This window comes from Sciurus vulgaris (genome assembly GCF_902686455.1).
Source record: "Sciurus vulgaris genome assembly, chromosome: 5".
Lineage (NCBI taxonomy): Eukaryota > Metazoa > Chordata > Mammalia > Rodentia > Sciuridae > Sciurus > Sciurus vulgaris.
In genome coordinates, this window is record NC_136465.1 from 169478491 (window position 1) to 169546710 (window position 68220).

Genomic DNA, 68220 nt, shown 5'->3' on the forward strand with positions numbered 1-68220 from the left:
TACTGAGCACCTACTGAGTGCTAGGAAACAGGGTGAGCGGCTCAGGTCCCCAGCCCTGGCCTCTGCCCACCCTGGGCCTCACCCCCTTCCACACGCTCAGCTGTAGGGAGGAAGGAGGGGCAGCTGAGGCCCGAGCAGAGCCTGGGAGAAGGCAGGAGGAGCTCTGCGGTCCCCTCATGCCCAGGCCCCTGGGCTTTGAGCCCGAGAGCCACAGGCCCTGTCAGCACCTCTCTCTTTTCTTTTTTTGGTACCAGAATTGAATCCAGGGGCACGTAACCACTGAGCCACCTCCCCCGCCCTTCTTATTTTTTATTTAGAGACAGGGTCTCACTGAGTTGCTTAGGGCCCCGCTAAGTAACTGAGGCTGGCTTTGAACTCGTGATTCTCCTGCCTCAGCCTCCCGAGTCACTGGGATCACAGGCACATCCAGTCTGTCAGCCACTCTTAACAAATGTGGTTTATGTTCTAATCTCCTAAAAAATATTGAAGTTTAAGGTCGCAGGAAACCACAGCAGCCATCCAGTGAGTTTCCCGAGGCCCAGTGAAGGTACGTCCGATCTGTGCTCAGGTCCCACAGCAATTGCAAGTGGCAGAAGCAGGCAGCTCTGGCCCTTCCATCCACACTGCCGTGTGCCCCTATCCCAATGCTTCTTCAGGGATCTGGGGCGTCTGACCCCACCTGTCGCCCCAGGATGGCCTGGGAGGGTCCTGTGGGTGGTGTGCCCACATGCCCACAGGTGAACACAGACACCCCAGGGCCCCAGCTCCACGCACCGGCACCCCATCCCTGGCCATGGCCTGTGTCCATTTTCCCCGCCGCCACGCAGCGCAGCAGCTCCAGCCCCCTGCTCTGTCTCCTGGCTCGTCCACCCTCCCCATGGCAACCCCTCGGAGGAGACCAGCACTTGGTCCACCGGATGCGTGAGGCCCGGTCTCACCTGCCACCCCCACTGTCCCGGACCTCTGTGTACACTATCAATTAAAGTGGATTGTTATGAAGCCGTCCCCTGAGCTGTGCCGTCCTGTCCTTCAGGAAGAGGCAGGACTCGCCCACCCGCCCGCGCTGGCCTCTCCCTCCCCAGGGCTCCTGCTGCTGCCTTCCCCCTGCGTGCGGCGCCGAGTGGGTCTTCAGGTTTAAACTAGGGATGTGGTAGGAAGAACCCCGCATAGGAGGGCAAGTCTCGCCCAGCCCTGTGCTTCGGCCTCCCAGGATGTGCATGGAATTGTTCACGTCCCTCTGGGGTGGCCAGCAAGGCCCCACAGCCACTCGGAGGCTGAGGAAGGCTCACTCAACAGCATAGCAAGACCCATTTCCAATAAGAAAGAAAACGGGGGTTGTTGCCAGAGTCTGGGATGGAGACGGGGTGCTGCTCAACACCCTCCGGTGCACAGGACCCACCTGTCAGTCATGGCCAGCCTCACTTAGACCGCCAACCCTGGAGGTCAGGACAAGCCGTGGCACCATGTGCTCTCCAGGGTGGGGAGCTTTCCGGACAGCACTCAATAAACTTGGGACAGAGTGAGCCCTCTGACATGAGACAGGAAGTGGAGGGGAGGGAAGGTCCCGGTCCTAAAGGCTACCAAATGTGCCTCTTGGGCCTGAGGGGCCTCCGTGGGCAGGGGTGGAGGGCAGCCAGTGGGGACCTGCTGTTGTTACCTGCTGGGTCCTGTTTCCTGTGCCACCTCCTGCCATCGAGCTCCGTGACAAACCTACTCTGCACTGCATGTTGCAATGAGGATTGAGGCTCAAGACCTCCGTATCGTGCCCAAAGTGGCCCAGGCGAGGGGCTTCTTGGAGGTGTAGGACCAGAGGCCGTCGCACCTCACAGTGGGCGAGGGGAGGATTTCGTGTCAGGGAGAGAGAGGTCCCTCTGAGCAGCAGGTGCGACCGAGCCTGCTCAGGGGCTCGCCCTGAAAATGCTCAGCAGAGCTAGAGCTAGGGTGCGTCCAGCTGGGCCCCGCGCTCAGGTCCTCACAACCTAGTGGAGGGGTGGCGACCCTTTCGGAACACGCAGGAGGAGCCAGGCTGTGGAAGGGGCAAGCCAGGGCGTGGGCAGCAGGGGGAGAGCACAGCCTCCGCTCCGGACCCCAGCGCCCTCCAATCCTGAGCCTATGGCAGCCACAGAAGGTCTGCGTGGGAGGCAAGTCCCCTGGTCGCTTCCTAGGTCCTGCCTTTTGTAAACATGGACCGCGGAGGTGACCCCCCTCGGCATGGCAGCCCGAGATGCAGGAAGGGTTGGAGAAGGAGGCGGCTGGTGCCCCAGCAGGCCCTCCAGGGTGGCCCCTACGGCCACTCCCTTCCTCCGTGTGGGACTGTGGAGAAGTCACATCTGCTCCCCCGCCTCTGGTTCTCTGGGGAAGGGAGGTAGGCAGGGGGTGGCTGGGGCCGACACACAGGGACAGCCTCCTGCAGCCCTGATCTCCGGGGAAGAAGGAGCTGTGTTGCTGCCACACAGTCCCACATTCCGATCCTCCCCAACAGCCCCGCTGCCTGGTCCCACAGTCCTGGCCCTGGACTGGGCCATGGACAAGGAGAGAGAGTTCCCTGGCCAGTGTCTTCTCCGTCCTGGGAGAGGGTAGAATAGGATGGGAGGAAAAGTCCCCTTGGGGCGAGACCTGTCCAAGCTAAGCCGGGACAGCCCGCTCCCTCCCGCCCTGGAGGAGAGCATCTCGGGGACTGTGGACTCTGAGTTCTGTTCTGTTCTGTTCCGCCTCCCTGAACCTGCCACTCACTTAAGAGAAAACTTCAGCCTGCGTCGCGGCTTGTGGGGGCAGCCTGCCAGCCTCTCTGCAGCAAAGGCTGCCGGGACAGGGAAGGGAAGGGAGCTGACCCTTGCTGAGGACCCACTGTGCACCACACACCCTGCTGGACTCTGGATGCTGGTGGCAGAGCTCGTGGAAGGAATAGACCTCCTTTTTGGGTAAGAGGGAACAGAGGCTCAGATAGATGGAGTCACTTGCCCAAAGTTGCACAGCACAAAGTGGGAGAAGACTGGAATCCTTGCCTGGTTCCAAAGCAGGCGTGATCTCCAGGGCTGACCCTGCTGAGGGTGGCTCTCTGGAGGGAGATGTGGGGTGGAGCACTGAGCTCCCCTGGGTCCCTCAGCACCCGGCTTCTTCTGCCTTCGGGCTCCTCCACCTCCAGGAGGCTGTCCCATGGCCGAAGCCACCACCACATTCGGGTGGCGGAAGAGAGGGCGGGAGGCACCCCTCCCGTTTCCAGGGCCATGGACACATCCTGCTCGCCTCCCCCCGCCAGAACCCAGGCGCGTGGCCTGCCAACCTGGCCAAAGGGCTGAGCAGCGCGGGCCCCTGCTGGCGGCCCCGTGCCTGGTGGTGACTTCACTGAGTGAGACCTGGCTGGCCCCCACCCGGCCCCCAAGGCAGCGGGTCCCACGTCAGGACACCCGGATGCAGTGTCCCTCTGCCCTCACACAGGCTCCGGGCAGCAGACGCAGGCGGAGGGCAGTGCCCGTCTCCCCAGGCTCTTTTAAATGACCTCGGGCGATCACTGTCCCTCATCCCTAAATGAGCTCGGTCCCGTGGTGCCTTCATCCCCGTGGAAGATGGGGAATGCGCAGGCACTCCAAGTAGCAAGCCAGCGCGACTGAACGTCCCTGGGCTTTACGGGGACACTCTCAGCAGCCAGCCGCCCTGCCCACAGGTGCCCTCTTTCCCCTGCCTGCTCCTGTCTCTGTCCAGAGGGCTGCAGGTGTGGAGGAGCCAAGCTCTGGGTGTGACACCTGCTTTGGAATCAGCCTCCTTAAAATCTCGGCTGGGGTCTGGGTCATCTGCCAGATCCAAGGGGCCCGGGAGAGGGCACTGACGGAGGGGCCAGCCTCAGCTGGGAAAAGGAACACATGAGGACTGAACCACCCCAGGGGCCTGGCATGCTCCCCAACAGGAGAGGCAGTGCATTTTAACAGCTAAAAACATGGCCCCTTGTCCTGGGCAAGTTCCCTTTTGTAGTGGTCAGCTAATGCTGCAGAGATGCTGTGTAACAAACCACCCCAGAGTTCCATAGCTCATGACCACAGCATTTCTGCAAGACTTGCGGGTCTCCAGGTCAAGTATAGTTTGAGTAGTCTGGACCAGAAATGACCTCAGTATTGATCCCATCTTGACATCTTGTTTATTTTTGATTTTTTACATTGATTTTTATTTTTAAAATATTACATGAAAATAGTGTTTAGCTGTACCCCCGAGGACTTTTTTTCCTTCATCTCTTTAAACTTTGTGCTACAGCATAGGTCTCTCTGGCCTCACCCTAATCCAGCCCCCGCTCCTCCATGTCTTCTTCATGATCAGTTTCCTCTTCTGCAAAGTTAAGGATAATAACACATCATCTATTGGATAGTTATGAAGATTAAATGAATTAATACGTGGTAAATGCTCAGCATGCAACTGTAATGCCTGCTGCGCATCATCAGTGCCAGCTGGTAAGATGCTGCTGGCCCTCCTGGGGGACAGTGACCCTGCCCCGGCCGGCACGTCTGCCACCAGGAGCCTCTGGTCAGGCAGCTGCAGACGCGTGGCTCTCTCTGTGTCTCAGCTTCTTCACTCTGGAATCTCATGAGGATGGCAGGAGAGGTGAACAGGAAGCCCCGGGGAGGTTTATGATCTGGGCCGATCACAGTGATCCTTTGACACGTGATCACCGTGGGCTTTTCAGACGTGACGCCAAATTCTTTGACAGGCTCCCCACCCAGAGGTAGGGCCTGGGTCGCCTCCCTTGACTGCCAAGCAGCTCACTGCCTCTGCCCAGAGCATGCTGGGCAGATGCTCTGTGGCTTCTAAGGCCAGGTTTTCTTGGAATGTTCTCTGGCTCAGGATGTTCCCTCTGGGAATCCTGCTGCTGAGCAGCAAGAAGCCTGGTCCCACTGTGTGCTCTGGTTAGTCCCAGCTGTGCCCAGCCCAGAGGCCAGGCAGATGTGTTTAGGAGCCTCCAGGTGACCGTGGCCCTAGCAGGGCAGTCTTCATACACGGCGGAACAGAGATGTACCCAAGTCCTGGCCATGGAGCCAGGACAAGAGCAGGATGAAGTCACCGTTTCATGCCACTGAACTTGGGATGGACAGTTGGGTAGCAGGAGGTGCTCAGAACAGTCACCGAGTTCCTCTTCACGGTAGTAAATCAGACACAGTCCCTGCTCCACAAAGAACTGACCAGCAGTCCCCGCAGTCATGTGCTATATGCCACATGTAAGGGGCTTGGACTCAGAGGGGGCCTCTCAGCCAGCAGGGGTGAGGTCCTGGACTGGCCTCCACAGGAGAGGATGCTGGAGTTTAATCTAAGATATCAATAAAGGCTAGCCAGGAGAACAAGGGAGTAGGTTTTGGGGGGAGTGTGCATGGGACTAGAGGCGAGGGAGGGGTTGTTGGAGCCCAGAGCAGCTGGAACACAAAAGCAAATGTCTGCTGTTCCTTGAAACCCACGAAATCCCAGCTGCCCCAGGGTCTTTGCACTCGCTACTCTCTTCCTGGAATGTGCTTTCTCTAGAGACCCTGCGGGTTCACTTGCTGGCTTCATTCATCTCTTTGCTGGAATATCACCTACTCAGACGCCTCCCTTGGCCTCCTGGTGTGTGATCTCCCCCTACCCGTCCTCTTCCCTGAACCTCTTTCCTGGAGGGAAAGCGGGGGGCCCAGGAGGAGCCAAGTCGCCTTCCCGGGGCGTGGATCTGAGGCTCAGCAGAGGAGTCTGACTGCGGCTGTGGGTCGGGGTTCAGAGAGCCAGGGCGAGGGGGGCTGAGGAGAGCCCCAGGGGACCCGTGGTCGGGAGGACAGAGCGGGACCGGGTGGGGAAAGGCCAGGCGGCAGGAAACCGAGTGGGGCAGAGAAGACAGGGAGGCCGAGCAGCACAGAAGGTCCCCAGGGCCAGAAGCTGCCCAGGAGCCGGCAGGCGGGTGTCGCCAAGACTCAGGAGGCCAAGGCCACTGGAGACCCGGAGCCACAGCCGGGAGGGGCTGGCGTGGCGCGGGGCACACCCCCGTCTCTTTCTGAACCGTTTCGATGGGCATGGTCGTGCACAGGGACGGAGGCAGGGTGAGGCTGGAGGGCCCGGAGGTGGCTGTACCGAGAGCCCTCGGGAAGGGGAGGGAGGACTGCCCGGGAGTCAAAGGTGACTCTGAGCAGAAGGCCAGTGGGCAGCCAAGCCGGGCAGCTGCACCCAGGAGGCTTCCAAGGCCGCCGGCTCCCGGGCAGTGCCCGCCGGGGACAGGAGGCCCATCCCCCAGGGACAACGTTCCGCTTTCTAATGTTTTTATAAGAAATTAACCCTGAAGTAGAGGCCAGAATCAATTTCCTCCGAAAGCCAGAGTGGAGCAGAGAAGTGGCTGCTGTGGGGACCAGGGCCGGTGGGAGGGTGGCATCACAGGGTGGCACGGCTGAGAGGAGGAAGCTCCGGACTTCGATACCAGAGCTCGGCTGTGCCCTGGCACCCCGGGTGCCAGGCAGAGGAGCCGGGCTCTCCTGGAATGGGGGCAGGAGGGGGACGGCCTGCGGCTCAGGGTGGGCGTGCTGACCCTCTGGGAAGGTTTCTCAGAGGAGGCAACCGTCTCGGCTGCCTCCTATAGATTCGCAGAAGCACTTCCCGGCAGAAGGAATCCGATTATTTTAATATAAGTATCATTTTACTTAATGGGAGCCATTACAATGTTTTTATTAATAATTTTACACATGTTGGGCTGGGCTGTGGCTCAGTGGCAGAGCACTCGCCTCGCACGCGTGGACCCTGGGTTCCATCCTCAGCACGGCGCAAAAATGAAATAGAGGTAGCGTGGCACCTACAACGAAAGTACATGAAAAAAAATCTTTTAGACATTTTTAATTTTGACTGCCACCAACATCCCCCTGATATTTTTTCCTGATATAATTATCAAGGTCCTTGACACTCAGAAGAATAAGCCAAGATCCGTAAGACTCACACACCGCGAGATGCTGTCTCCGCCAACTCTGGCTGGAAGAAGCAGCCAAGCGCAGCTGGAAAGGGCAGCTATCCTTGGACGCTTGGTGACCCAGACAGGCCCAGACCACTCCCACGGTACCAGTGTCCCTTGCTCCCGGATGCCTGCGGGGACCCACAGCACCGTGGTACCACCCGGGGCCACCAGGCCACCCCTTCCCTCTGTCCTCTGCCAGCAGCGTGTCATGGGGTCCCCTGGAGCCACAGACCTGAGCCAGGGTCTTGACCTGCCCCTGCGCTCTGTCTGACTAGAACCCAGTCAGTTCTCAGTCACCTCTTCTTCTCCCGCGGCTAGCACAGCTGTGGGGATCTTCAGACCATTTTCCAGAAGGAAACTACTCGTCTCTGGGTGGCCAGCCAGGCTCGGCACCAGCTCGGCTCCACGCGGACATTTTTGCCCCAGGAGCATCATAAACGCTTCCAGCCCCAGGCTGCTCAAAGCCACACGTCAGGCCCTGCAGGGTTTCCTGGACTTTCCAATCCCCTCTCTTCCCCCGGTTGCACCTTTCAAGTCACCTAAAGTGGCAACACGTGCACACGTGCATGCATGCACATGGGAACGCACATCACCCGTGTATTTGCACATGCACGAGCACGCACGTATGCATAGCCACACATGCAAGCTTGTGTCGTGTGAATGTGTGTGCATGGCTCACGCATGCTCACATGTGAACGTGTTCACACATGGAGTGCCCACGGGCATGCAAGCATCCAGCACACGCAGACCACACGTCGCCCTGCATGCACACGCAAAAACACAAATGCCCTCACACACATGCACACACATGCACACACATGCCAGCACGCAGAGGCACGGCAGGCCAGGCAGCCACAGGCTCTGCCCAGAACAAGCTGGGGTGGGGAGAGACGGTCTGGCCCCCGCCCCCTCCTTCCGATGACTTCTTTTCCTCGGCACCAACGTTTGTTGTGGTATCTTTGGTTGTTTTCTTAGATCACAAAGATGTGAGACTGAAACCAAGTCCCTAGCTTTTACAGACAGGAAATGCGATTCCGCAGCATGCCAGTCTGCTGGGACAGTCGACGCAGCGGCAAGTCTGGGGCCTCTGGGAGGCTCCTCACGTCCGCAGCACCCACCTCCCGCCTCTGGCTCCGCCGCTGTGGATGTGCTCCCTCCACTTGCTCCGCATCTCTGGTCCCTCCAGCTGGGATGCTGTGAGGTTGGTCAGCTCCATCCGGCAGGTGGAGAACTGGGGGCGAGGGGCGCAGAGAACTCTCCTGGGGGGGCAGGGCCAGCACCCTGATGCTGTAGCGCTTCCCCCTCCGGCTCAGGGCTTCTCAAACCTGTCACATGCGTGCCAACCACTTGGGACTGGTGAGGTTCCAGACTGCGTGGGTCTGGCTGCACCTGAACCTTGCGCCCGGGTGCCCAGGTGAGGCGACGCTCTGGCCTGTGACTGCAGCTTATGCTGGAAAGTTTCTGGGACTTTGAGAAGGCAGGGTGAGGCTGAGGTTGGCTCTCCTGCACACCCACTGCCTGGCTGGGATGGGGCCTGGGACGGCAATCATCCCGCTGTCCCTGTTCATGTGGCCTCTGGGCACCCAATGCCGCTGGCCTCCATTTGCTCAGCCATTTGGAGCGGGGTGCAGTGGGCCAGAGGGTCCCAGTTCCAAAGCTTTCAGATCCCCACACTGCCTGGGTGCCAGGGTAGGTTTCCTCTCCTGTCTGAGCCTCAGTTTCCCCATCTGTGAACGTGGAGACTGGACGTGTACTGGGCTGGGCAGCATGCCAGACACACGGGAGTGTGTGCACACAGCACCTGGCCCAGGTGCTCCTGCCAGAGCTCCTGTGTCACTGTGAGGACACGGAACGTGGATGTGTTTTGGAACAGCTGGGCACTGACGGCCTTGGGACGCCTGGGTGGAGGACAGCGGGGCTGGGGTCGTGGAAGGCCAGTGTGGTCCTCGTGGCCTGGTCTGCACACTGACTCGGGGCTCAGGAATGGGATGACGCAGACGCCACGGAGCGGTCTCCACACCACTGTCAGACGGGGTGCAGCCCCTGGAAAGGGTTCTCGGGACGACAACCGGGTGCAGCCCTGGCCGACTCCTGAACCCTTCTTCCTCTGACTGGCACAGAGGCGGCTGGTAATTAGAGACTCCGCCCCACACGTCAGTCACACGGGCCTGCCGCCGACGCGCCCTCCCACGGGGGCTGAAAGAGCATCTCCGTGGGTGCCGGCGGGTGGGGGGCCGGCCCCAGCTGCTACCGAGCACGGGTTCACCGGCTTCGCGGCCACAGGGACCCTGGAGCCAGAGGCCCTGCATGGAGAGGCCTCCCTGAAGTCCAGCCGGTGTTGCTTCTTGGAGTCCGGAGGTTTCCATAGCAAACCTGCCTCTTCCTGTGGCTGACAGTAGCCCTGTCACCAGGGGAAGGCTGTCGGTGTCCTGAGCAGCCCGGCCTGCGGCCGGTCGGGCTGAGCCTGTCCTGACCCTGGCTCTGCGGTGTCTGCTGGAAGCTGGGAGGGCGTCCGTTTGCACAGGGATGAGACCCCAGATGTGCAGGTGCCCCCACCCTCGGGGTCCACTCCTGAGGATGAGAAAGCAATCATCAGAATGAGGACGATTAGCAGGCCCCCCACAGTCCCGGGCAGCGGAGAGTGGTGGCCAAGCTCCAGCCTCAGCCGCACTGCCCAGGGTTCGGGCTCTGGCTCTGCTGCCTGTGGCTGGGTAGTCCTGACAGCCCCCTGCCTCAGTCTTCCCGTCTGGGAAATGGGGACGCTCATACTCTCCTCTGGGAGGACTCCTGCAAGGCCTCCGTGGGACCAGGGCAGGGGCTGAGACAGGCCCAGGCATGCAGCCGGCTCTGCTTCCCTCATGGTCCCAGCCCACAGCTCCAGCTCAAGGTGGTCTCCGGCCCCTGGGCTGGAGGCTCTGCCAGGCCCTCTGTCCCAGGCTTGGCCTGGGGCATGTTTCATCATTTTCAAGGTCCAGTGCACCTGACCCGCGCACCTGACCTGTACCAGGACCTCTTTGAGTAGGTGCCACATTTTTTGAGTGTGGGAGTACTGGGGACAAGCCCAGGGGCCCTCTCTCACTGAGCCGCGTGCCTCTGTGCTTTTTATTTTGAGACAGGGTCCCACCACATTGCCCAGGCCAGCCTGAACTTGTGATCCCTCCTGCCTTGGCCTCCTGAGTCGCTGGAATCACAGGTGCGCCCCCAGAGCACCAGCCCCAGATCTTTAGAACACTCCAGAGGCAGCCTGGATGCCCAGCCCAAGTTAAGGACCAGCAGAAAGCCCGCTGCGAGCAAGCGCTGGACAGCGCTTGGCCTGAGTCCTGCGTCCCCCGCATTCCAGGGCTGCAGTTGGAGTGGAATGGGGGGGCCCATTCTCAACGTATCCCACACACACCCCAGTAGCTGGAGGAGGCGATGAGGATCACCAAGAGGACCACAGCAGGGGCGGAGCCAGCAGGCGGAAGGCGGGGAAAAGCCAGGGCCAGCCCCAGGTCCTGCAGGGAGGGACGGCTCGGGCCCTTCCAGCAACCCAAGGCCAGCTGTGTGGGGTCACACTGGGAGAAGGAGGCCCTGGTCAGGCAGGGCCAGGACCCAGGTGCCAAGGCCAGGACACTGCCCCTCATCCGAGCAGTGCTGGGCCACTAATCAGTTTCGGGCTGGAAGGTGAGATCAGACGTCATAGGTAGAAAGCATCCTTCTGGCTGCTGCAGGGTAGACCTGTCCCCCTCACGTGTCCCCGTCAGTCACCTGCGACGGATAACGACCTGCCTCCCGGGGCTGCGGCTCTCGGGGACTCAGGCAGCCAGCAGCGATTGTGGTCAGGCCCCGAGCTGGTCCTCTCAGCCCCTCCTCAGCCAGGCCCACCTCTGTCTCTCTCATGGCTTCTGCCTGTGTCCTCACCATCTCCTTCCAAACTCCAGACCTCCACAAGACCAGCCTGTCATCTCGGGAGGTGACATCCTTTCCTGAAGACGCTGCGGGACGGATCTCTGTTCTTGGGGGTCGGTCTGATTCTGAGAAGCCACCAAGGGCCTGGGAAGCCTCACGGGAGGGACGAAGCAAATGGCCTTAACCGGACCCTTCCATCGCTGCATGAGAATCTTCCTGGAACTTAGTGACTTAGAGCAACGCGGGGCCACTTCCCTCCCTGTCCTTCTCAGGAAGCTGGGAGCACGGAGCTGGGTCTGGGGTCTGGTGTCCCTCTCTCCCAAGGCCTCAGTCCCATTGTCAAACGAAAGCTTGAGCCAGACCCTGAGAGTCGTCCGCACCTGACACTCCGAGGAGGCTGGAGTCGCCAACAGGGAGCCCCCAGGGACGGTGCCTGGACATTCTTTCCTTCCCAAAAACACAAAACCCACGTCTGGGCGCTTCATGTTTACCTGCTGCAAAATGGCAGGAAGTCCCAAGCCGGAGGGGTCAGGACACAAGCCTGAAGGGTCCCTGGGCGGGGTGCATGCAAGCGGGTCCCTCCGGAGCAGCGACGGGAACGGGCCGAGGCCAGCCCCTGAGCCTGGCAGACCCCTGGGGGGGCGGCAGTGCTGGGAAGGGGTCTGAGCTCCACCTCCGAGCTCGAGTCCGTCCTGGCCATCGGGGTCCGGCTCCGGAGGCAGGAGCTCGCGTCCACGGCGCTGGTACGTGGTGTGGGACCAGCATGAGTCGGGGACGCCGGGGGCATCCAGGGAAAGACTGTTTTTGGGGGGCTGACTGTCGGGTTGGACGGACGGACAGCCACTGAGTATCAGCAGGAAACGGGTCACCGCAGTCCCGCCGAAGGCCATGGGCTGGTGTCACAGGCGAGGTCCACGTGGCCGGCACGTGGGAGGCTCCCGGGAGGTGTGCGTTGCCTGAGGTGAGGGGACCGGTGGACGTCAAACGGGGGGAAAGAGCCACCCTCCAAGGACCACGCTTCCTTATCAAAGGGAGGGAGGGGGGCGGCGGGCCAGGGGACGTTCGGGGGAGGGGTCCGGGCACCTGTGCCGCCCTGCGCGTGGCTGGAGAGCCGTGGGTCAGGACTGTCATCAGGGGGGCAGCTCTCCAGACAGGGCCTGCCCTGGGGGCATACACGCCCCACGATATCCAGCCAGCGAGACCCTGGGGGACCCAAGCTGCGCCGCTGCTTTCCTGGCGGCTCAGCCCCATGGGACGCAGGCCAGGCAGCAGCAGGATGGTCAGTGGTACCTGGACGGATGCCACTGCTCTGCCTTCACTGAATGCCGTCTATGAAGCAGTCAGTGCTGGGACTGTCCCCAGGGTCTCTGAGCCGCCCACACCCTGCCGGCACACAGGCAAGAGCCTCCTCTGCCCTCCGTTCTTCCCAGGATGCCGAGCAGATCATCTCTCCCTGATCCAAACCGTCCATGGGCTCCCCTCTCCCTCAGCAACAAAGCCGGCTACTTCCCAGGGCCTCAGACTTTGGCCACATCTCTGACCTCTTGGCTACCACACTCCTGCTCAAACTTGCAATGCCTTCAACTCGCCAGGTTTCAGCAACCGTCAGGACCTTTGCGCCTGCTTTCCCCACTGTCTGTTTCCAGGTACACCGTGCTTTCTCTCCTGCTTTGTCTTGCTTCATCTCACCCATTCCAAGAGGCGGTTTTAGCTGCTTCATCCCAATAACCCCTCTGCACTCTTTACTCCTTCCATTTTTTGGTTTTTGTTTTTTTTTTTTGTCTTTTTTTGTTTTTTTGTTGTGTTTTGTTTTGTTTTTTGCAGTGCTTGGGGATCAAACCCAGGGCCTTGTGCATGCAAGGCAGGCACTCTACCGACTGAGCTATCTCCCCAGCCCTGTTTTGGTTTTTTGGTACTAGGGATTGAACACAGGGGCACTCAACCACTAAGCCACATCCCCAGCCGTATTTCATATTTTATTTAGAGACAGGGTCTCACTGTGTTGCTGAGCGCCTCGCTTTTGCTGAGGCTGGCTTTGAACTCACTATCCTCCTGCCTCAGCCTCCAAGCAGCTGGGATTACAGGCGAGCGCCATGGTGCCCGGCTTCTGTGGCTTCTGTTTTTAATTCTCCGCAGGCCTCTCACTGCCGTACACATACACTCCACCACCTACAGTGTAGACTGGAACTATTAGGAACACAGAGCGTGTCTGCTCCGAACGCACAAGCTGTTTCCTTGCTACCACTCCCTGAAGGACACGGCACGAGGTCCCTGCGAGGCGTCCACGGCGTAGTAAACGGCATGCGTAACGCAGAGATGATCAGGAGCACGTGAGAACCGTCAGGTCACCCATTTCACATGAGGTATGTCAACGACGGGATTGTGGGGCTAGTGTGTCAGGGTCCTGGAGCCCCCCCGGGGATACTGAGGGGCGACTTTCTATAGCCTTGAAAATGTCCCACTGAGTCTCTGAAGCGGTGCCTGTGGACGCGAAGTCTGCTGACCCAGGTGGCCAGGAGGAGCGTGCCTGCGGGTCACACGTCCCTTCAGGTCCGCTTCCTTGGCCTCATGGCCTCGATCTCTCCCGGAGGCCTCCATCCTCCTCTGTCCCTGAGGGGCCGATTAGACCACTTAGTGATCATTTTGAATGAAATGTGTTCTCACAGCAGCTTTTAAGTGAAAACTTCCCAGCAAGTCGGCAGGTAAAGCGCAGGTGGGTGCTGAAGGTGGGCAGCTTTTAGCCCAGTCCACTTGAACTTGCTTCTGCTCGTTCATTGAGGCCCAAGGGGGTCAGAGAGGCTCTGGAAATCCCTGGAGTCTCGTGAGAATGGTTTAAAATCCCCTGGACACACCATTCTCTAGAACGTGGCAGTAAGCCACATTGTTTCTTAGCAAATATTTGTCACCAGCTTAGCCCAGGGAATGTTGGACGTGGCCATATTACTTTATTTCTCCCCAAAACATGGGCCTTGCAGACTGTGTGATTGCCTCCAGGGAAGGCTCTAGGGGCATCTCCTTCCCACTAGCGTCCCCGTTCTCTGCTATGAGGATGCGCTGTCCAAGATAACAGCTGCTCCTTCAGGCTGGATCCTGGCACGAGAAACACCTGGCAGCCTGGAACTGACCACAGCCTGGACCAGAGCTGCAGCAGTTGGCCATCCTGCTGCTGACGTGCAACACGAGCAGAAATAAAAGGGCCATTGCCACAGAAAAAGATCAGGGGCTGCTCGTTATGCAGCACACCTGGTGAACACTGACTAATACGGCTCCTTCTTGCTTCATGGGGCTAGGAGGGGGAGTTGGCAGTATGTACAGAGTACAACAACTCAAATTTGGGATTTCTGCTGGCTTTTGGCAGTTCTTTCACCTTGTGATGCTCTCCTAAAAATCCTACCCTTCTGGCTCCTGTGTATCTACCTACATGCATTCAGGGGTCACCTGATTGTGAGTTTCCGTGTGACCACTCAGGAGATCCTCCTCTTTAGTAAATGTTAATGGTGTTCTTCCTCTGCCAGGATGAAAGGCATAGCCCCTGGCTCCTGGAAATTGAGGTATTCTACTCGGGTTGAGAGTGTGACGTGAGTGAGCCCCGTCGTCAGCACACCCAAAGCCCTCCCGCTCAGATCAAAGAGCCACTCGTGGCTTCTCCCGCGCGAGGCTGGGTAATTTCTGAAATTGACGGATGCTTACAGCATACACAAGAAGAGCATTTTTGTAACAACAGAACCTTTTATCTAGCTCACAGGCAGCTAAAAACGTCCCCAACCCGGCCTTTTCAGCTATCTTTACCGAGACTAATTTTCACAAACATCATTTTGAAAAGAGCCGTAGCATGCCAACAGGAAAGTGCGCTCAGGATTCAGGCCTGCCGCCGGCTGGGTTGGCGGGGGAGGTCCGCCTCGCCTCTTCGAGCCTCAGCTTCTCCACTCACATGTGGACAGGCGGCGCATGGGCCGGGGGGCTCTAACTGCCTGTGAATCTCAGGTGATGTTTCTGTCCATCTGCTAAGTGTAAGGTGCTTGCTGCCCTTGGGACAGGGGGGCTCAAGGGAGTGGTCCTAGTAGAGTCCCTTCTCCCCAACCCAGTGAGGCAAACTGGGCCCTCCTCCTCTCCAGCCCTGCAAGTCCAGGATGCCTTCCCAAGTTCTGTTTCACCTCCCTGCACCCCACCTTTCTTCACTGGCCTTGTCCTCCTGGCTCACTGGACTCTAGCCAGTGTTTTCTTGCAGATCCTTAAATGTGCCAAAGGGCTTGCCCCTGCCCTGCCCCTGCCCAGCGGGCCCTGCCCCAGGGTCGATGTGGCTCCCACCTCCTTCTTTCAGGCCCTGCCCGGGGTCTCACCCTGGAAGAGGCCCCTCCTCAGCCTCCTGCCCTCCGGCCCCGATTACCCTGTACCTGCATCTCCTTCACCACGTTCCGGCCGGAGGAGCCCCTGTTCGGAGCGCGCAGGACCAGCGTGTTCTGGACTTCAGGTGACTTTGGAGGATCCGCAGACACGTCCTGAGCCGCCTCAGGGAGGGGACCCGAGTCCAGCACCTGACTCCCTCGTGCCATGCCCTGCAGACTCGAAGCTCGGGTGATTCTGCGCCCTCCCTCTCTGCGTCGACAACTGCCACAGGACATCTGGGGCCGGGGTCGCGCTCAGGAGCCTCCGGGACTTCAGGCGTTGGGACACGGATACTCCGCCTGCATGGATCCCGACTGTCCGCCTGGAGCCTGGCCACCGGGCGGTCACTGGCCCTGGTGCCCAGCCCTGGCCCACAGGAGGTGCCCGGCAGGCCTTGCAGAGGGAGCGGTGGAGTCCTCGGGCCGGCGGCCCAGCCTCGCCCGAGACCTGCCGGCCCTGTAGGTTTGGCACCCCCCACCCAGGGGCCCCTGGTGACGTGGGAAGCGGCTGGATGGGGACCCAGGAGGGAAGGGCAGCCCCAGCCCGTGGTGGTGAGGGGCCACGCACTCAGAGCCCTGCAGGGTCCTGGCTCGCTGCCCCCAGAAGGGGCCCGTGTCAGGAACCGGGGTCCTCTCCACCTGCCCCCTGCCCGGCCTCCAGCCCCGGCCTCTGCTAAACTGCTCTGCAAGGTGCCCCAGATGTGACTTCCTGCCTCAGCCAACCGGGATGGAGGATGGGCAGAGAACTGACCGTGTCCCACGCCAGGGGTGGTGCACGCCTGCCTGCCCTTCCCGTCATCTCGCCACAGGCCAAGGTGTCCCCAGGGTCGGCCACTGCCCACACTGGATGGACCAGCCAAGCGAGGGCAACCAGGGCGAGGAAGCTGGCCCCGGCCGCCAAGCTGCAGAGGTGACCCAGCGGCGGATAGCCTGGGGCGAGGGAGGGAAGGCTGTCACTCACTGCCAGCTGGGCCCGCTCCTCCCTCCCACGCCTGCTGCACATGCACCTAAGGAGCAGCCTGCGGGGGGCACCTCCCGGGGGCTGCGCGGGAGCCCGGGAGCTGCACCCGTGGGAGGCGGAGGGCTCTGCACACGTTCAGGACTCGCAACGTGTGTTCTCCCCTCTCGCTGGAGGGGTGTCACGGCCGGGTCTGCAGCCCCCAGCCGGAGACTCCCATGGAGAAGCCTCCAGTCAGCAGTGGCCTTGGAGACCAGCCAGAACCAGCCTCCCACTACCGTCTGTGCTCAGACAAAGCGAGAGTCCAGATGGCCGTGCGCCAGGTCAGGGTGGGGTGCAGCCGGCAGGGTCCCAGAGCAGTGCCTCGAGCACATCTGGTCGACACGAGGGCTCCCCAGTCAGAGCCCCTGGTTGCAGTCTGGGCTTTCTCCTGGCTGGTCAACCCCAGACCAGCCTTTAACTCTGAGCCTTCCGTCTCCTCACCTACGTACACAGATGGCATTTAGTGACATTACTCAGTGACAGGCGTGGTTCTGGGTGACAGGCTCTGTGACCGTATTCAGGTAACCCCAGGTACTATCGTTATCCTGATTTAGATGGGGGAAACCAAGACACAGAGTGGTTAGTCCCCTGCCCAAGGTCACACAGCTTTGGAAGTAGTAAGCCTGGATCTGAGCAGATGCAATGGGGCTCCAGAATCCCTGAGCTCCTGGGCTCTCCTGAGGACGGAGTGAGAGAAGGTGCACGAAGTGACCAGCAGCACTGGACGAATCATCACTGTCACTGTGTGAGTGACAAGGCCCGGGCTGCTCGGGCTCTCTGCTGAAGGACCTCCTTGGTGGAAGGTCGTGAGTGCAGACAGGCCTCCATGTGCAAGTTCAGGTTCCTGCTCCTGAGCCCGCCCCCCACCCCCGCCCCTCAGACCCCGTGCCCCTCTGAGGGGGCGGGCAGTCGCCTCAGGGTCCCCTGGGGACAACTTGTAACGCTCTGATGCTCAGGTTTCCTGCAGTACTGGACGGTCGGACAAGGGGCGGGGGAGGGCTGCGGGTGGGGCGGTGGCTGCGGCCTTCCCTTCCTCCCAGCTGGGGCTGCTCAAGCTCGAGGGTTTATTTGCTACGAGGAGACCCTGCCATGAACCCCACAGACTCCAGTGAGAGGCAGGTCTGTCTGCCCAAGCCACAGGCTCTGCCCCCCGCCCCCTCTGGTTTCTCCTAGCGCCACAGCAACGCCACCAACCCTAACCCAGGGCCCACCGGCTCTTCGGCGTTGCTTGGGCGTGCCAGGCAGCCCTGCCTCGCTTGCTGACTCCTTGGCGGGGAAATGTGCCCACGCGCTCACCCCTTCCCGACCCCTGCTCCGACCAGTTCCTAACGGCTCTGCAGTGTGCTTCACCGGCGGGTGACACCGAGCGCCAGGCACGGGGCTTGCTCATTTGCTCCACGTGGCGTCCCAAGAGAGGGACCCAGGAGTCATCTCCTAGTTTGCAGACGAGCAAGTAGGGGGCTCAGGGAAGGGGTTTGTGCACGACCCAGAGCTGGGGCCAGAACGCCCCAGAGCCAGGTCCAGAGCCTCCTGAGAGCTCACGTGGTGAGCAGAGTCCTCTGCAGGACCTTGACCCTGGCAAGGCCTCTCTTCTCTCTGCACCTCGGTTTCTTCACTAGTTGCAGATCTTGGCTGTGCAGGATCAAGGGGGCCAGTGGGTGTGGCCACCTCTCCAAGGGACTGAGCTGCGGGTCGGGGCCACCAGGGGCCTGGGCAGGGCAGTCCTTCAGATAAGCCCAGAGCCCAGGCCTCGGGGGATCCAGGAGACCCCAGGGACAGGCAGGGGTCGGAGGTCAAGCCTCCCCAGTCTGCGCCCCTCCCCCCTCCACTGGACGCTGTCCCCAGGGAACTTCTCACAGCTGTGGGGACGGGACTGCCGCAGGGGCGGGGAGGGCGGGGACAGGAAGGACTCTGAGTTTTCCCAGGCTGAAGGTCACTGAGGAGCTGCTCTCCCGTCCCCTGCCACAGCTGGACTGTGCTCCGGCCTGGCTTTCCCAGACCCCACTGGCCCCTGTCTGCTGGGGGTAAACAGGAGGGGGGCTTTCCAAGAAGACGGGGTGGGGTACAGGCTGCGGATCTCGGCAACGCCGGGCCTCGGTTTCCTTGTCTGGAAGATGGCTTCCCACTAGGCAACTCCACCCAGCTGCCCAGCGCCAGAGGCCAGATGGAGCGGCCCCAGGACGTGCCCAGAGGATGGCCGGTCCCAACTCGCCCACTTGTGGCCTTTCCTCCCTCGGCTCCCAGAGTCCCGTCTCTTTCTTCTGACACTCCTGGTCTCCTCTTAAAAGGATCCTGGCTCAGGACACGGGGCTCGTGCCTGTCATCCCAGCAGCTCCGGAGGCTGAGGCAGGAGGATCGTGAGTTCCAGGCCAGCTGGGGAGTCTTAGTGAGACCCTGTCTCAGAATTTTAAGAAATTTATAAAGGGCTAGGGATGTAGCTCAGTGGCAGAGAGTCGCTGGGTTCAGTCCCCAGTGCAAAAAAAAAAAAAAAAAAAAAAAAAGATTCACGTGAAGGCAAACATCCACGGGCAACTTGGGTCAGGACTTTGGGGTTCAGATGTGGATCTCTTTACTCAGTTGCTCATCTGTCAACGTGACTCTCTGGAGCTGTTTCCAATCCCAGCGCCTCCACTTAGTCTCTCTATGGCCTTGGGCAAGCACACAACCTCTGTGGCCCTCGGTCTCCTTGTCCATACCTGGAGATAATGGCCAGGGCCAGGGATGCCCAGTAAATGGCTGACCAGGAGTGGTCGTCCCACCAGCTCTTGTGACAAGGCCTTGGTGCCAGGCACTGGGCGGAGGGTGGCGTTCCCGTGGGCAGCCATGGACGCGAGCCCGGCCCTCGTGGGACATACGAAAGAACCAAGAAGACGGACTTGGAACAGATAATCACACAAAGAATCAGGCCCATCTGGGGAGAGGGCCCGAGCAGGGTTCACGCCCGAGTCTGCTTGCTTCCCAAGACTTCATCTCTTGAAGGCACCCCCAGACTTTGGAAGCTGGTTGAGGTCAAGCAGAGGACCAGAGACAGGAAGTGACTTGGCAAAGGCCACACAGCAAGAGAACCGTCAAAGGCAAATCAGAGCCCTGGGCATCCTGCCCGAGATTCTTGCCCAAGGAGGCCCGAGGTGTGTGTCACTAAACTCCAAGGGCTCACCGATGTCCCTAGAGACAGACCGTGCTCGCTGAGCTGTGCAGGGCCAGTGGGCAGCAGAGATGCAGGCTTAGACCCCCAGCTGGCCTGACTCCCTCTAGGACCCCTCTGCAGGGCCTCCTGCGGGGTCCTGGAGAATGGTGTGCGCTTCATCCCAGGGGTGCAGTTCCAACCAGGCCAGCCCCAGGGAGATGGGTGACCCACTGGCGCCATCTAGTGGCCATGAGGAGACACGCCAGTTCCCCGGGGAGGCTCTGGGGCCCAAAGACTCTGGAGAGACCCTGACACCAAGTCCCACCGCCTTCAGCTGCTCCCTGCAGCCCTCTGACAGTGCTGAGCTAAAAGTGACCCAAAAGTCCTCGTCTGGGGTTGAAGAAAACGAGGCCCAGGGAGGGGAACCATGTGCCAGCAGAGCCAGGCTGGAGTCACCCGCAGGGAGCGAGGCCAGAACTAATGAGCTCCTTGAGGAGTCCTCCGATACGGCCTGGGGGCCCAAGAGCCCAGACAGCAGACGGCTGGTAGGAGCCGGCCAGTTACGGGAGGGGCCCAGGGAGGCTGGCAGCAGACACAGGGGCTGCCCAGCTGCCGTGAGGACCAAGGCCCTCCATAGAGAAACCACGATTCTTAGAGGCACACTTGGCTGGAGAGATCCCGCCATTGTGAGAAACAGTTCAGCACCCGCCTCTAAGAGCTTGAGATGTCGTTCATTCACTCAACAAACCATCACTGACCATGAGCTCTGTGCCCGCCCATGACGTGACCTGTGCTCCGGAGCCACCGGCCAACCAGAGCCCAGTGCGGCTGATAAACAGGCCACATCCCATAAGAACTGGACTGGTACAGACACACCTCCTTATCTGCAGGGGACATGTCCCAGTGGACGGAAACCGCAGACAGTGACAGACTCCATGTGCGTTGCTTTTTTCTTATATCTACACACCTAGGATAAATTTTAATTTACAAATTGGATAAAGTAAGAGATTAACAATAATATCTAATGATAAAGTCGATCAATCATAACACCGTAACAAAATTGCCAGTGTCTACCTTGTGTGTTTATTGGTAAATAAGGGTTACTTGAGCACAGTGCTCAGTACTGTGACCGTTAATCTGATCCCCGAGAGGTTTAGTAAGTGGCTAAAGAGAGGGTAGGGTATACGGCGTGGATACACTGGAAAAGGATGGTGCACACCTTCTCAGGATAGAGCCGGACCCCAAAATTTCATTATGTTTCTCAGACTGATGTGCAATGTGTAACTTGTTCATTTATGGAAGTTTCCACTCAGTATTTTCAGACCACGGTTGTGCATGGGTAACTGAAATCACAGAAGGTGAGACTAAGGAGAAGAGGGATCTCCAAAGAGCCCCAGCTCTCCCAGATAGAAACAGTGGAGTGGCTGGGTGCAGTGGCTCCTGTCTGTCATCCCCACAGCTCAGGAGGCTGAGGCAGGAGGACTGCAAGTTCGAGGCCAGCCTCAGTAACTTAATAGGGCCCTAAGCAACTTAGTGAGACCCAGTCTCAAAATTAAAAAAAAAAAAAAAAAAAAAAATAGAAAGGGCCAGGTATGTGGCTCAGTGGTAAAGCACCCCTGGGTCAATTCCAGCGTTTATTGAGTGCCTATTATGTGCCAGCTACTGGAATAAGCACTTTCTTCATATCAGCCGACTTGGTGAAATTGCGACCCTCTCCTACTGTGCGACTTTAGGCAAATTACTAAACCCCAAGGTTCTCAGAAAAAATGGAAGTTTAACACCAACCTTGCTAGGTTATTGTGAGGTTCACATGGTGTGTGTATGTGGTGCCTGGTATACAGTAGGCACTCCACAAGCGGCAGTCTCCATTGACAGAACAGCTGCTCTCAGGAGGATGCTGAAAGGGCCACAGCCCTGTGCTTACACTGTCCAGGCCTAGGGTTGGGGACAGTGGTGCCCAAGGTCAGGCAGAGGCTGGAAGGGAGGCCACTGGGTGGAGCATGGAAGGAGGAGCTGGGGAGGCCAGGGCCTGGGGAGGCAGGAGGCCATGCTCGTCCCGTCCTCTGCCCCGCCACGCTGGGCCTGCTGCCCTGGGGCTCGCATCCCTTGCCTGGCCCCATGTCGGTGGCCCCGCTGCCTGCCCACTCCCTGCAGCCAGGTGTGCCCGCCACACACATCTGTCCCTCCGCTCTCTGGCTGGTCCCACCCCAGTCAGGCCTGTGTCCCCAGAGCCCCGTCTGCTGCCTGGAGGGTTGTGAGCTGCCAGCTGCCCCCAGGCCTCTCCTGCCCCCTCTCTCGTCCCTCCCGACACGCCCGCAGGGTCAGGTCCTCCCACCCTGCTCGCCCCGCCACGGGTGTCCTAGTACCTGGCTGCTGAGTCCACCTCCACCATGTGGTCGCAGAGCCAGGCGAGGCCGCCGTTCTGGAGGCGCAGAAGGAGCTTCCATCCTCCGTGGCCAGTGTCTGACGCTGGCGCCCACCTCTGCTGATACAGCTCGTGACACTCAGTCCTGCGCCCTTGGTGCCCGGCTCCGCTCAGGCTGCCCTCCCAGCGCCCCCTTCGCCCCCCAGCCCCGGGACTGGAGCCGTAGGACCCCATCTCGTGACGAGGAAACTGAGGCAAAGAAGGAGCCCGGCAGGCCGGCTCCTGGGGCCTGCAGGGACGCTGTTCCCCTCCTCGGGGCAGAGCCTCCCTGTGCCACCCTGTGCTGCAGGCCTGTGGCCCTTGGTTGCTTCACAGGGTGAGTCCTGAGGTGTCTCTTGCTGTGTCTTCCTTTTATATCCAGCTCACGTATGTGTCTGTGGCTGTCCCCACCACCTGTGTCTGTCTGTTTGGCGTGACTGTGATGAAATGCCTGACGGGCTACTTTATGAGGAAAGGAGGTTTATTCTGTTCACAGTTGCAGAGGTCCAAGGCCGAGGGGCCACATCTGGTGGTGGCCTTTTGCTGGAGAGTTCTGAGGGCAAGGACAGGGCCAGGGGCAGGACACGTCTGTCTGTGTCTGTCAGGGCTCTCCCTCCGCTGATGAAGCCACCAGGACTCAATCGCAGGACTCCACCTGATGACCTCACGTAACCCTGTCACCTCCGAAGGCCCGCCTCTGAACACGGCGGCTGGATTTGCTCTCCTCCCTCTTGATATCTCATGATGGGATGAAATCCCAACACGTGTGACCCTGGGGACACACTGAGCCATCTCTAAATCACCCACTCTTCTGTCCCTGTCCCCTGAGACCCTGGCCTTCTGGTCCCAACCCTTTGTGCCGCCCCTCTGCCACTGAGCAGGGGTCTGTGGCAGCAGCAAGAGAGCACAGCCAGTGTGGCTCCTGAGGCTGGTGCCCAAGGGCCACTCCAGAGTCCCCGCGGGGGAAGCCAGCCGTTACCTATGAGGACGGGGAGCACTCTGGGGGGAGGCCAGGCACGGAGGCTGGCCTCAGCGCTGCAGCCCGCCCCAGGCAGGCCCTGACCCCACGTGCCCTGCACTGCCACATCCCTGATCCGCAGAACTGCCCAGGGGGTCAGCGCTGGCCCTCTTGAGACACTGAACGTGGACCACTGCCGTGCTGGGCAGGGGTGACCCGACCCTTGCCGGGGTCCATCGAGGCGGGGGCTGGGCAGTAGCACTTCCCTCCCTGTGCCGGCTCCGCGCTGAGTCCTCAGTCGGCCACCTTCGGTGCCCTTTCTACAGACGAGGACCCAGCCGGGAGAGGCGCTGGCCCACGTCACCCGCGGTGCTGGGACCCGGCCACGGCGGGCCCCAGGCTTTGGTGGCAGCAGCTCACTGCCCGGGCGGCGCTGGCTGGCTCTCTGGGCAGGAGGCGCTCCCTGCCGGGCCTGGGGCCTCGCCCAGGCTGACCTGGAGCTGCAGGGCGGCCAGCGTGGCTCGGGCCCAGGGCTGGCGCCTCCTGCCCAGCTGAGGACACGCCCCTCCCGGCAGAGGGCGGGCAGCTTCGCAGGGGCTCAGAGGAGCCAAGTGGCTGTGGGAGCCAAGCAGGCGCAGGCTCGGGTGCCAGCCTCTGCTGGGCTCCCTGGAAACCCGGACCCCCGACCCTCGAAGACGCGCCTCTGGGAGGGAGCCTGGCCGCCTGGGGCTGGGCCCTGTGAGGGGCGCGAGGTAGGAGGGACCTGGGCGCAGCCTAGGGCTCCCCGTCTCACTCCTGTGTGGCCTCAGGAAGGCGCCTTGGCCTCTCTGTGCCAATGCAAATTCATCTGAAAATATGGGGAGGGTGAAAGTGCCCAGGCTCCAAGAATCAAGCAGCCTGGCGGACAAGTGCGCAGGGCACTCGTCCTACCAGTGACCTCACGTGCCGTGTCCTTCCTGCCTTGAACACAGGAGGAAACGAGTCCTCTGCTAAGGCGAGTCCTCCGGGCACGCCCATGAGGGGTGGGGACGTCAGGAGCCAGGCCTGACCACGCCCTTACCTCGTGCCACCCGCCCACCTGGTTTTGAGGCCTTGTCCGGTCACTGCGTGAGGACAGTCGTCCTCCTGCTAATGTCCCAGTGGGCCACGTGGGCGGCGGGGTCCCCGAGGCGGCAGAGCTGCGCAGCCCGGTGTAGAGGGTCCCCGCTCGGGCCTGGTGCCAACGTGAGGGCTCAGCACTGTCCTCCTGGGGACACGAGGCCCAAGGTCATTAGGTTCGTTGGACAGTTTGGGAAACTGAGGCGGCAGCCAGGATTTGCGCAGCACCCACGGGATATCCAGGCGGGGCCCATCCATCCAGGTCGGCCTCGCTCAGCCTTTTGCTGAGCACAGGAGGAGCCAGGGAGAGAGACCAGGGAGAGAGGCCAGGGAGAGAGGCCAGGGAGAGAGGCCAGGGAGAGAGACCAGGGAGAGAGGCCAGGGAGAGAGACCAGGGAGAGAGGCCAGGGAGAGAGACCAGGGAGAGAGGCTCTGGAGGCTGGGGAGGATGGGAACCGAGGACCCCAGGGAGGCCAGCGCAGGTCCTGAGCCGAAGGCAGTCACTCGGGGCCTGCAGGCCAGAGCATCTGGGCCCTTGATGCCAGGTGTCTGGCTCCCATTGGACAGAGGAGCCAATGGGGAGAGGGAGGCCGGTGCTTGGGGTCCATCTGGCACCTGCGCGGGCCGTGGGACTCAGTGGAGCCTCGCGGTGCTGGGTGGGTGGGTTTGTAAAGTCGGTGGCTGGAGCTTGGGTGGAGGTCACTATGGGGCAGGGCCGGGGCTGGCGCAGGGCTCCCCGCCCTCGCTTGCGACGTGTTCAGGGCGCCCATGTGGGTTAACTGACGGAACAGCAGCCCCCTGTGAGGTAGGGCCTGGGAGCTGGTCACCTCCCTTCTTCAGAAGAGGAAACCACCACCAGAGAGGTGAAGTAACTTGCCTGACGCCACACAGCCAGTGAATGGGGAACTCATCTCTGACAACGGCCACTGGTCAGGGCACCTGGGCTTGATGGCCTTCCTCCTGGGGTGGAGGGCACCAGGCTCTCTCCTCCCCTGGGTCACCTCGTCTGCTCTTGCTGGTGTGGTGGCTCACCCCCACCCCCTCCCTCCAAAAGGTGACTGGCACTGGGCCCTTATCCAGGTCATGGGGCGGGCAGCAGAGTGGCCGCAGGCTGGAACTTAGCCTTGAGCACCCCGGCAGCCACCCAAGGCCCCTGGTTTCCATACCTGGAGGGAGACGGAGCCGGCCGCACGGCCACCCACCCAGGCAGGGGAGCACCCCCAGGGAGCCACGCCACCTCCGGCCACTCGGGGTGTTTCCCGTACACAGAGCCAGGCCACAGGTGGCCTGCAGCCCTCTGGGGTGCCTGACGCTACTGCAGACAGCGGGGGTCTCTTGGTTTGAAGGATGTGACTCGCCTGAGATCACCGGCTCAGAAACTGTGGGCAGGACGGGGAGGACGTCCGTCTGCTCCGGGTGACCCCCACCCTTCTCAGGCCTGGTAGCTTCAGGGCCTGGGGCCAGACTGGGATGGGAGGCCGGGAAGGGAGGAGCTTTGCGGGTGGGACCTCCAGGCTGGGAAGGTCATAGGGCCCAGGGTCACAGGGCCCAGGGTCACAGGTGTGGGGCAGCCGTGGGGAGCAGGGCTGCGGCCCCTCCCCTGCCCTGCTGCCGCCCCTGAGGGAGCCCGGCTTCCGGCCGCGTGGGATGACTCAGCCTGAGCCCCTCTGCCACCCCACCACCTGTCCTCTCTGGCAGCAGCTGCCTCCTGGTACACAGCTGTCGTCCACAGCAGGTGGCGGTGCCAGGACCTCAGGCCCAAGGGCAGCGTTGCGTCCTCTGGGAGGCCTGCCGGCCAGATGCCCTGGAGCTGGGGCACCCCCCACAGCCCGAGGGCCTCTGGGAAACCCGGAGCCTCGGGGCCTCTGCTCTTCGAACCTTAAAATGAGCCCGTCTGGACCCACAGAGAACGCGCTTCCAAGGCCCTCCCCGCGGGCGGGCTTCTGGGACCCTCCCCTGATGCCCCGCAGCCCTGGGGAGTCCTCCTCTTGAGCAACGGGGACTCGTGGGTCAAGTCCCCTTTGATGAACAAGGACACGACGTGACTTCCCCAAGGTCACTCTCTGGGCGTGGAGGAGGCCGGGGTTCCCAGCACTACGGACCCCTGGAGGTGGGATTCTGAGGGTACGGGAGCCGGGGACTGTGCGAGCTTCAGTGGCCCAAGCTGCCTGCCGCCCTGGGGACAAGACTTCACTCGCTCTTCAGCTAGTAGTTCATCCCGCCGGCAGCCTGGCCAAGTGCCAGCTCCACCCGGCTGCCTGCTCTGTTACTTTGGGAGAGTCAGTTAACCTCTCTGAGCCTCAGTCTCCTCGTCCCTGAAGCGGGTGCGGTCCTAGCCCCTGCGTCATGGGCTGTGGAGTGACGGAGCTGGAGCGTGCACAGCCCGGGCGCTCGTGGGAGCTGCTTCTGTCACCCTGTTACAGGAGGAACTCACAGCCTGGCCGCCCGGCCAGAGGGAGAGCCCAGAAGTGTGGAGACGGCCAAGTAAGTAGGGCTGCTTTGCACTGAGAGGCGAGGGCCCGGTCACCTTCGGCCCAGGCTCAGGGCCCATAGGGGATCCAGGGTGCTGTGGAGGGTGCCTGTGGGGCATCAGAGTCCCCCGGTCCTGGTTCCAGCTCTCCTGCCCGCCTGCTCAGTGACCCCGGGCAGGCCGTTTGCCTGCTCTGGCTGCGGTTCCTGTGGTGCATGGCCAGTGCTGGGCTCTCTCCAGGGACCGGGGTGGTCCAACATCCGGGAAGCCTGCCACAGTGGCCTGGTCTATTTTTACAGGGTGGGCAGTCACACATCTTGGCTTAGAGTCAGGCCCTGGGGAGGAAGGAGGGAGTCGCATTCGTCTGGCCCCTGCCCTCCCGATCGATCCGGGCTGCCTTGCAGGCCTCCGGGGCCTCTGTCCCCCTCCAAGGCCTGGCCTCGGCCCTGGGCCGCACGCCCCCTCTCAACCACGCCCCCTGCTCACCAAACTGCTCTTTTTATACTGAGCTGCTCACAAGATCTCAGAAGTTCTGGGGTCGGGGACACAGGAGACGGAGTGTGGAGGAAAGAAGCCAGAGGTCAGGGTCATGGTTAGGACAACCAGACGGGACAGACAGACAGGAGAGACAGGAACCACAGGAGAGAGAACATCACGGAGACATCACGGAGACAACAGGGACGGAGCCAGGCGGAGCAGGCCCCAGCACAGAGCCCCCCGGCCAGCCTGACCAGGTGCACCCCCTCTGGGTTCAGTCTCCTCATCTGTGGAAACAGCCCTGAGCTGGGCCACCCGGGGCTCCCCAGACTCCTCATCCAGACGCTGGGATTTGAAGCAGCCTGGGAGCAGGGGGCAAGCCTCCCGCCAGCCCCGCAACCCCAGGTCGGGATGATGCTCTGACAGGTGACCCTCCATGGTGGGCTCTGCACGTCCCACCTAGCGTCTGGGATGGAGACATGGGCTGTCTGTCCACGCCACACAGTGACCTCCACAGGCCAGGACTCAGGCTTGCTGACGGCAGCAGGCAGGACTTCTCCTGCCGTGTCTGTGGATCTGCACTCCTATGGCCACCCCTGGTCCCACGTCCTTATGGATGGCTTCTGAGGTGTCCCCCAAAGCTCCCGAGTTCACGTAGGGACATTCAGGGGGGAAGTGATTAGATCGCGGGCTGTGGCCTACTCAGGCCGTCCTGGTTTGGTGGTAACTGTAGGCAGGTGGCGCAGGGCTGGAGGAAACCTTTCACGGGGAGTGTGAGCTTGGGGATCGCGTCGTGCCCCTCAGTCTGTCTCTGCTTTGGCCACGAGCTGAGTTTTCCTCCACTGCGCTCGTCCCTCGTGATGTTCCGCCCCCTCTCAAGCCCAGAGCAGTGGGGTTGGCCCACCGTGAACTGAACCTCTGAAGGCACGAGCTCAAAATGAACTCCTCCTTTTCTGAGTTGTCCTTACCAGGTACTCTGGTCACGGCAACAAACGCTGACTAACGCAGAGTGGGGTCATTGCTGTGACGGGCCCGCCCAAGCGGTTCAGAAGACTTTGGAACTGGTTTGCAGGAGGAGTTTGAAAAAGTTTGGAGACACAGGATGGAGAGAGCTTGGCGTGATCTGAGCAGAGATTCGTGGGCAGTTCTGATGGGACTCAGACCAGAACGCCGAGAGGAACACGGACAGTAAAGACCGTGCTCACGGAGCCTCGGAAGGAGGCAAGGACTCCTGGAAACCGGACCGGAGACCGTCCATTTTTCATTCTGGCAAAGAACTTGTCCACATTTTACCCGCTGCCCTGAGACTCTGTGTGAGGCTGAATGGAAAGCTGACGGACTTCAGAGGGTGGAGGAGAGCAGCAGACCTAGGATCTGACCTTCTGAGCCATGACCTCACCTCCCTGCCTCCAGATTTCCATGATCTATTAAACTCCTCACTTTCAAACCAATCTTAGTAGTGCTTCCAGGTTTTTTTTTTTTTTAATTAAGTTATCATTTTAAAGTTTGTTCTAATTGGTTGTTTTCAGGTGTCTGAGGCTGAGGGTTTCCGAACGCAGTACTCACAAGCCCACCAGGTGGACGCGTCCCTCTTGCTGAAGAGAAAAGTGAGGCGTGTGAACATTAAGCGCCTCCTCACTTGGGGATGTGCCAAGCCGTGATGTGAACCTGGCAACTGTGATCCTAAGGTCCCGCGGGGACGCCGTGTGATTCTCTTGGTCACTACGGATGACTTTCTCTCAGCGGCTCCTCCCTCACGAGACAAAGTTCAGGTGGTGTGGCCAGCTGGCTCCCTGGCAGTACCGACCATCCACTCTGCCCAGGGGCCTGCACACCTGTCCCCAGCCCTGCACATGCCCTGGTGCTCTGCGGTCCTCACTCCTGTGGTGCCCACCAGCCAGGGTGCGGCCCCACCCTCTCTGGCTCATGCCTCCCTTTAAGTATCTGTCACACACCCCTAAATTCTGGCCCAAGGACATGCCCCAAAGTCCTGGCTGGATGCACAGAATCCCGGGCTGGGACCGAGGGAGCCATCGCCACCTCCAGGTGCAAAGGGTGGGGCTGCTGTGGGGCAGGGGACAGGGAAACTGGGGGTCCCACCACAGCCCTGGCTTCCCCGGAGGGTGGGGCACCTGCAGTCACCCAGCAGAGGTTGGGCAGGAAGGTAAATGGATGGCTTCATTCCCTAATTCAGAGTTCCCACACTTGTCCCCTGCAGCCTGAGGACAGAGCCTGCTGGCGCTGTCCCCGGGGCGGCCGTCCAGGAGGGGAGGAGAGGAGGCCGTCTCCTTGTTCTGCGCGGCCCAGGGCCACTCACAGCCCCTCTGTGCCTTCCATCCAGAGTTGGCGCCCAGCTCTCGGCCCTGGATCGCAGGTCGCCTGCGTGACTGGTGCCTGAAGAGGCGCGTGTGGAGGTCAAGGCCTCGGAGTCTGGGTGGCCTGCCCTGGGAGCCCAGTCTCCACATCACGGGGAAGCAGCTGCATGCAGGGGTGGGCGTGCCGGGCCGCGAGCACCGGCCGTCTGCCCCAGGGCCACGGGGGCCACGGGTGTGGACTGTGCAGGGTGGGCCCTGAGGTTTTGGGGTGATTCGCCACGCGGCCTTGGAAGGCAGTGCGTGCTTCTCGGGTATTTGGTGACTGAAATCACGGGAGGAGGAGCTTCTAGAAAGTGGCGCTTGTCCAGAGAGAAGCTGCCGTTGAAAAGTACCCCAGGATTTCACCCGAGCGGCAGTGACCCGGGTCTGCTGGAGCAGCTGGCCCCGCTGCGGAGACACCCTTGGAGGTGGTGGCCGGGATCTGGCCACCCCGGGAGGCTTTGGCCGCCACCCTGGCTTGAGATCCTGGCCAGCCCAGCCTGCGGGTGCTTAGCAGGGGATTTGGTCTCTAGGTGTCAGCTGGCTGGTTAGCGGGCCCTGCTGAGCCTCACCAAGGGTGAGCTGAGACCCGGGTGCAGACCACAGCGCCGCCTCATCTATAAAACAGGGATGGGATCGTGTTGGTCAGGGACAGAGAAACTGAAGCAAAAGCAGCGGAGATTTAGAGACTGATTTTAAGGAACTGGCCCGCACGATTATGGAGGCTGGTGAATCTGAAAGCTGCAGGGCAGGCCACAGCCTGGAAAGCCAGGAAGAGTTCCTGTGGCAATCTTGAGTTCAGAGGTGCTTGGGCAGCAGAAATCCTTTCTCCTCAGGGAATTCCAGTCTTTTCTCTTAAGCCCCTCGACTGATTAGATGGGGCCCACCTTACAGTGGAGGTAATCTGTGTTACCCAAAGTTTCCTGATTTAAAGGGTAATCACATTCAAAACATGCCTTTACAGCAGCTAGACTGGTGTTAGGACAAGCCGTGGCACCATGTGCTCTCCAGGGTGGGGAGCTTTCCGGACAGCACTCAATAAACTTGGGACAGAGTGAGCCCTCTGACATGAGACAGGAAGTGGAGGGGAGGGAAGGTCCCGGTCCTAAAGGCTACCAAATGTGCCTCTTGGGCCTGAGGGGCCTCCGTGGGCAGGGGTGGAGGCAGCCAGTGGGGACCTGCTGTGTTACCTGCTGGGTCCTGTTTCCTGTGCCACCTCCTGCCATCGAGCTCCGTGACAAACCTACTCTGCACTGCATGTTGCAATGAGGATTGAGGCTCAAGACCTCCGTATCGTGCCCAAAGTGGCCCAGGCGAGGGGCTTCTTGGAGGTGTAGGACCAGAGGCCGTCGCACCTCACAGTGGGCGAGGGGAGGATTTCGTGTCAGGGAGAGAGAGGTCCCTCTGAGCAGCAGGTGCGACCGAGCCTGCTCAGGGGCTCGCCCTGAAAACGCAGCAGAGCTAGAGCTAGGTGCGTCCAGCTGGGCCCCGCGCTCAGGTCCTCACAACCTAGTGGAGGGGTGGCGACCCTTTCGGAACACGCAGGAGGAGCCAGGCTGTGGAAGGGGCAAGCCAGGGCGTGGGCAGCAGGGGGAGAGCACAGCCTCCGCTCCGGACCCCAGCGCCCTCCAATCCTGAGCCTATGGCAGCCACAGAAGGTCTGCGTGGGAGGCAAGTCCCCTGGTCGCTTCCTAGGTCCTGCCTTTTGTAAACATGGACGCGGAGGTGACCCCCCTCGGCATGGCAGCCCGAGATGCAGGAAGGGTTGGAGAAGGAGGCGGCTGGTGCCCCAGCAGGCCCTCCAGGGTGGCCCCTACGGCCACTCCCTTCCTCCGTGTGGGACTGTGGAGAAGTCACATCTGCTCCCCCGCCTCTGGTTCTCTGGGGAAGGGAGGTAGGCGGGGGTGGCTGGGGCCGACACACAGGGACAGCCTCCTGCAGCCCTGATCTCCGGGGAAGAAGGAGCTGTGTTGCTGCCACACAGTCCCACATTCCGATCCCTCCCCAACAGCCCCGCTGCCTGGTCCCACAGTCCTGGCCCTGGACTGGGCCATGGACAAGGAGAGAGAGTTCCCTGGCCAGTGTCTTCTCCGTCCTGGGAGAGGGTAGAATAGGATGGGAGGAAAAGTCCCCTTGGGGCGAGACCTGTCCAAGCTAAGCCGGGACAGCCCGCTCCCTCCCGCCCTGGAGGAGAGCATCTCGGGGACTGTGGACTCTGAGTTCTGTTCTGTTCTGTTCCGCCTCCCTGAACCTGCCACTCACTTAAGAGAAAACTTCAGCCTGCGTCGCGGCTTGTGGGGGCAGCCTGCCAGCCTCTCTGCAGCAAAGGCTGCCGGGACAGGGAAGGGAAGGGAGCTGACCCTTGCTGAGGACCCACTGTGCACACACCCTGCTGGACTCTGGATGCTGGTGGCAGAGCTCGTGGAAGGAATAGACCTCCTTTTTGGGTAAGAGGGAACAGAGGCTCAGATAGATGGAGTCACTTGCCCAAAGTTGCACAGCACAAAGTGGGAGAAGACTGGAATCCTTGCCTGGTTCCAAAGCAGGCGTGATCTTCAGGGCTGACCCTGCTGAGGGTGGCTCTCTGGAGGGAGATGTGGGTGGAGCACTGAGCTCCCCTGGGTCCCTCAGCACCCGGCTTCTTCTGCCTTCGGGCTCCTCCACCTCCAGGAGGCTGTCCCATGGCCGAAGCCACCACCACATTCGGGTGGCGGAAGAGAGGGTGGGAGGCACCCCTCCCGTTTCCAGGGCCATGGACACATCCTGCTCGCCTCCCCCCGCCAGAACCCAGGCGCGTGGCCTGCCAACCTGGCCAAAGGGCTGAGCAGCGCGGGCCCCTGCTGGCGGCCCCGTGCCTGGTGGTGACTTCACTGAGTGAGACCTGGCTGGCCCCCACCCGGCCCCCAAGGCAGCGGGTCCCGCGTCAGGACACCCGGATGCAGTGTCCCTCTGCCCTCACACAGGCTCCGGGCAGCAGACGCAGGCGGAGGGCAGTGCCCGTCTCCCCAGGCTCTTTTAAATGACCTCGGGCGATCACTGTCCCTCATCCCTAAATGAGCTCGGTCCCGTGGTGCCTTCATCCCGTGGAAGATGGGGAATGCGCAGGCACTCCAGTAGCACGCCAGCGCGACTGAACGTCCCTGGGCTTTACGGGGACACTCTCAGCAGCCAGCCGCCCTGCCCACAGGTGCCCTCTTTCCCCTGCCTGCTCCTGTCTCTGTCCAGAGGGCTGCAGGTGGAGGAGCCAAGCTCTGGGTGTGACACCTGCTTTGGAATCAGCCTCCTTAAAATCTCGGCTGGGGTCTGGGTCATCTGCCAGATCCAAGGGGCCCGGGAGAGGGCACTGACGGAGGGGCAGCCTCAGCTGGGAAAAGGAACACATGAGGACTGAACCACCCCAGGGGCCTGGCATGCTCCCCAACAGGAGAGGCAGTGCATTTTAACAGCTAAAACATGGCCCCTTGTCCTGGGCAAGTTCCCTTTTGTAGTGGTCAGCTAATGCTGCAGAGATGCTGTGTAACAAACCACCCCAGAGTTCCATAGCTCATGACCACAGCATTTCTGCAAGACTTGCGGGTCTCCAGGTCAAGTATAGTTGAGTAGTCTGGACCAGAAATGACCTCAGTATTGATCCCATCTTGACATCTTGTTTATTTTTGATTTTTTACATTGATTTTATTTTAAAATATTACATGAAAATAGTGTTTAGCTGTACCCCCGAGGACTTTTTTTTCCTTCATCTCTTTAAACTTTGTGCTACAGCATAGGTCTCTCTGGCCTCACCCTAATCCAGCCCCCGCTCCTCCATGTCTTCTTCATGATCAGTTTCCTCTTCTGCAAAGTTAAGGATAATAACACATCATCTATTGGATAGTTATGAAGATTAAATGAATTAATACGTGGTAAATGCTCAGCATGCAACTGTAATGCCTGCTGCGCATCATCAGTGCCAGCTGGTAAGATGCTGCTGGCCCTCCTGGGGGACAGTGACCCTGCCCCGGCCGGCACGTCTGCCACCAGGGAGCCCTCTGGTCAGGCAGCTGCAGACGCGTGGCTCTCTCTGTGTCTCAGCTTCTTCACTCTGGAATCTCCATGAGGATGGCAGGAGAGGTGAACAGGAAGCCCCGGGGATGTTTATGATCTGGGCCGATCACAGTGATCCTTTGACACGTGATCACCGTGGGCTTTTCAGACGTGACGCCAAATTCTTTGACAGGCCTCCCCACCCAGAGGTAGGGCCTGGGTCGCCTCCCTTGACTGCCAAGCAGCTCACTGCCTCTGCCCAGAGCATGCTGGGCAGATGCTCTGTGGCTTCTAAGGCCAGGTTTTCTTGGATGTTCTCTGGCTCAGGATGTTCCCTCTGGGAATCCTGCTGCTGAGCAGCAAGAAGCCTGGTCCCACTGTGTGCTCTGGTTAGTCCCAGCTGTGCCCAGCCCAGAGGCCAGGCAGATGTGTTTAGGAGCCTCCAGGTGACCGTGGCCCTAGCAGGGCAGTCTTCATACACGGCGGAACAGAGATGTACCCAAGTCCTGGCCATGGAGCCAGGACAAGAGCAGGATGAAGTCACCGTTTCATGCCACTGAACTTGGGATGGACAGTTGGGTAGCAGGAGGTGCTCAGAACAGTCACCGAGTTCCTCTTCACGGTAGTAAATCAGACACAGTCCCTGCTCCACAAAGAACTGACCAGCAGTCCCCGCAGTCATGTGCTATATGCCACATGAAGGGCTTGGACTCAGAGGGGGCCTCTCAGCCAGCAGGGGTGAGGTCCTGGACTGGCCTCCACAGGAGAGGATGCTGGAGTTTAATCTAAGATATCAATAAAGGCTAGCCAGGAGAACAAGGGAGTAGGTTTTGGGGGGAGTGTGCATGGGACTAGAGGCGAGGGAGGGGTTGTTGGAGCCCAGAGCAGCTGGAACACAAAAGCAAATGTCTGCTGTTCCTTGAAACCCACGAAATCCCAGCTGCCCAGGGTCTTTGCACTCGCTACTCTCTTCCTGGAATGTGCTTTCTCTAGAGACCCTGCGGGTTCACTTGCTGGCTTCATTCATCTCTTTGCTGAATATCACCTACTCAGACGCCTCCCTTGGCCTCCTGGTGTGTGATCTCCCCCTACCCGTCCTCTTCCCTGAACCTCTTTCCTGGAGGGAAAGCGGGGGGCCCAGGAGGAGCCAAGTCGCCTTCCCGGGGCGTGGATCTGAGGCTCAGCAGAGGAGTCTGACTGCGGCTGTGGGTCGGGGTTCAGAGAGCCAGGGCGAGGGGGGCTGAGGAGAGCCCCAGGGGACCCGTGGTCGGGAGGACAGAGCGGGACCGGGTGGGGAAAGGCCAGCGGCAGGAAACCGAGTGGGGCAGAGAAGACAGGGAGGCCGAGCAGCACAGAAGGTCCCCAGGGCCAGAAGCTGCCCAGGAGCCGCAGGCGGTGTCGCCAAGACTCAGGAGGCCAAGGCCACTGGAGACCCGGAGCCACAGCCGGGAGGGGCTGGCGTGGCGCGGGGCACACCCCCGTCTCTTTCTGAACCGTTTCGATGGGCATGGTCGTGCACAGGGACGGAGGCAGGGTGAGGCTGGAGGGCCCGGAGGTGCTGTACCGAGAGCCCTCGGGAAGGGGAGGGAGGACTGCCCGGGAGTCAAAGGTGACTCTGAGCAGAAGGCCAGTGGGCAGCCAAGCCGGGCAGCTGCACCCAGGAGGCTTCCAAGGCCGCCGGCTCCCGGCAGTGCCCGCCGGGGACCGGAGGCCCATCCCCCAGGGACAACGTTCCGCTTTCTAATGTTTTTATAAGAAATTAACCCTGAAGTAGAGGCCAGAATCAATTTCCTCCGAAAGCCAGAGTGGAGCAGAGAAGTGGCTGCTGTGGGGACCAGGGCCGGTGGGAGGGTGGCATCACAGGGTGGCACGGCTGAGAGGAGGAAGCTCCGGACTTCGATACCAGAGCTCGGCTGTGCCCTGGCACCCCGGGTGCCAGGCAGAGGAGCCGGGCTCTCCTGGAATGGGGGCAGGAGGGGACGGCCTGCGGCTCAGGGTGGGCGTGCTGACCCTCTGGGAAGGTTTCTCAGAGGAGGCAACCGTCTCGGCTGCCTCCTAGGATTCGCAGAAGCACTTCCCGGCAGAAGGAATCCGATTATTTTAATATAAGTATCATTTTACTTAATGGGAGCCATTACAATGTTTTTATTAATAATTTTACACATTTGGGGCTGGGCTGTGGCTCAGTGGCAGAGCACTCGCCTCGCACGCGTGAGACCCTGGGTTCCATCCTCAGCACGGCGCAAAAATGAAATAGAGGTATCGTGGCACCTACAACGAAAGTACATGAAAAAAATCTTTTAGACATTTTTAATTTTGACTGCCACCAACTCCCCCTGATATTTTTTCCTGATATAATTATCAAGGTCCTTGACACTCAGAAGAAATAAGCCAAGATCCGTAAGACTCACACACCGCGAGATGCTGTCTCCGCCAACTCTGGCTGGAAGAAGCAGCCAAGCGCAGCTGGAAAGGGCAGCTATCCTTGGACGCTTGGTGACCCAGACAGGCCCAGACCACTCCCACGGTACCAGTGTCCCTTGCTCCCGGATGCCTGCGGGGACCCACAGCACCGTGGTACCACCCGGGGCCACCAGGCCACCCCTTCCCTCTGTCCTCTGCCAGCAGCGTGTCATGGGGTCCCCTGGAGCCACAGACCTGAGCCAGGGTCTTGACCTGCCCCTGCGCTCTGTCTGACTAGAACCCAGTCAGTTCTCAGTCACCTCTTCTCTCCGCGGCTAGCACAGCTGTGGGGATCTTCAGACCATTTTCCAGAAGGAAACTACTCGTCTCTGGGTGGCCAGCCAGGCTCGGCACCAGCTCGGCTCCACGCGGACATTTTTGCCCCAGGAGCATCATAAACGCTTCCAGCCCCAGGCTGCTCAAAGCCACACGTCAGGCCCTGCAGGGTTTCCTGGACTTTCCAATCCCCTCTCTTCCCCCGGTTGCACCTTTCAAGTCACCTAAAGTGCAACACGTGCACACGTGCATGCATGCACATGGGAACGCACATCACCCGTGTATTTGCACATGCACGAGCACGCACGTATGCATAGCCACACATGCAAGCTTGTGTCGTGTGAATGTGTGTGCATGGCTCACGCATGCTCACATGTGAACGTGTTCACACATGGAGTGCCCACGGGCATGCAAGCATCCAGCACACGCAGACCACACGTCGCCCTGCATGCACACGCAAAAACACAAATGCCCTCACACACATGCACACACATGCACACACATGCCAGCACGCAGAGGCACGGCAGGCCAGGCAGCCACAGGCTCTGCCCAGAACAAGCTGGGGTGGGGAGAGACGGTCTGCCCCCGCCCCCTCCTTCCGATGACTTCTTTTCCTCGGCACCAACGTTTGTTGTGGTATCTTTGGTTGTTTTCTTAGATCACAAAGATGTGAGACTGAAACCAAGTCCCTAGCTTTTACAGACAGGAAATGCGATTCCCAGCAGCCAGTCTGCTGGGACAGACGCAGCGGCAAGTCTGGGGGCCTCTGGGAGGCTCCTCACGTCCGCAGCACCCACCTCCCGCCTCTGGCTCCCCGCTGTGTGTGCTCCCTCCACTTGCTCCGCATCTCTGGTCCTTCCAGCTGGGATGCTGTGAGGTTTGGTCAGCTCCATCCGGCAGGTGGAGAACTGGGGCGAGGGGCGCAGAGAACTCTCCTGGGGGGCAGGGCCAGCACCCTGATGCTGTAGCTTCCCCCTCCGGCTCAGGGCTTCTCAAACCTGCACATGCGTGCCAACCACTTGGGACTGGTGAGGTCCAGACTGCGTGGGTCTGGCTGCACCTGAACCTTGCGCCCGGGTGCCCAGGTGAGGCGACGCTCTGGCCTGTGACTGCAGCTTTGCTGGAAAGTTCTGGGACTTTGAGAAGGCAGGGTGAGGCTGAGGTTGGCTCTCCTGCACACCCACTGCCTGGCTGGGATGGGGCCTGGGACGGCATCATCCCGCTGTCCCTGTTCATGTGGCCTCTGGGCACCCAATGCCGCTGGCCTCCATTTGCTCAGCCATTTGGAGCAGGGGTGCAGTGGGCCAGAGGGTCCCAGTTCCAAAGCTTCAGATCCCCACACTGCCTGGGTGCCAGGGTAGGTTTCCTCTCCTGTCTGAGCCTCAGTTTCCCCATCTGTGAACGTGGAGACTGGACGTGTACTGGGCTGGGCAGCATGCCAGACACACGGGCAGTGTGTGCACACAGCACCTGGCCCAGGTGCTCCTGCAGAGCTCCTGTGTCACTGTGAGGCACGGACGTGGATGTGTTGGAACAGCTGGGCACTGACGGCCTTGGGACGCCTGGGTGGAGGACAGCGGGGCTGGGGTCGTGGAAGGCCAGTGTGGTCTCGTGGCCTGGTCTGCACACTGACTCGGGGCTCAGGAATGGATGACGCAGACGCCACGGAGCGGTCTCCACACCACTGTCAGACGGGGTGCAGCCCCTGGAAAGGGTTCTCGGGACGACACCGGGTGCAGCCCTGGCCGACTCCTGAACCCTTCTTCCTCTGACTGGCACAGAGGCGGCTGGTAATTAGAGACTCCGCCCCACACGTCAGTCACACGGGCCTGCCGCCGACGCGCCCTCCCACGGGGGGCTGAAAGAGCATCTCCGTGGGTGCCGGCGGGTGGGGGGCCGGCCCCAGCTGCTACCGAGCACGGGTTCACCGGCTTCGCGGCCACAGGGACCCTGGAGCCAGAGGCCCTGCATGGAGAGGCCTCCCTGAAGCCAGCCGGTGGTGCTTCTTGGAGTCCGGAGGTTTCCATAGCAACCTGCCTCTTCCTGTGGCTGACAGTAGCCCTGTCACCAGGGGAAGGCTGTCGGTGTCTGAGCAGCCCGGCCTGCGGCCGGTCGGGCTGAGCCTGTCTGACCCTGGCTCTGCGGTGTCTGCTGGAAGCTGGGAGGGCGTCCGTTTGCACAGGGATGAGACCCCAGATGTGCAGGTGCCCCCACCCTCGGGGTCCACTCCCTGAGGATGAGAAAGCAATCATCAGAATGAGGACGATTAGCAGGCCCCCCACAGTCCCGGGCAGCGGAGAGTGGTGGCCAAGCTCCAGCCTCAGCCGCACTGCCCAGGGTTCGGGCTCTGGCTCTGCTGCCTGTGGCTGGGTAAGTCCTGACAGCCCCCTGCCTCAGTCTTCCCGTCTGGGAAATGGGGACGCTCATACTCTCCTCTGGGAGGACTCCTGCAAGGCCTCCGTGGGCCAGGGCAGGGGCTGAGACAGGCCCAGGCATGCAGCCGGCTCTGCTTCCCTCATGGTCCCAGCCCACAGCTCCAGCTCAAGGTGGTCTCCGGCCCCTGGGCTGGAGGCTCTGCCAGGCCCTCTGTCCCAGGCTTGGCCTGGGGCATGTTTCATCATTTCAAGGTCCAGTGCACCTGACCCGCGCACCTGACCTGTACCAGGACCTCTTTGAGTAGGTGCCACATTTTTTGAGTGTGGAGTACTGGGGACAAGCCCAGGGGCCCTCTCTCACTGAGCCGCGTGCCTCTGTGCTTTTTATTTTGAGACAGGGTCCCACCACATTGCCCAGGCCAGCCTGAACTTGTGATCCTCCTGCCTTGGCCTCCTGAGTCGCTGGAATCACAGGTGCGCCCCCAGAGCACCAGCCCCAGATCTTTAGAACACTCCAGAGGCAGCCTGGATGCCCAGCCCAAGTTAAGGACCAGCAGAAAGCCCGCTGCGAGCAAGCGCTGGACAGCGCTTGGCCTGAGTCCTGCGTCCCCGCATTCCAGGGCTGCAGTTGGAGTGGAATGGGGGGCCCATTTCTCAACGTATCCCACACACACCCCAGTAGCTGGAGGAGGCGATGAGGATCACCAAGAGGACCACAGCAGGGGGCGGAGCCAGCAGGCGGAAGGCGGGAAAGCCAGGGCCAGCCCCAGGTCCTGCAGGGAGGGACGGCTCGGGCCCTTCCAGCAACCCAAGGCCAGCTGTGTGGGTCACACTGGGAGAAGGAGGCCCTGGTCAGGCAGGGCCAGGACCCAGGTGCCAAGGCCAGGACACTGCCCCTCATCCGAGCAGTGCTGGGCCACTAATCAGTTTCGGGCTGGAAGGTGAGATCAGACGTCAAGGTAGAAAGCTCCTTCTGGCTGCTGCAGGGTAGACTGTCCCCCTCACGTGTCCCCGTCAGTCACCCTGCGACGGATAACGACCTGCCTCCCGGGGGCTGCGGCTCTCGGGGACTCAGGCAGCCAGCAGGCGATGTGGTCAGGCCCCGAGCTGGTCCTCTCAGCCCCTCCTCAGCCAGGCCCACCTCTGTCTCTCTCATGGCTTCTGCTGTGTCCTCACCATCTCCTTCCAAACTCCAGACCTCCACAAGACCAGCCTGTCCATCTCGGGAGGTGACATCCTTTCCTGAAGACGCTGCGGGACGGATCTCTGTTCTTTGGGGGTCGGTCTGATTCTGAGAAGCCACCAAGGGCCTGGGAAGCCTCACGGGAGGGACGAAGCCAATGGCCTTACCGGCCCTTCCTCGCTGCATGAGAATCTTCCTGGAACTTAGTGACTTAGAGCAACGCGGGGCCACTGTCCCTCCCTGTCCTTCTCAGGAAGCTGGGAGCAGCGGAGCTGGGGTCTGGGTCTGGTGTCCCTCTCTCCCAAGGCCTCAGTCCCCATTGTCAAACGAAGAGCTTGAGCCAGACCCTGAGAGTCGTCCGCCCTGACACTCCGAGGAGGCTGGAGTCGCCAACAGGGAGCCCCCAGGACGGTGCCTGGACATTCTTTCCTTCCACAAAAACACAAACCCACGTCTGGGCGCTTCATGTTTACCTGCTGCAAAATGGCAGGAAGTCCAAGCCGGAGGGGTCAGGACACAAGCCCTGAAGGGTCCCTGGGCGGGGTGCATGCAAGCGGGTCCCTCCGGGCAGCGACGGGAACGGGCCGAGGCCAGCCCCTGAGCCTGGCAGACCTCCTGGGGGGGGCGGCAGTGCTGGGAAGGGGTCTGAGCTCCACCTCCGAGCTCGAGTCCCGTCCTGGCCATCGGGGGTCCGGCTCCGGAGGCAGGAGCTCGCGTCCACGGCGCTGGTACGTGTGTGGGACCAGCAGGAGTCGGGGACGCCGGGGGCATCCAGGGAAAGACTGTTTTTGGGGGGCTGACTGTCGGGTTGGACGGACGGACAGCCACTGAGTAATCAGCAGGAAACGGGTCACCGCAGTCCCGCCGAAGGCCATGGGCTGTGTCACAGGCGAGGTCCACGTGGCGGCACGTGGGAGGCTCCCGGGAGGTGGCGGTTTGCCTGAGGTGAGGGGACCGGTGGACGTCAACGGGGGGAAAGAGCCACCCTCCAAGGACCACGCTTCCTTTATCAAAGGAGGGAGGGGGCGGCGGGCCAGGGGACGTTCGGGGGAGGGGTCCGGGGCACCTGTGCCGCCCTGCGCGTGGCTGGAGCCGTGGGTCAGGACTGTCATCGGGGGCAGCTCTCCAGACAGGCCTGCCCTGGGGGCATCCACGCCCCACGTTCCAGCCAGCGAGACCCTGGGGGACCCAAGCTGCGCCGCCTGCTTCCTGGCTGCTCAGCCCCATGGGACGCAGGCCAGGCAGCAGCAGGATGGTCAGTGTCCTGGACGGATGCCCACTGCTCTGCCTTCACTGAATGCCTTCTATGAAGCAGTCAGTGCTGGGACTGTCCCCAGGGTCTCTGAGCCGCCCACACCCTGCCGGCACACAGGCAAGAGCCTCCTCTGCCCTCCGTTCTTCCCAGGATGCCGAGCAGATCATCTTCTCCCTGATCCAAACCGTCCATGGGCTTCCCCTCTCCCTCAGCAACAAAGCCGGCTACTTCCCAGGGCCTCAGACTTTGGCCACATCTCTGACCTCTTGGCTACCACACTCCTGCTCAAACCTTGCAATGCCTTCAACTCGCCAGGTTTCAGCAACCTCAGGACCTTTGCGCCTGCTTTCCCCACTGTCTGTTTCCAGGTACACACGTGGCTTTCTCTCCTGCTTTGTCTTTGCTTCAATCTCACCCATTCCAAGAGGCGGTTTTAGCTGCTTCATCCCAATAAACCCCTCTGCCACTCTTTACTCCTTCCATTTTTGTTTTTGTTTTTTTTTTTTGTCTGTTTTTTGTTTTTTTGTTGTGTTTTGTTTTGTTTTTTGCAGTGCTGGGGATCAAACCCAGGGCCTTGTGCATGCAAGGCAGGCACTCTACCGACTGAGCTATCTCCCCAGCCCTGTTTTGGTTTTTTGGTACTAGGGATTGAACACAGGGGCACTCAACCACTAAGCCACATCCCCAGCCGTATTTCATATTTTATTTAGAGACAGGGTCTCACTGTGTTGCTGAGCGCCTCGCTTTTGCTGAGGCTGGCTTTGAACTCACTATCCTCCTGCCTCAGCCTCCCAAGCAGCTGGGATTACAGGCGAGCGCCATGGTGCCCGGCTTCTGTGGCTTCTGTTTTTAATTCTCCGCAGGCCTCTCACTGCCGTACACATACACTCCACCACCTACAGTGTAGACTGGAACTATTAGGAACACAGAGCGTGTCTGCTCCGAACGCACAAGCTGTTTCCTTGCTACCACTCCCTGAAGGACACGGCACGAGGTCCCTGCGAGGCGTCCACGGCGTAGTAAACGGCAATGCGTAACGCAGAGATGATCAGGAGCACGTGAGAACCGTCAGGTCACCCATTTCACATGAGGTATGTCAACGACGGGATTGTGGGGCTAGTGTGTCAGGGTCCTGGAGCCCCCCCGGGGATACTGAGGGGCGACTTTCTATAGCCTTGAAAATGTCCCACTGAGTCTCTGAAGCGGTGCCTGTGGACGCGAAGTCTGCTGACCCAGGTGGCCAGGAGGAGCGTGCCTGCGGGTCACACGTCCCTTCAGGTCCGCTTCCTTGGCCTCATGGCCTCGATCTCTCCCGGAGGCCTCCATCCTCCTCTGTCCCGTGAGGGGCCGATTAGACCACTTAGTGATCATTTTGAATGAAATGTGTTCTCACAGCAGCTTTTAAGTGAAAACTTCCCAGCAAGTCGGCAGGTAAAGCGCAGGTGGGTGCTGAAGGTGGGCAGCTTTTAGCCCAGTCCACTTGAACTTGCTTCTGCTCGTTCATTGAGGCCCAAGGGGGTCAGAGAGGCTCTGGAAATCCCTGGAGTCTCGTGAGAATGGTTTAAAATCCCCTGGACACACCATTCTCTAGAACGTGGCAGTAAGCCACATTGTTTCTTAGCAAATATTTGTCACCAGCTTAGCCCAGGGAATGTTGGACGTGGCCATATTACTTTATTTCTCCCCAAAACATGGGCCTTGCAGACTGTGTGATTGCCTCCAGGGAAGGCTCTAGGGGCATCTCCTTCCCACTAGCGTCCCCGTTCTCTGCTATGAGGATGCGCTGTCCAAGATAACAGCTGCTCCTTCAGGCTGGATCCTGGCACGAGAAACACCTGGAGCAGCCCTGGAACTGACCACAGCCTGGACCAGAGCTGCAGCAGTTGGCCATCCTGCTGCTGACGTGCAACACGAGCAAGAAAATAAAAAGGCCATTGCCACAGAAAAAGATCAGGGGCTGCTCGTTATGCAGCACAACCTGGTGAACACTGACTAATACAGGCTCCTTCTTGCTTCATGGGGCTAGGAGGGGGAGTTGGCATTATGTACAGAGTACAACAACTCAAATTTGGGATTTCTGCTGGCTTTTTGGCAGTTCTTTCACCTTGTGATGCTCTCCTAAAAATCCTACCCTTCTGGCTCCTGTGTATCTACCTACATGCATTCAGGGGTCACCTGATTGTGAGTTTCCGTGTGACCACTCAGGAGATCCTCCTCTTTAGTAAATGTTAATGGTGTTCTTCCTCTGCCAGGATGAAAGGCATAGCCCCTGGCTCCTGGAAATTGAGGTATTCTACTCGGGTTGAGAGTGTGACGTGAGTGAGCCCCGTCGTCAGCACACACCCAAAGCCCTCCCGCTCAGATCAAAGAGCCACTCGTGGCTTCTCCCGCGCGAGGCTGGGTAATTTCTGAAATTGACGGATGCTTACAGCATACACAAGAAGAGCATTTTTGTAACAACAGAACCTTTTATCTAGCTCACAGGCAGCTAAAAACGTCCCCAACCCGGCCTTTTCAGCTATCTTTACCGAGACTAATTTTCACAAACATCATTTTGAAAAAGAGCCGTAGCATGCCAACAGGAAAGTGCGCTCAGGATTCAGGCCTGCCGCCGGGCTGGTGTGCGGGGGAGGTCGCCTCGCCTCTTCGAGCCTCAGCTTCTCCACTCACATGTGGACAGGCGGCGCTGGGCCGGGGGGCTCTAACTGCCTGTGAATCTCAGGTGTGTTCTGTCCATCTGCTAAGTGTAAGGTGCTTGCTGCCCTTGGGGACAGGGGGCTCAAGGGAGTGGTCCAGAGTAGAGTCCCTTCTCCCCAACCCAGTGAGGCAAGACTGGGCCCTCCTCCTCTCCAGCCCTGCAAGTCCAGGATGCCTTCCCAAGTTCTGTTTCACCTCCCTGCACCCCACCTTTCTTCATCTGGCCTTGTCTCCTGGCTCACTGGACTCTAGCCAGTGTTTTCTTGCAGATCCTTAAATGTGCCAAAGGGCTTGCCCCTGCCCTGCCCCTGCCCAGCGTGCCCTGCCCCAGGGTCGATGTGGCTCCCACCTCCCTTCTTTCAGGGCCCTGCCCGGGGTCTCACCCTGGAAGAGGCCCTCCTCAGCCTCCTGCCCTCCGGCCCCGATTACCCTGTACCTGCATCTCCTTCACCACGTTCCGGCCGGAGGAGCCCCTGTTCGGAGCGCGCAGGACCAGCGTGTTCTGGACTTCAGGTGACTTTGGAGGATCCGCAGACACGTCCTGAGCCGCCTCAGGGAGGGGACCCGAGTCCAGCACCTGACTCCCTCGTGCCATGCCCTGCAGACTCGAAGCTCGGGGTGATTCTGCGCCCTCCCTCTCTGCGTCGACAAACTGCCACAGGACATCTGGGGCCGGGGTCGCGCTCAGGAGCCTCCGGGACTTCAGGCGTTGGGACACGGATACTCCGCCTGCATGGATCCCGACTGTCCGCCTGGAGCCTGGCCACTCGGGCGGTCACTGGCCCTGGCGCCCAGCCCTGGCCCACAGGAGGTGCCCGGCAGGCCTTGCAGAGGGAGCGGTGGAGTCCTCGGGCCGGCGGCCCAGCCTCGCCCGAGACCTGCCGGCCCTGTAGGTTTGGCACCCCCACCCAGGGGCCCCTGGTGACGTGGGAAGCGGGCTGGATGGGGACCCAGGAGGGAAGGGCAGCCCCAGCCCGTGGTGGGTGAGGGGCCACGCACTCAGCCCTGCAGGGTCCTGGCTCGCTGCCCCCAGAAGGGGCCCGTGTCAGGAACCGGGGTCTCTCCACCTGCCCCCGCCCGGCCTCCAGCCCCGGCCTCTGCTAAACTGCTCTGCAAGGTGCCCCAGATGTGACTTCCTGCCTCAGCCACCGGGATGGAGGATGGGCAGGAACTGACCGTGTCCCACGCCAGGGGTGGTGCACGCCTGCCTGCCCTTCCCGTCATCTCGCCACAGGCCAAGGTGTCCCCAGGGTCGGCCACTGCCCACACTGGATGGACCAGCCAAGCGAGGCCCAGGGCGAGAAGCTGGCCCCGGCCGCCAAGCTGCAGAGGGACCCAGCGGCGTAGCCTGGGGCGAGGGAGGGAAGGCTGTCACTCACTGCCAGCTGGGCCCCTCCTCCCTCCCACGCCTGCTGTCACATGCACCTAAGGAGCAGCCTGCGGGGGCACCTCCCGGGGGCTGCGCGGGAGCCCGGGAGCTGCACCCGTGGGAGGCGGAGGGCTCTGCACACGTTCAGGACTCGCACGTGTGTTCTCCCCGCTCGCTGGAGGGGTGTCAGCGGCCGGGTCTGCAGCCCCCAGGCCGGGACTCCCATGGAGAAGCCTCCAGTCAGCAGTGGCCTTGGAGACCAGCCAGACCAGCCTCCCACTCCGTCTGGCTCAGACAAGAGCGGAGTCCAGATGGCCGTGCGCCAGGTCAGGGTGGGGTGCAGCCGGCAGGGTCCCAGAGCAGGTGCCTCGAGCACATCTGTTCGACACGAGGGCTCCCCAGTCAGAGCCCCTGGTTGCAGTCTGGGCTTTCTCCTGGCTGGTCAACCCCAGACCATCCTTTACCTCTGAGCCTCCGTCTCCTCACCTACGTACACAGATGGCATTTATTGACATTACTCAGTGACAGGCGTGGTTCTGGGTGACAGGCTCTGTGACCGTATTCAGGTAACCCCAGGTACTATCGTTATCCTGATTTAGATGGGGGAAACCAAGACACAGAGTGGTTAGTCCCCTGCCCAAGGTCACACAGCTTTGGAAGTAGTAAGCCTGGATCTGAGCAGATGCAATGGGGCTCCAGAATCCCTGAGCTCCTGGGCTCTCCTGAGGACGGAGTGAGAGAAGGTGCACGAAGTGACCAGCAGCACTGGACGAATCATCACTGTCACTGTGTGAGTGACAAGGCCCGGGCTGCTCGGGCTCTGCTGAAGGACCTCCTTGGTGGAAGGTCGTGAGTGCAGACAGGCCTCCATGTGCAAGTTCAGGTTCCTGCTCCTGAGCCCGCCCCCCACCCCCGCCCCTCAGACCCCGTGCCCCTCTGAGGGGGCGGGCAGTCGCCTCAGGGTCCCCTGGGGACAACTTGTAACGCTCTGATGCTCAGGTTTCCTGCAGTACTGGACGGTCGGACAAGGGGCGGGGGAGGGCTGCGGGTGGGGCAGTGGCTGCGGCCTTCCCTTCCTCCCAGCTGGGGCTGCTCAAGCTCGAGGGTTTATTTGCTACGAGGAGACCCTGCCATGAACCCCACAGACTCCAGTGAGAGGCAGGTCTGTCTGCCCAAGCCACAGGCTCTGCCCCCCGCCCCCTCTGGTTTCTCCTAGCGCCACAGCAACGCCACCAACCCTAACCCAGGGCCCACCGGCTCTTCGGCGTTGCTTGGGCGTGCCAGGCAGCCCTGCCTCGCTTGCTGACTCCTTGGCGGGGAAATGTGCCCACGCGCTCACCCCTTCCCGACCCCTGCTCCGACCAGTTCCTAACGGCTCTGCAGTGTGCTTCACCGGCGGGTGACACCGAGCGCCAGGCACGGGGCTTGCTCATTTGCTCCACGTGGCGTCCCAAGAGAGGGACCCAGGAGTCATCTCCTAGTTTGCAGACGAGCAAGTAGGGGGCTCAGGGAAGGGGTTTGTGCACGACCCAGAGCTGGGGCCAGAACGCCCCAGAGCCAGGTCCAGAGCCTCCTGAGAGCTCACGTGGTGAGCAGAGTCCTCTGCAGGACCTTGACCCTGGCAAGGCCTCTCTTCTCTCTGCACCTCGGTTTCTTCACTAGTTGCAGATCTTGGCTGTGCAGGATCAAGGGGGCCAGTGGGTGTGGCCACCTCTCCAAGGGACTGAGCTGCGGGTCGGGGCCACCAGGGGCCTGGGCAGGGCAGTCCTTCAGATAAGCCCAGAGCCCAGGCCTCGGGGGATCCAGGAGACCCCAGGGACAGGCAGGGGTCGGAGGTCAAGCCTCCCCAGTCTGCGCCCCTCCCCCCTCCACTGGACGCTGTCCCCAGGGAACTTCTCACAGCTGTGGGGACGGGACTGCCGCAGGGGCGGGGAGGGCGGGGACAGGAAGGACTCTGAGTTTTCCCAGGCTGAAGGTCACTGAGGAGCTGCTCTCCCGTCCCCTGCCACAGCTGGACTGTGCTCCGGCCTGGCTTTCCCAGACCCCACTGGCCCCTGTCTGCTGGGGGTAAACAGGAGGGGGGCTTTCCAAGAAGACGGGGTGGGGTACAGGCTGCGGATCTCGGCAACGCCGGGCCTCGGTTTCCTTGTCTGGAAGATGGCTTCCCACTAGGCAACTCCACCCAGCTGCCCAGCGCCAGAGGCCAGATGGAGCGGCCCCAGGACGTGCCCAGAGGATGGCCGGTCCCAACTCGCCCACTTGTGGCCTTTCCTCCCTCGGCTCCCAGAGTCCCGTCTCTTTCTTCTGACACTCCTGGTCTCCTCTTAAAAGGATCCTGGCTCAGGACACGGGGCTCGTGCCTGTCATCCCAGCAGCTCCGGAGGCTGAGGCAGGAGGATCGTGAGTTCCAGGCCAGCTGGGGAGTCTTAGTGAGACCCTGTCTCAGAATTTTAAGAAATTTATAAAGGGCTAGGGATGTAGCTCAGTGGCAGAGAGTCGCTGGGTTCAGTCCCCAGTGCAAAAAAAAAAAAAAAAAAAAAAAAAAAGATTCACGTGAAGTCAAACATCCACGGGCAACTTGGGTCAGGACTTTGGGGTTCAGATGTGGATCTCTTTACTCAGTTGCTCATCTGTCAACGTGACTCTCTGGAGCTGTTTCCAATCCCAGCGCCTCCACTTAGTCTCTCTATGGCCTTGGGCAAGCACACAACCTCTGTGGCCCTCGGTCTCCTTGTCCATACCTGGAGATAATGGCCAGGGCCAGGGATGCCCAGTAAATGGCTGACCAGGAGTGGTCGTCCCACCAGCTCTTGTGACAAGGCCTTGGTGCCAGGCACTGGGCGGAGGGTGGCGTTCCCGTGGGCAGCCATGGACGCGAGCCCGGCCCTCGTGGGACATACGAAAGAACCAAGAAGACGGACTTGGAACAGATAATCACACAAAGAATCAGGCCCATCTGGGGAGAGGGCCCGAGCAGGGTTCACGCCCGAGTCTGCTTGCTTCCCAAGACTTCATCTCTTGAAGGCACCCCCAGACTTTGGAAGCTGGTTGAGGTCAAGCAGAGGACCAGAGACAGGAAGTGACTTGGCAAAGGCCACACAGCAAGAGAACCGTCAAAGGCAAATCAGAGCCCTGGGCATCCTGCCCGAGATTCTTGCCCAAGGAGGCCCGAGGTGTGTGTCACTAAACTCCAAGGGCTCACCGATGTCCCTAGAGACAGACCGTGCTCGCTGAGCTGTGCAGGGCCAGTGGGCAGCAGAGATGCAGGCTTAGACCCCCAGCTGGCCTGACTCCCTCTAGGACCCCTCTGCAGGGCCTCCTGCGGGGTCCTGGAGAATGGTGTGCGCTTCATCCCAGGGGTGCAGTTCCAACCAGGCCAGCCCCAGGGAGATGGGTGACCCACTGGCGCCATCTAGTGGCCATGAGGAGACACGCCAGTTCCCCGGGGAGGCTCTGGGGCCCAAAGACTCTGGAGAGACCCTGACACCAAGTCCCACCGCCTTCAGCTGCTCCCTGCAGCCCTCTGACAGTGCTGAGCTAAAAGTGACCCAAAAGTCCTCGTCTGGGGTTGAAGAAAACGAGGCCCAGGGAGGGGAACCATGTGCCAGCAGAGCCAGGCTGGAGTCACCCGCAGGGAGCGAGGCCAGAACTAATGAGCTCCTTGAGGAGTCCTCCGATACGGCCTGGGGGCCCAAGAGCCCAGACAGCAGGAAGACGGCTGGTAGGAGCCGGCCAGTTACGGGAGGGGCCCAGGGAGGCTGGCAGCAGACACAGGGGCTGCCCAGCTGCCGTGAGGACCAAGGCCCTCCATAGAGAAACCACGATTCTTAGAGGCACACTTGGCTGGAGAGATCCCGCCATTGTGAGAAACAGTTCAGCACCCGCCTCTAAAGAGCTTGAGATGTCGTTCATTCACTCAACAAACCATCACTGACCATGAGCTCTGTGCCCGCCCATGACGTGACCTGTGCTCCGGAGCCACCGGCCAACCAGAGCCCAGTGCGGCTGATAAACAGGCCACATCCCATAAGAACTGGACTGGTACAGACACACCTCCTTATCTGCAGGGGACATGTCCCAGTGGACGGAAACCGCAGACAGTGACAGACTCCATGTGCGTTGCTTTTTTCTTATATCTACACACCTAGGATAAATTTTAATTTACAAATTGGATAAAGTAAGAGATTAACAATAATATCTAATGATAAAGTCGATCAATCATAACACCGTAACAAAATTGCCAGTGTCTACCTTGTGCTTGTTTATTGGTAAATAAGGGTTACTTGAGCACAGTGCTCAGTACTGTGACCGTTAATCTGATCCCCGAGAGGTTTAGTAAGTGGCTAAAGAGAGGGTAGGGTATACGGCGTGGATACACTGGAAAAGGATGGTGCACACCTTCTCAGGATAGAGCCGGACCCCAAAATTTCATTATGTTTCTCAGACTGATGTGCAATGTGTAACTTGTTCATTTATGGAAGTTTCCACTCAGTATTTTCAGACCACGGTTGTGCATGGGTAACTGAAATCACAGAAGGTGAGACTAAGGAGAAGAGGGATCTCCAAAGAGCCCCAGCTCTCCCAGATAGAAACAGTGGAGTGGCTGGGTGCAGTGGCTCCTGTCTGTCATCCCCACAGCTCAGGAGGCTGAGGCAGGAGGACTGCAAGTTCGAGGCCAGCCTCAGTAACTTAATAGGGCCCTAAGCAACTTAGTGAGACCCAGTCTCAAAATTAAAAAAAAAAAAAAAAAAAAAAATAGAAAGGGCCAGGTATGTGGCTCAGTGGTAAAGCACCCCTGGGTCAATTCCAGCGTTTATTGAGTGCCTATTATGTGCCAGCTACTGGAATAAGCACTTTCTTCATATCAGCCGACTTGGTGAAATTGCGACCCTCTCCTACTGTGCGACTTTAGGCAAATTACTAAACCCCAAGGTTCTCAGAAAAAATGGAAGTTTAACACCAACCTTGCTAGGTTATTGTGAGGTTCACATGGTGTGTGTATGTGGTGCCTGGTATACAGTAGGCACTCCACAAGCGGCAGTCTCCATTGACAGAACAGCTGCTCTCAGGAGGATGCTGAAAGGGCCACAGCCCTGTGCTTACACTGTCCAGGCCTAGGGTTGGGGACAGTGGTGCCCAAGGTCAGGCAGAGGCTGGAAGGGAGGCCACTGGGTGGAGCATGGAAGGAGGAGCTGGGGAGGCCAGGGCCTGGGGAGGCAGGAGGCCATGCTCGTCCCGTCCTCTGCCCCGCCACGCTGGGCCTGCTGCCCTGGGGCTCGCATCCCTTGCCTGGCCCCATGTCGGTGGCCCCGCTGCCTGCCCACTCCCTGCAGCCAGGTGTGCCCGCCACACACATCTGTCCCTCCGCTCTCTGGCTGGTCCCACCCCAGTCAGGCCTGTGTCCCCAGAGCCCCGTCTGCTGCCTGGAGGGTTGTGAGCTGCCAGCTGCCCCCAGGCCTCTCCTGCCCCCTCTCTCGTCCCTCCCGACACGCCCGCAGGGTCAGGTCCTCCCACCCTGCTCGCCCCGCCACGGGTGTCCTAGTACCTGGCTGCTGAGTCCACCTCCACCATGTGGTCGCAGAGCCAGGCGAGGCCGCCGTTCTGGAGGCGCAGAAGGAGCTTCCATCCTCCGTGGCCAGTGTCTGACGCTGGCGCCCACCTCTGCTGATACAGCTCGTGACACTCAGTCCTGCGCCCTTGGTGCCCGGCTCCGCTCAGGCTGCCCTCCCAGCGCCCCCTTCGCCCCCCCAGCCCCGGGACTGGAGCCGTAGGACCCCATCTCGTGACGAGGAAACTGAGGCAAAGAAGGAGCCCGGCAGGCCGGCTCCTGGGGCCTGCAGGGACGCTGTTCCCCTCCTCGGGGCAGAGCCTCCCTGTGCCACCCTGTGCTGCAGGCCTGTGGCCCTTGGTTGCTTCACAGGGTGAGTCCTGAGGTGTCTCTTGCTGTGTCTTCCTTTTATATCCAGCTCACGTATGTGTCTGTGGCTGTCCCCACCACCTGTGTCTGTCTGTTTGGCGTGACTGTGATGAAATGCCTGACGGGCTACTTTATGAGGAAAGGAGGTTTATTCTGTTCACAGTTGCAGAGGTCCAAGGCCGAGGGGCCACATCTGGTGGTGGCCTTTTGCTGGAGAGTTCTGAGGGCAAGGACAGGGCCAGGGGCAGGACACGTCTGTCTGTGTCTGTCAGGGCTCTCCCTCCGCTGATGAAGCCACCAGGACTCAATCGCAGGACTCCACCTGATGACCTCACGTAACCCTGTCACCTCCGAAGGCCCGCCTCTGAACACGGCGGCTGGATTTGCTCTCCTCCCTCTTGATATCTCATGATGGGATGAAATCCCAACACGTGTGACCCTGGGGACACACTGAGCCATCTCTAAATCACCCACTCTTCTGTCCCTGTCCCCTGAGACCCTGGCCTTCTGGTCCCAACCCTTTGTGCCGCCCCTCTGCCACTGAGCAGGGGTCTGTGGCAGCAGCAAGAGAGCACAGCCAGTGTGGCTCCTGAGGCTGGTGCCCAAGGGCCACTCCAGAGTCCCCGCGGGGGAAGCCAGCCGTTACCTATGAGGACGGGGGAGCACTCTGGGGGGAGGCCAGGCACGGAGGCTGGCCTCAGCGCTGCAGCCCGCCCCAGGCAGGCCCTGACCCCACGTGCCCTGCACTGCCACATCCCTGATCCGCAGAACTGCCCAGGGGGTCAGCGCTGGCCCTCTTGAGACACTGAACGTGGACCACTGCCGTGCTGGGCAGGGGTGACCCGACCCTTGCCGGGGTCCATCGAGGCGGGGGCTGGGCAGTAGCACTTCCCTCCCTGTGCCGGCTCCGCGCTGAGTCCTCAGTCGGCCACCTTCGGTGCCCTTTCTACAGACGAGGACCCAGCCGGGGAGAGGCGCTGGCCCACGTCACCCGCGGTGCTGGGACCCGGCCACGGCGGGCCCCAGGCTTTGGTGGCAGCAGCTCACTGCCCGGGCGGCGCTGGCTGGCTCTCTGGGCAGGAGGCGCTCCCTGCCGGGCCTGGGGCCTCGCCCAGGCTGACCTGGAGCTGCAGGGCGGCCAGCGTGGCTCGGGCCCAGGGCTGGCGCCTCCTGCCCAGCTGAGGACACGCCCCTCCCGGCAGAGGGCGGGCAGCTTCGCAGGGGCTCAGAGGAGCCAAGTGGCTGTGGGAGCCAAGCAGGCGCAGGCTCGGGTGCCAGCCTCTGCTGGGCTCCCTGGAAACCCGGACCCCCGACCCTCGAAGACGCGCCTCTGGGAGGGAGCCTGGCCGCCTGGGGCTGGGCCCTGTGAGGGGCGCGAGGTAGGAGGGACCTGGGCGCAGCCTAGGGCTCCCCGTCTCACTCCTGTGTGGCCTCAGGAAGGCGCCTTGGCCTCTCTGTGCCAATGCAAATTCATCTGAAAATATGGGGAGGGTGAAAGTGCCCAGGCTCCAAGAATCAAGCAGCCTGGCGGACAAGTGCGCAGGGCACTCGTCCTACCAGTGACCTCACGTGCCGTGTCCTTCCTGCCTTGAACACAGGAGGAAACGAGTCCTCTGCTAAGGCGAGTCCTCCGGGCCACGCCCATGAGGGGTGGGGACGTCAGGAGCCAGGCCTGACCACGCCCTTACCTCGTGCCACCCGCCCACCTGGTTTTGAGGCCTTGTCCGGTCACTGCGTGAGGACAGTCGTCCTCCTGCTAATGTCCCAGTGGGCCACGTGGGCGGCGGGGTCCCCGAGGCGGCAGAGCTGCGCAGCCCGGTGTAGAGGGTCCCCGCTCGGGCCTGGTGCCAACGTGAGGGCTCAGCACTGTCCTCCTGGGGACACGAGGCCCAAGGTCATTAGGTTCGTTGGACAGTTTGGGAAACTGAGGCGGCAGCCAGGATTTGCGCAGCACCCACGGGATATCCAGGCGGGGCCCATCCATCCAGGTCGGCCTCGCTCAGCCTTTTGCTGAGCACAGGAGGAGCCAGGGAGAGAGACCAGGGAGAGAGGCCAGGGAGAGAGGCCAGGGAGAGAGGCCAGGGAGAGAGACCAGGGAGAGAGGCCAGGGAGAGAGACCAGGGAGAGAGGCCAGGGAGAGAGACCAGGGAGAGAGGCTCTGGAGGCTGCTGGGGAGGATGGGAACCGAGGACCCCAGGGAGGCCAGCGCAGGTCCTGAGCCGAAGGCAGTCACTCGGGGCCTGCAGGCCAGAGCATCTGGGCCCTTGATGCCAGGTGTCTGGCTCCCATTGGACAGAGGAGCCAATGGGGAGAGGGAGGCCGGTGCTTGGGGTCCATCTGGCACCTGCGCGGGCCGTGGGACTCAGTGGAGCCTCGCGGTGCTGGGTGGGTGGGTTTGTAAAGTCGGTGGCTGGAGCTTGGGTGGAGGTCACTATGGGGCAGGGCCGGGGCTGGCGCAGGGCTCCCCGCCCTCGCTTGCGACGTGTTCAGGGCGCCCATGTGGGTTAACTGACGGAACAGCAGCCCCCTGTGAGGTAGGGCCTGGGAGCTGGTCACCTCCCTTCTTCAGAAGAGGAAACCACCACCAGAGAGGTGAAGTAACTTGCCTGACGCCACACAGCCAGTGAATGGGGAACTCATCTCTGACAACGGCCACTGGTCAGGGCACCTGGGCTTGATGGCCTTCCTCCTGGGGTGGAGGGCACCAGGCTCTCTCCTCCCCCTGGGTCACCTCGTCTGCTCTTGCTGGTGTGGTGGCTCACCCCCACCCCCTCCCTCCAAAAGGTGACTGGCACTGGGCCCTTATCCAGGTCATGGGGCGGGCAGCAGAGTGGCCGCAGGCTGGAACTTAGCCTTGAGCACCCCGGCAGCCACCCAAGGCCCCTGGTTTCCATACCTGGAGGGAGACGGAGCCGGCCGCACGGCCACCCACCCAGGCAGGGGAGCACCCCCAGGGAGCCACGCCACCTCCGGCCACTCGGGGTGTTTCCCGTACACAGAGCCAGGCCACAGGTGGCCTGCAGCCCTCTGGGGTGCCTGACGCTACTGCAGACAGCGGGGGTCTCTTGGTTTGAAGGATGTGACTCGCCTGAGATCACCGGCTCAGAAACTGTGGGCAGGACGGGGAGGACGTCCGTCTGCTCCGGGTGACCCGCCACCCTTCTCAGGCCTGGTAGCTTCAGGGCCTGGGGCCAGACTGGGATGGGAGGCCGGGAAGGGAGGAGCTTTGCGGGTGGGACCTCCAGGCTGGGAAGGTCATAGGGCCCAGGGTCACAGGGCCCAGGGTCACAGGTGTGGGGCAGCCGTGGGGAGCAGGGCTGCGGCCCCTCCCCTGCCCTGCTGCCGCCCCTGAGGGAGCCCGGCTTCCGGCCGCGTGGGATGACTCAGCCTGAGCCCCTCTGCCACCCCCACCACCTGTCCTCTCTGGCAGCAGCTGCCTCCTGGTACACAGCTGTCGTCCACAGCAGGTGGCGGTGCCAGGACCTCAGGCCCAAGGGCAGCGTTGCGTCCTCTGGGAGGCCTGCCGGCCAGATGCCCTGGAGCTGGGGCACCCCCCACAGCCCGAGGGCCTCTGGGAAACCCGGAGCCTCGGGGCCTCTGCTCTTCGAACCTTAAAATGAGCCCGTCTGGACCCACAGAGAACGCGCTTCCAAGGCGCCCTTCCCGCGGGCGGGCTTCTGGGACCCTCCCCTGATGCCCCGCAGCCCTGGGGAGTCCTCCTCTTGAGCAACGGGGACTCGTGGGTCAAGTCCCCTTTGATGAACAAGGACACGACGTGACTTCCCCAAGGTCACTCTCTGGGCGTGGAGGAGGCCGGGGTTCCCAGCACTACGGACCCCTGGAGGTGGGATTCTGAGGGTACGGGAGCCGGGGACTGTGCGAGCTTCAGTGGCCCAAGCTGCCTGCCGCCCTGGGGACAAGACTTCACTCGCTCTTCAGCTAGTAGTTCATCCCGCCGGCAGCCTGGCCAAGTGCCAGCTCCACCCGGCTGCCTGCTCTGTTACTTTGGGAGAGTCAGTTAACCTCTCTGAGCCTCAGTCTCCTCGTCCCTGAAGCGGGTGCGGTCCTAGCCCCTGCGTCATGGGCTGCTGTGGAGTGACGGAGCTGGAGCGTGCACAGCCCGGGCGCTCGTGGGAGCTGCTTCTGTCACCCTGTTACAGGAGGAACTCACAGCCTGGCCCGCCCGGCCAGAGGGAGAGCCCAGAAGTGTGGAGACGGCCAAGTAAGTAGGGCTGCTTTGCACTGAGAGGCGAGGGCCCGGTCACCTTCGGCCCAGGCTCAGGGCCCATAGGGGATCCAGGGTGCTGTGGAGGGTGCCTGTGGGGCATCAGAGTCCCCCGGTCCTGGTTCCAGCTCTCCTGCCCGCCTGCTCAGTGACCCCGGGCAGGCCGTTTGCCTGCTCTGGCTGCGGTTCCTGTGGTGCATGGCCAGTGCTGGGCTCTCTCCAGGGACCGGGGTGGTCCAACATCCGGGAAGCCTGCCACAGTGGCCTGGTCTATTTTTACAGGGTGGGCAGTCACACATCTTGGCTTAGAGTCAGGCCCTGGGGAGGAAGGAGGGAGTCGCATTCGTCTGGCCCCTGCCCTCCCGATCGATCCGGGCTGCCTTGCAGGCCTCCGGGGCCTCTGTCCCCCTCCAAGGCCTGGCCTCGGCCCTGGGCCGCACGCCCCCTCTCAACCACGCCCCCCTGCTCACCAAACTGCTCTTTTTATACTGAGCTGCTCACAAGATCTCAGAAGTTCTGGGGTCGGGGACACAGGAGACGGAGTGTGGAGGAAAGAAGCCAGAGGTCAGGGTCATGGTTAGGACAACCAGACGGGACAGACAGACAGGAGAGACAGGAACCACAGGAGAGAGAGAACATCACGGAGACATCACGGAGACAACAGGGACGGAGCCAGGCGGAGCAGGCCCCAGCACAGAGCCCCCCGGCCAGCCTGACCAGGTGCACCCCCTCTGGGTTCAGTCTCCTCATCTGTGGAAACAGCCCTGAGCTGGGCCACCCGGGGCTCCCCAGACTCCTCATCCAGACGCTGGGATTTGAAGCAGCCTGGGAGCAGGGGGCAAGCCTCCCGCCAGCCCCGCAACCCCAGGTCGGGATGATGCTCTGACAGGTGACCCTCCATGGTGGGCTCTGCACGTCCCCACCTAGCGTCTGGGATGGAGACATGGGCTGTCTGTCCATGCCACACAGTGACCTCCACAGGCCAGGACTCAGGCTTGCTGACGGCAGCAGGCAGGACTTCTCCTGCCGTGTCTGTGGATCTGCACTCCTATGGCCACCCCTGGTCCCACGTCCTTATGGATGGCTTCTGAGGTGTCCCCCAAAGCTCCCGAGTTCACGCAGGGACATTCAGGGGGGAAGTGATTAGATCGCGGGCTGTGGCCTACTCAGGCCGTCCTGGTTTGGTGGTAACTGTAGGCAGGTGGCGCAGGGCTGGAGGAAACCTTTCACGGGGAGTGTGAGCTTGGGGATCGCGTCGTGCCCCTCAGTCTGTCTCTGCTTCCTGGCCACGAGCTGAGTTTTCCTCCACTGCGCTCGTCCCTCGTGATGTTCCGCCCCCTCTCAAGCCCAGAGCAGTGGGGTTGGCCCACCGTGAACTGAACCTCTGAAGGCACGAGCTCAAAATGAACTCCTCCTTTTCTGAGTTGTCCTTACCAGGTACTCTGGTCACGGCAACAAACGCTGACTAACGCAGAGTGGGGTCATTGCTGTGACGGGCCCGCCCAAGCGGTTCAGAAGACTTTGGAACTGGTTTGCAGGAGGAGTTTGAAAAAGTTTGGAGACACAGGGTGGAGAGAGCTTGGCGTGATCTGAGCAGAGATTCGTGGGCAGTTCTGATGGGACTCAGACCAGAACGCCGAGAGGAACACGGACAGTAAAGACCGTGCTCACGGAGCCTCGGAAGGAGGCAAGGACTCCTGGAAACCGGACCGGAGACCGTCCATTTTTCATTCTGGCAAAGAACTTGTCCACATTTTACCCGCTGCCCTGAGACTCTGTGTGAGGCTGAATGGAAAGCTGACGGACTTCAGAGGGTGGAGGAGAGCAGCAGACCTAGGATCTGACCTTCTGAGCCATGACCTCACCTCCCTGCCTCCAGATTTCCATGATCTATTAAATCTCCTCACTTTCAAACCAATCTTAGTAGTGCTTCCAGGTTTTTTTTTTTTTTTAATTAAGTTATCATTTTAAAGTTTGTTCTAATTGGTTGTTTTCAGGTGTCTGAGGCTGAGGGTTTCCGAACGCAGTACTCACAAGCCCACCAGGTGGACGCGTCCCTCTTGCTGAAGAGAAAAGTGAGGCGTGTGAACATTAAGCGCCTCCTCACTTGGGGATGTGCCAAGCCGTGATGTGAACCTGGCAACTGTGATCCTAAGGTCCCGCGGGGACGCCGTGTGATTCTCTTGGTCACTACGGATGACTTTCTCTCAGCGGCTCCTCCCTCACGAGACAAAGTTCAGGTGGTGTGGCCAGCTGGCTCCCTGGCAGTACCGACCATCCACTCTGCCCAGGGGCCTGCACACCTGTCCCCAGCCCTGCACATGCCCTGGTGCTCTGCGGTCCTCACTCCTGTGGTGCCCACCAGCCAGGGTGCGGCCCCACCCTCTCTGGCTCATGCCTCCCTTTAAGTATCTGTCACACACCCCTAAATTCTGGCCCAAGGACATGCCCCAAAGTCCTGGCTGGATGCACAGAATCCCGGGCTGGGACCGAGGGAGCCATCGCCACCTCCAGGTGCAAAGGGTGGGGCTGCTGTGGGGCAGGGGACAGGGAAACTGGGGGTCCCACCACAGCCCTGGCTTCCCCGGAGGGTGGGGCACCTGCAGTCACCCAGCAGAGGTTGGGCAGGAAGGTAAATGGATGGCTTCATTCCCTAATTCAGAGTTCCCACACTTGTCCCCTGCAGCCTGAGGACAGAGCCTGCTGGCGCTGTCCCCGGGGCGGCCGTCCAGGAGGGGAGGAGAGGAGGCCGTCTCCTTGTTCTGCGCGGCCCAGGGCCACTCACAGCCCCTCTGTGCCTTCCATCCAGAGTTGGCGCCCAGCTCTCGGCCCTGGATCGCAGGTCGCCTGCGTGACTGGTGCCTGAAGAGGCGCGTGTGGAGGTCAAGGCCTCGGAGTCTGGGTGGCCTGCCCTGGGAGCCCAGTCTCCACATCACGGGGAAGCAGCTGCATGCAGGGGTGGGCGTGCCGGGCCGCGAGCACCGGCCGTCTGCCCCAGGGCCACGGGGGCCACGGGTGTGGACTGTGCAGGGTGGGCCCTGAGGTTTTGGGGTGATTCGCCACGCGGCCTTGGAAGGCAGTGCGTGCTTCTCGGGTATTTGGTGACTGAAATCACGGGAGGAGGAGCTTCTAGAAAGTGGCGCTTGTCCAGAGAGAAGCTGCCGTTGAAAAGTACCCCAGGATTTCACCCGAGCGGCAGTGACCCGGGTCTGCTGGAGCAGCTGGCCCCGCTGCGGAGACACCCTTGGAGGTGGTGGCCGGGATCTGGCCACCCCGGGAGGCTTTGGCCGCCACCCTGGCTTGAGATCCTGGCCAGCCCAGCCTGCGGGTGCTTAGCAGGGGATTTGGTCTCTAGGTGTCAGCTGGCTGGTTAGCGGGCCCTGCTGAGCCTCACCAAGGGTGAGCTGAGACCCGGGTGCAGACCACAGCGCCGCCTCATCTATAAAACAGGGATGGGATCGTGTTGGTCAGGGACAGAGAAACTGAAGCAAAAGCAGCGGAGATTTAGAGACTGATTTTAAGGAACTGGCCCGCACGATTATGGAGGCTGGTGAATCTGAAAGCTGCAGGGCAGGCCACAGCCTGGAAAGCCAGGAAGAGTTCCTGTGGCAATCTTGAGTTCAGAGGTGCTTGGGCAGCAGAAATCCTTTCTCCTCAGGGAATTCCAGTCTTTTCTCTTAAGCCCCTCGACTGATTAGATGGGGCCCACCCTTACAGTGGAGGTAATCTGTGTTACCCAAAGTTTCCTGATTTAAAGGGTAATCACATTCAAAACATGCCTTTACAGCAGCTAGACTGGTGTTTGACCAGACAATTGGAGCCTGACCAAGTTGACACATTAAATTAACCATTACAATGATGTTGACGATGACATGCACTTTGTAGGACTGTTAAAAGAATAAACAAGTTGGACTACAGGAAAGGTTTTGAGTGTGCTGGGCCCTTATTCCTGGCTGTCCCTCCTCCTGTGAAGCATCGGATCTGCATCCCTGCAACAAAACCCCCATAAATATCCCAAATGCCCCCACAGGGGACCACGTGAGCCCCACCAAAAGTCACCAGACCAGTAGTGCAAACAAACCCTTCCCAATAGCTTAACCCCAGTTGGTTTATTTCCCATAGAATTTCATGCAGAGCCTCAACAATACAGTGGTGAAGTGGTGGGTCCACGGCTCCAGGTGACGTGGGTTGTCCAGTCCTGCCTCCTCTGCATCTCACCCCCTCCCACATCAATTCCCCAGAGCAGAAAACCTTAAGCTCCTAATAACCCAGCTTCCTAATCCACAAGGCCCACAAAATCACCTCTTCTCCCTGCCTCCTGTGGTGAAGGATGGTCTGAACACCCTGCAAACGTTTTGACTCTTGATAAATCATCAAAGCTCATGTCGACCTCGCTCAGATCTCCACACGCCTCCCTGCGGGAAAGGCCCCTGACAAGCCCCAGGAGCACCTTCCCGCCAACGGGACCCTCCGGTGAGTGGCCTTTACAACCAAGACCCTGCTCCTTGGAATGTGTATGCACAGGGCGATGTCTGTGTCTAGCTGTTTGGAATGCAGCCCGGGAGGTGTTCTGTATTTGTGGGTAAACTGAGGTCGGGCCAGGGCTACTGGTTCGATGTGTGTCAGAGTGGAGGCTTGGACGGTCTTCCTGTGGTTCCTGTGGCCAGTCTGTTTCTAGACGTGCCTTTGACTGTCAGGAAGCACACAAGGAATGTGCGCGAGAGGTCCCGAGACCCGGAGAGAGGACTGAACGCGACAGTCTGAGTGGCTGGGAAGGTGCAGGCGTGCGTGAGCGGGGTGGCTGGTCAGGGCTGCCTGTCGGGCTTCGCGGTCACCCGATCCCAGCTCTGCTGAGCCAGCGCTGCCAAGTCAGGAGCTGCGACGAGTCATCTGGAGTGTGTCAGCTCTTCACGGCTTGTCACGCAGGCTGCCTGGGTCGCGCCAGTCCTGGCTGCCCTGGTGTCCCCTCCAACCCTCCGCCGGCCCCTGCCCGGGAGCCTCGGCCCCAGGCTGAGAAGTCACCTGGGCTGTCCCAGGGTTCATGGGGACTTCAGGGCAGCAGGTGACAGGGGCAGGGAGCCAGCTCTCACCGGTGTGCCCACACCTGGTGACACAATGATTAGCAAACAGAGGACCCTGCCCGCTCTGTCCACCAGGGGGAGACAAAACAAGAACAGAAAATGCTTAATAAAAATCAAATAAGCAGCTGGTTGTGACCCAGAGGCTCGGGAGGCTGAGGCAGGAGGATCGCAAGTTGGAAGCCAGCCTCAGCAACTCAGCGAGGCCACAAGCAACTCCATGAGACCCTGTCGCTAAATAAAAAACAAAAACAAAAAAACAGGCTGGGGATGTGGCTCAGTGGGTGAGCAGCTCTGGTTCGATCCCTAGTACAAAACTGATAATAATCATAAACAAACAAGCCACCACTGTAGCTGTGAGGATTTGCATTTCTGGAAGCGCAGCAGGCCAGATGGCAAGAGCGGCCCCCGTTCCTGGGGGCGTAATGATTCTGGAGGAAAAGCCATTTCAAAGTGAAGAGTGTGTGTGTGTGTGCTCCTGTGTGTGTGTGTGTTCCTGTGTGTGTGTGCTCCTGTGTGTGTGTGTTCCTGAGTGTGTGTGTCTGTGTGTTCCTGAGTGTGTGTGTGTTCCTGTGTGTGTGTGTGCTCCTGTGTGTGTGTTTCCTGTGTGTGTGTGTGTTCCTGTGTGTGTGTTCCTGTGTGCTCCTGTGTGTGTGTTCCTGTGTGTGTGTGTGTGTTCCTGTGTGTGTGTGTTCCTGTGTGCTCCTGTGTGTGTGTGTTCCTGTGTGTGTGTGTGTGTTCCTGTGTGTGTGGGTGTTCCTGTGTGTGTGTGCTCCTGTGTGTGTGTGTGCTCCTGTGTGTGTGTGTGTGTTCCTGTGTGTGTGTGTTCCTGTGTGCTCCTGTGTGTGTGTTCCTGTGTGTGTGTGTGTTCCTGTGTGTGTGTGTTCCTGTGTGCTCCTGTGTGTGTGTGTGTGCTCCTGTGTGTGTGTTCCTGTGTGTGTGTGTTTCTGTGTGTGTGTGCTCCTGTGTGTATGTGTGTTCCTGTGTGTGTGTGTTCCTGTGTGTGTGTGTGTGCTCCTGTGTGTGTGTGTGTTCCTGTGTGTGTGTGTTCCTGTGTGTGTGTGTGTGCTCCTGTGTGTGTGTGTGTTCCTGTGTGTGTGTGTTCCTGTGTGTGTGTGTGTTCCTGTGTGTGTGGGTGTTCCTGTGTGTGTGTGCTCCTGTGTGTGTGTGTGCTTCTGTGTGTGTGTGTGTTCCTGTGTGTGTGTGTTCCTGTGTGTGTGTGTGTGCTCCTGTGTGTGTGTGTTCCTGTGTGTGTGTGTTCCTGTGTGTGTGTGTGTTCCTGTGTGTGTGTGTGTGTGTGTTCCTGTGTGTGTGGGTGTTCCTGTGTGTGTGTGCTCCTGTGTGTGTGTGTGTTCCTGTGTGTGTGTGTTCCTGTGTGCTCCTGTGTGTGTGTGTGTTCCTGTGTGTGTGTGTTCCTGTGTGTGTGTGTGTTCCTGTGTGTGTGTGTTTCCTGTGTGCTCCTGTGTGTGTGTTCCTGTGTGTGTGTGCTCCTGTGTGTGTGTGTGTTCCTGTGTGTGTGTGTTCCTGTGTGTGTGTGTGTGCTCCTGTGTGTGTGTGTGTTCCTGTGTGTGTGTGTTCCTGTGTGTGTGTGTGTGCTCCTGTGTGTGTGTGTGTTCCTGTGTGTGTGTGTTCCTGTGTGTGTGGGTGTGTGTCCTGCTGGAGCCCATTCTCTGGAGACCCCTGCTATGGTTTGAATACAGGGTGTCCCCCAAAGCTCCCGTGTCCAGGCAGGAACGTGCAGTGTGAAGTGGCCGCTGGTGACGGCAGGCGGGAGGCCGGGTGCCCGGTGCCTGCTCCTCGGCTCCCTGCTTCCTGGCCGCTGTGGCTGGAGCAGCCCCTCTGCCACGCCCTCCGCCATCACCTTCTGCCCGACACAGGCCCAGAGCCCTGGGGTCGGCCCACTGTGGACTGAGGCTCTGGAACCGCGAACTCAAAAGGAGACTTTCCTCCTAAGTGGCGCCCGGCGGGCAAAGGTCAGTGGCAGATGCTGACGAGCGACCCCTGTAGGCGCCCTGGTGGGAGCTCGGCCGCGAGCTGCCGGGAGGGAGGCAGTGTGCCTCGGGGCGGCGGGGCCGGGAAGAGAGCTCTGGGTCCTCGGCTGTGCCTCGGAGGGGACTGAGGACGCCAGGCTCCCCTGGCCCTTCTCGTTCCTGGCCATGAGGCCAACGGGCGTCCCCTGTCCCGCGCTCCTCCCCGCAGGCCCAGAGCAGTGCCCCGGGACGTGGACTGAGCTCTCCGGAACCGTGAGCCAAAGCGAACCTTTCCTCTTCATAAGCCCATCGCCTCGGGCATTTGTGACAGTAACAGAAGGCCCCCCACCGTCGCTCCCTCACTCCTGGAAGCTCGCCCATCTCCTAGCTCCACGGCCGGCACCCGGCGGCTCCCCGAGGCGGGGCAGACAGTCCGCCAGGCATGGCCCCGAACCTGGCCCACTGCAGGCCAAGCAAATCCGTGTTCCAGGAACACACTGACGTACACTGAGGAGCTGACGTGGCGGGCGCCTCCTGCTTCGTCGGGGGCCCCAAACTCTCCCTTCTCTGCGAATCCAAGGCCCCTCTGCCCCCAGGCCTGGAGTGGGCTATTTTCTGCCTCCTTCCCATTCCGGAAGCTTCGCGAGGGCAGAGAACACAGGGGCCTTCCTTGCGGCTGTTCCCCTGGCCCGGCTCGGCCTGGTGTGTGGCATTTGCTTACCAGCCTTTGTCCGCTGGTGCAGAGTCCCCGCCACTGCCCGATGGAACTTTAAAATACCAGCCTCCGTTTCCCCCAGGATCTACCATCTTCCTTGGCCCTTATTTTCCAGAAAATAGGTATCATTACCCAGCACCGAGGGAAAGGCTGTGACAGCCGAGACAAAACAACTGCGCCTCTCGCCTGAGTCTGGAGATCAAAAGCCCAGGGCCCAAGAGCTCCGGGAAGAACATGCACCCCAAATGATCCGGAGGAAACGAGGAGGTGAAAAAGCTTTCTCTGAAACTGTCAGAATGAAGAGAGGCAGAGAGGAAAACCGCAGATGGCGGTGGTTCCCAGAGAAAGACGTTCTGCCCCTGCTCCAATTCCCAGAGCGTCTGGACCCATCCTTATGAGCCCATTGGCCAGGCACGGAGATGGAGTGTGAAACCCATACAACCATACGGGGCGGCCCTGCTCGTGCCCTGCCGAGTCCTAAAGGAGGTGGAAGAAGCTCAGAGGATCTGTGGGGTCTGAATGCAGAGGAGACCTGTGCCTCACACTTCCGGGGAGGTGGCTTTGTGAGTAGCTGGGGGTTCGGCAGCCCTGAGGACAACCTCCCCACCACCCCCTCACATGCCCTTAGGCACACATAAGTCCCTTGGAATTTGCCAAAACTTCAGCTGCGATTGAGAGAAAAGCTCAGGTAAACTGAGATTGAGAATCTGCCACCCAGGCACTATGAGGACTCAAACCAGACATTCAGCTATAGACAAAGAAGAAAAACGAAAGGAAGAAGTCGCCTCCTGGGCGCCTCCGAGGTGCACAGCGAGGTGGTTCTGCCCGCCGGCTGGCAAGTATTTGTTGCCTGGCAGCTGAAGGAGGAGCCGCGGCGGGGGCTTCGCCGCCCTGATCCTGTCTCCACTGGGTGGACCAGGGCCCCAGCGTCCAGTCCCTGCGCCTCTGAGCCTCCCCTCGGATGGCTCCGTGGGCCGTGGAATCTTCCTCCAGGCTCCAGGCCCCAGACCCCAGCCGAGACCCCAGCCCCGCCCCCGCCCCAGGGCAGAAGGTGCCCCAAGCCTGCAGCGCGGGGGGGCATGTGTCTGGGTCCCGTCCTGGCCTGGCCAGAGCGTGTGCGGGGCTCCAGCTGCCCACCCCCAGTGGGCCCTGCTCAGTGCCTGAGCCCTGTCCGGCCTGAGGTTGGGGCCCGTTGAGGCGCATGCTCGAGGGGACATGAGGCAGCCATGGAGAGGGCTGCAGAGGTACAGCGCGGAGCCCTCGAGCTGCCCAGAGGTGGCATCAGGGCCCTGAGCTCCGGCACAGCCAGCCCAGCCCCCGGGCCCTCCGGTCTCCGACCCCAGGTCCGGGGCGCTGCACACAGGCCAACATCCAGGTCCTCGCCAAGCCCTTGCGGCCTGCCCCCCAGGTGCCTGTCCTCTCCAACCAGAAGGTCAGCGCCTGCCACTGCCGGCCACCTGGCAGGGTCCCTGGCCAGAGTCCCCGCTGCCTTCCAGGCTGCGTTCTCAGCTCCAGCTCTGCCACCCGCTGGCTGGTGACCTTCTCATGTTGCTGAAGCTGTGACCGCGGTGACCGTGGCCTCCCTGGCCCCGCCCCTCTGGCGGCATTCTCACAGCCCGGGCCCTTGACGCCGACCCCTGCGTGACTGCCCGCCCAGACCCGGCCCTCCCTGCGCGCTTCCCTCCACCTCTGAGCCGCACCTGGGCCGAGGAAGGGCCCCACCCCTGGCCCCGCCCACAGGCCGCCCTCCCGGGGTCTCCGCAGGTCTCCTCCTGGGCTCCGAGTGGGCGCTTCTCTTACTCCAGAGTGACCAAGGCCAGGCAGAGACTAGGAGGTTGCACGTGTTTTATTAAAACCCGGAGGGTGGCCCGGATCTCCAAGGCACAGGCGAGGCTCACAAAGGGACATCCTGCTGTGATCAGGGCAGGGGAGCTAATGGCGTGGCTCTGGGGTTTCAGGGTGAGGGTCGGGACGGCTGGAGGGCAGAGGGAGCTGGCTGGGCTCTGCCGCAGTGGGCAGGGCCCCGACGGCGGGCCCAGGGCGATGACCCTCCACTGGGCCCACCCCGCGCCGCCTCTGCTAAGCAAGCGGCTCGAGACGCTCTGGACGGCCACGTGGGGTTGGCGCCCACCCTGCCCGGGCCCAGGCGGGCGGCGCGGGGCCGGCTCAGCCCTGGAACCCCAGCTCCTTGTATTTGGCGGCGATGTCGTTCCGGAACAGCTCCAGGGCCTTGCTCATGGCGCCCTGAGCGTCGCTGCCGAAGTCCCCGGAGTGCTTGCCCTTCAGGACCTGGATGATGGCCTCGGAGATGAACTGCAGGGAGGGGCGAGAGGGCGCCGGTCAGCGCGGGGGGCCTCAGTCCAGGCTGCTGCCAGAGCTGGCCGTAAGGGACAGCCAGGAGCGTCATGGCCACCATGGGGCAGGGGCGACCACCACCGCTTCACGGAGCCGGAGGCGGCACGGGGGCCTCTGCTCCCCAGGGCTGGCGGGTGCGCACCGGGGCACCGGGCAGGCGGCGGGCAGCGCAGGGCGGGGACCTCGCTGCACCGGTTCACCCAGGATTGCATGGTGAAGTCCGAGGGGGCTGGACTGGGGTGCTGGGCTTTTGCTCTGGGGCCTTGGTGGGCGTTGCTTTAGGGACCCTGTTTGCTTCCTTTTCTTCTGTTTTATCTTTTCTCTTCCGGTGCTGGGATGGGCCCCGGGCTGCACGCCCAGCCCTAGAGACCCTATTTCAGGGACACAGGACAGAGTTAGCCCCACAGATCCTGGGGGGAGGGGGGAGAGGGGAGGGAGGGGGAGCAGCCTCTCAGGGTTTGGCAAAGGTCGGTGCCATGTCATTACCAGGAGACGGGAAGGGTGTCCAGGGCGGCTGGGGATCAGAAGGCCCTGGACGTGAGGCACCCCTGCTCCCTCCACGTCGGTTAGGACTCCGCTCCAAACACACCCCTGGCTGGGCACCAAGCGGTGACATTTGGCAGGAGACAATGAGGCAGCCAGATTGAGGTCCCATGGCAGGTGGAGGACAGAGCTGAGACGGGACCGGAGGGGTGGGGACAGGCGGCGGCCAGCGCCGGGCAGAGGCGGGGCCGCAGCGGGCTCTTCTCTGCGTCTCCAGGCCCCAGGGCGCAATGCCAGGGGCAGGGCTGGGGGTGGGGCCACGGAGGCGGGAGCCTGCCAGCGCCAACACAGTGGCTCCCGGGGGCCCAGGAGCAGGGTCTGCGCCACCCGCCTCGGGCACAGGCCCAGTTCACCTTGAATCTCACAAATTCAGGACAGTCTGGCAACCAGGTGCCGCGCAGCAAGCCCTGCCCGGGGAGGATTTGGGACGGATGCCGGCCTGGCGCTGGCCGGCGCGTGTGACCTGGCCTGCAGAACAGGCCGAGGAGCACCAGTCGGGTGGCCCTGGCAGCGCCAGTGCAGGGGCCTCTCCTGGGACCGGGCAACTGCACAAAGGCTCCCTTGGACCCGCACCCTGAGGCCTGAGGAGCCTGGTGAGGGGCTGGGCCTCTTCCTGTTGAGGGACTGTGCGTTCAAGGGGCTGGCAGAGGCAGATCTGGGTCTGGTCCACTGTCACCGTGTGACTGGCCCTCGGCTGTCCTCCCAGCCTCAGGGCCCCTCTCTGGGGAGGATGGTCCTCAGTCAGCTGAGCCTCTCATGCTCTGGACACGGGAGTGGAGAGGCGGTTCTGCCCTGAGGGGTCCCAGCTCCAGCTGGGGCTTCGCTGGGGAGAGATTCACGATGACACAGCCTTGGCAGGTGCCGTGACAGGAACGAGGACAGAGGGACACTGCGCAGGGGTGCAGGTGGAGCCCCTGACTTGCCCCATGGGCCTGGGGACCCGAGGAGGCTGCTTACCCTCTCTGAGCCCTCAGTTAATGCACCTGCGGGCAGAGACTGCTAACTGCCTGCTGTTTACTTCCCGTCTTCCTTTAATAGAACACTGGCTGTATTGGGAGTCCTAACAGATTATATTTCCCAGCTTCCCTTGCTGACTTCCATAACTAACTTCTGACCAATGAGACTTATACAAAAGGATTAGCTGAGTCCCTGGATCCCCTTAAACTCCTTACGAGGGAGTCTTCTCTCTTTCTCCTGTTTCCTGTTTGGAATTTGGATGAAGGGGTTGGAGTTCTTGCAGCCATATTGAGCCATGAGGCAACTTTGAGGATGGATATCACATGCTGAAGATAGCAGCACAGAAGGTGAGCTGGGGCCCCTGGCGGCTGCGTGGCCCCACACTAGGCCTGGACTCCCTGCCTCTGAACGCTTTTATGTGAAAGGATGAAAATGGAATGCAATTCCTACCCCTCGCCCAGGGCGGCTCTCGAGAGGATTCCGTGGTGTGGCCACGGCACGTGTCCAGCGTGGCCGGTGCTGACTGGGGCTGCCTCCCTGTTCCTCCCTCCTGTGCCAGCCTTCCTGCTGCCCCGGCCATCACAGCATGCACCTGTCTCCAGCTGTCCCCTCCTGCACTGGTCATAGAGGCAGGACCTGGCCCTGGGCCCGGCCGGCCTCAGGAGGTGGCTCGCGGCTCTGCCCAGGGGCTGCCGGCTCTGCACCTGGGCAGCTGCTGGGACCGTGAGCTGCCCGCTGCCAAGCCGGGCACCCAGCTGCTGGGCTCCGGCCTCCAGCCCGCATCAGGCTCCAGGGCACCGGGCAGGGCAGGGATCTGGGGACCCGGCCCGGGTCCCACCTCTGCCGTGGCCACCTGCGTGTCCTCATCCACCCAGTGGGTGTGAGGTGGCTGGCAGCTCTGGGGACCCCCCTGGCAGCCACATCCACTGGCCCCTTGCTGGTGGTGAGCCGCTGGTGGGCGGGCAGGTGACGCTGGGCCCCCAGCTGGAGTGGCTGGCAGTGCCCGAGGGCGGGGCAGTGACGCACAGGCTGTGGTGGGCCCAGCCGCTCGCGGCCTTGGCCTGCGCCCCGCCTACCTCCAGGTACTTGACGGGGATCTTGTGCTTGGTGGCGTGCGACTGGGCCAGGGGCTTGATCTCCGCCTCGTGCTGCCCCTTCTTCTTCAGGATGCCCCCCAGCGCCCCGAGCACCGTGCTGCCGTGCTTCTTCAGCTCCTCCGAGGCCTTCATCTCCTCCTCCGACTTCAGGTTCTTGAACTTGTCGAACTTCTCCAGGGTCTCAGGGTGATCCTTAAAGAGCCTGTGGACACATGAGGGCTGGGGTCAGACACGGGGTGTGCAGTGGGGTCTGCAGCTGCCAGGCTCCAGTCCCGTCCGGCTGCCCCTCTGAGCTGTGCAACCTCAGGCAATTCACTGCCCCTCTCTGTGCCTCGGCTTCCTCATCCAAGGAAGGGGAGAATCTGTCCCTACTCAGAGGATTACGTGAGATACTACCCACTAAGGGCTTGCAAGGCGTCTGGCACCTACGTGTCCTGAGCACTGGTTGCTGTGTTATCATCGTCCTCAGAGGCGGCGGTGCGGCTCGGTGGTGCAGCGCCTCCTACATGCCCGAGCCCTGGGTTCCACCCGGTTCTGCCAAACTCTTTTTAATTAAAGCATCATGAAGTTGCTGATATCCCATGGACACTGTCACTGTCAGGATGAGGGGCAGGAAGGACA

The 68220-nt window shown here is 61.0% G+C and overlaps 1 protein-coding gene and 4 long non-coding RNA genes across 8 annotated transcripts in view; 2 read left to right on the forward strand and 3 right to left on the reverse strand.

Annotated features, from left to right (window-relative positions):
* Positions 1–8617: 8617 nt before the first annotated feature.
* On the reverse strand, positions 8618–41698 carry LOC306662122. The gene is made up of 4 exons (XR_013764075.1): positions 41448–41698; positions 39895–40361; positions 37310–38093; positions 8618–8698 (listed from the first exon to the last, which is right to left on the reverse strand). It is a non-coding gene; the product is annotated as an uncharacterized lncRNA (long non-coding RNA).
* Positions 23405–26141, forward strand: LOC306662121. Its single transcript, XR_013764074.1, has 3 exons — positions 23405–24062; positions 24881–25216; positions 26029–26141. It is a non-coding gene; the product is annotated as an uncharacterized lncRNA (long non-coding RNA).
* A 284-nt stretch (positions 41699–41982) lies between the features above and the next one.
* Positions 41983–50501, reverse strand: LOC306662120. The gene is made up of 3 exons (XR_013764073.1): positions 50288–50501; positions 49141–49856; positions 41983–45464 (listed from the first exon to the last, which is right to left on the reverse strand). It is a non-coding gene; the product is annotated as an uncharacterized lncRNA (long non-coding RNA).
* Positions 50502–51988: 1487 nt separating this feature from the next.
* Positions 51989–56822, forward strand: LOC306662119. 4 transcript variants are annotated; one of them, XR_013764069.1, is made up of 5 exons: positions 51989–52723; positions 52815–53805; positions 54298–54448; positions 54622–54881; positions 56082–56822. It is a non-coding gene; the product is annotated as an uncharacterized lncRNA (long non-coding RNA). The 4 variants fall into 4 exon arrangements; XR_013764070.1 differs by having other exon boundaries at positions 56153–56822; XR_013764072.1 differs by having other exon boundaries at positions 51989–52647; positions 53470–53805; positions 56153–56822.
* A 7929-nt stretch (positions 56823–64751) lies between these two features.
* Positions 64752–68220, reverse strand: part of MB (myoglobin) — a 7740-nt gene continuing 4271 nt past the window's right edge. Inside the window, exons 2-3 of the mRNA XM_079141685.1 lie at positions 67579–67801; positions 64752–64960 (exon numbers count right to left, since the gene is read on the reverse strand). Of these exons, the coding sequence (XP_078997811.1) occupies positions 64814–64960; positions 67579–67801 (370 nt within the window). The 3' untranslated portion in view covers positions 64752–64813. The remainder of the gene's footprint in view (positions 64961–67578; positions 67802–68220) is intronic.